The sequence below is a fragment of the Melanostigma gelatinosum genome (assembly GCF_949748355.1).
Source record: "Melanostigma gelatinosum genome assembly, chromosome: 10".
In the NCBI taxonomy this organism is placed as follows: Eukaryota; Metazoa; Chordata; class Actinopteri; order Perciformes; family Zoarcidae; genus Melanostigma; species Melanostigma gelatinosum.
The window spans coordinates 20805694-20876047 of NC_136643.1; the positions used below are offsets into that span (position 1 = coordinate 20805694).

Here is a 70354-nt window from a genome sequence, read left to right on the forward strand (position 1 = left end):
GGGTGACATAACTTCATATTTGTAATCTTTCAACTTTTTGAATTATTCAGCTTTTTGCAATTTTTTTTTAATTGGATATCTATTTTCAGCATTCCAACGCATTTTCAGCAGGAAATGCATTTTCTAGTTATTATTATTGTTGATTTTATTGTCTGGATCAGGTATCCATGATAACTTGAGATGAAGCAGGATGTTATCCAAATTCCGCGCATGCGCAATACATATATTTTCTAGCCTGTTAAGCTACCAGGCAGCTAGACAGATGTAAGCTAGCACAGATATAAATTAGACAAAGAAACCTTGTGAAGAGACTGAGTGAAAAAGAGTTTAAAGTAACGGAGGGTGAAAGGAGCGACTGTGACACAAAGCTATATGCGTTATTCGATATATATGGAAGTATGAAATTGAAAGGTACGCCGCCACTATGTCTTTTTAAACTTTTTGTGAGCAGTCAGTGCAGAGATTAGCTTTGGCTAGCTGCTAGTTAGCCGCTGTTGTTTTCCCAGCAGCAGATTGTACCAAAACGTGAGGGTTTGAGTTAGCTTGGTTAGTTAGCATCCTGTCACAGGAATCAGTGGAGGCCCTTTGTTTTACACCGGGTGATGCGGGGTGTAAACAGCACATTACCAATTCAACTTAAGGTGTCCTCAGCTAGTTTGTGTTGCAACAATGAGTAACGTATGTCAGCCTGGTAATATGTGGACAGATTTAATGGTAACATGGTTTGTGCTAAGATAGCTGATCGGTGCTAGCTGCATTTGCGGTACAACGTTAAGGCTAAAGTGAAGTTAACATTAATCTAGCTAGTGGGGACATTCATGTTAGCTTTGGTTAGCCAAATACGTATTGCTCATAGAACTGACAGATTCGCAGAATGTAATTGTTTTCCTTTTCACATCAACGCAACTATTCTTGGGTACCGTTAGCTAAACTAGCTAACGTTGTAAAGGACTAGTGAAGTGATATCGTTAAGCGATAATAATGATTGTTTTGGAAATGAGTGTTGACAATGTAGCTGATGTGTCGCTAACATTGAGCTGTTGCTTTCTACTGATATATCGATGGTTTGTAGTCACATCCGCGCGCATCTCAAATAGCGTACAGGCTAAAGTAAGCTGTGACGTTAAGTAAATGTATGATCGTTGAACTTTCAACTAAGTTGACGCGAACTAGCTAGATGCTTCTTCGGATAGCATCATATCTGTTTTGTTTAAGGCGAGGCTGCACGACTCCAGCTAATCTGTTTGCCAAACAAAGTTGCAGGTGATTCTTGAGTTGGCTAATTTAACAGACAGGCCGAACAGTCATTTCCTAGCGCATACAATATGGCATAACACATAATATCTAGCATCCCTAAAGCTTACACTCAACTATCAACTATCTAAACATTAACTGTTGCCTTCATTTTTAAAACAACGTTGACTTGACTATTTTGAAAGCTCCAATTTCCTAGGAATATCACTTTATTGTCAGTTGGATAATTAATGTCCCTAGAATCTGACAGGTCTGGTTTATTGTTAGATGCTTCAGTATCGTTAGTGGATAAAAGGTTGAGCAAGTACATGTGCTATGTCTAATATATGTTTGTTTATTTGTCTTCCTAGAGTGGAACATGAAGATGGGGCCATGGAGGATCCTGTGATAACTTAGAACAACTGCATCTCTGTACATTTCAACCATTTAAGAGGTGATTAGGAGGTTTCATTTCCTTGCTGAGGCTGCATGATTTAGTTGTCATAGTTAGGATTATAGCTAAAGGTGGTTCGGTTGCTGCAGTGTACTGCAAAAGAAGTTTAGCTTCAGGTCTGTTCATTCATTCCAATGACGATACTTCATGGGATTTATATGCAAAGACACTAAATGTCCTTGTTGTAGTCCCTGCTTACATGTTTTATTTGCACATTATCTAACAATTTAAATAGTTATAGCCTCTAACAGAATCTTAACTTAATACGAAGAGGAGGAAAAGTTATGTTTTATGTAAACAAAGGGAAAAAAGCTGTAAAGTGGCAAAGTAAGTACACACACACACAAAAACAAACGGTAATTACATGTGAGTTGATTGTTGCTCTGAGAACCAGGGATTCTGCAGTGTATATTGTAAATCACATGGTAGGACACTCGCACAGACGGGGAGTGAACTCTGGGGAAGAGAGCAGCAGTTTCATCACTTCTCTGCCTTCATATCCTCTTGGCATAGACACTTTTTTTGTGATTCTTGCATCATGCAAGTAATTTGTCTTTGTACAGTCTGTTAAAACGCTGTGTGCAGATACAATCGTCTGACATTTGTAGGTTTGTGCCTCTATCCTCGTTAGCCAGTTTGCCAAAAAATAATTCCCGACCAAGTTTATACCTTTTTTTTTTTATTTTAAGGATCCATTGGAATGCGTGACTGTGAGATGGCTCGATCAGCGGGTTTACAGGCCTTGATATGAACTTCACTTTGTGAGAAAGGTGAAATGAAATGTGCCCACAAAGGGGGATGTGTCCCCTTAGTGTCAAGGGATGAGGGGACATGAAATACTTGCAAATGCGATTCTGCTATTATAGCGCACGTGTCTGAACATAGCAGATTTTGTGTTTACTTTGACATGCTGCTGGATTAAGAGTTGGGCCGCTTAAATTAAATGAAATTAGCACGTTTGCACATTAAAAATGGCTGTTATGACTAAATCAACAATTTAGTTTAATTTTCTTGAATACAAACAGGCTTATTAGCTGTAGCCTACCCTGTAACTGACTACTTGGCCTATGCAGAGGTTGCTGAGCATCACTGTCAAGTAACTACCAAATTTGCCTCAACGTGTTCACGTTGTGACATGAGAAGTTGTTTTTCAACAGTATATTTCCAGTTGAACTGCCACGATAGCAATCCATGTGTGTCCTTCTTCCTCTGCTCATTATCTAAATCAATCAGTAGAAAATCTTTGCAAAATGATGTAACGTAATGTATCCTCGGGTGTCATTGTGAAAGGAGCTGTGTTTGACATTCTAAACATTAATATTGCAGCAAACAGCTATTTGTTATGTAAAGATATTTTGGATTAATGTCTACCTGAAGAGAATGAAGTCGCTCTCCCTCTGCGTGTGTTGTTATCCGAGCTTCTGCTTGCTTTGTTGACATAGCCGGGCCAGCCAAGCGTGCATTTAGTGCATGTTTGTGCATGTGAGCGTGCTCCACTAGTTAGCTCACCGCCGCTGTACTGCACTACTGCGCTCATATGCCCGTTACAGCTGATAACTGTGGTGGAAGCATAGCGCCCACCCCGAGGTTCCCCCTCAGGTAAACCCAGTTGGCTCTGTCGGCACTATCGTAGTTTGCGCTGTTAGCATCGTTAGCTATGAGCCTAAGTTAAAGTAAGCAAGAACTCTTTCAATGTTTTCATGGGTACCTGACTATTTATTTTATTTATTATTTCCTTTTCACGCACATATTTTCATTCTCAAGCATATGAAAGTTGACTTGGTTTCTTGTTGGGCTTTTTTCAACAACCCTGACTGCCAAAACACACCCTTGTATGCAATATGTCATCACTGTCGTTTGGTTGGTTGAGAATAGCTTTGCTTCAGACGTGAGGATGTTGGGCGTGTACATGGCCACATAGTCTAGGACTGTGAAATGACAGACACTGTCTTGTTTGTCCATTCAACATTGAAGTAAGCACTGTTTTTTTTTTTTTACATAACCACAGAGCACATCATTTCCTATGTAGCATGGATACATTTGCAATACTAATCGCGACACATCCTAAAACCTGCAGTCGAAGGGATTTGCATTGTTTCCTCCTATCCCAGAGTTAAACATGTCTCCAAACGTTGCTCTCATCGAAGTACAAGATTTCAGGATACAGTGAGAATGCGGACTATATTTGGTAATAATCAGCAGATTCAAATCATCTGAAGGGTTTTTTTTTCAGTAGGTTTTTCTGAGGCTTATTCTGATGAATTGTGAATGTATTACCAATGTGTAATTTATGCAGAATGAATGTAACCTTTTCGTTTCCTTGAATGATTAGTGCTTAAAGGACGAAAGTGAGTGGTACTCCGAAGCCAGTGATGTCACGGGTTCCCACCCCTCCTCCTCCTGGGGAGATGTCAAGTGGACCTGTGGCAGAGAGCTGGTGTTACACACAGGTATGTGCAGAACTAAACTCATTCAATCATGTGCTGTACACCAAAGGTGATGGAGTTGATCCTGTTTTACATGGCTCATTCAATAGTTTCAAATCATATCACGCTGCTGATATTTCATTCCCAGCTTCTTATTTTACTTTCTTTTTGTTAGTAGGCATTTTCTGCAGCAGGCAATTTGACCTGCCACGGCACAGGCGTTAATAATACATTTAGCAATGGCTCAGTTCCATTCAGTTCCAGCATGAACAATACTACCACCCTAAAACAAAAGCAGCCAAATGGAATTCTGCCTTCATTAATTTGATTATTTACACGTGCGTAGATGCTACTGAGACATGTCAGAAAGTCTTATGCTGAGTCTATTTAATTCAAATTACTGTAACTTTAAAAAAAGACCCTTTTGAAAGTAATTTATTCATCAATTCTTTTATTTTTACTGTATTTCAAAAGGCTGAAGTTTCTGCATTTTATTTTCTTCCGAGGTCAAAGTGGTGAAGTTTTCCTACATGTGGACCATAAACAACTTTAGTTTTTGCAGAGAAGAAATGGGGGAGGTGCTGAAGAGCTCCACCTTCTCCTCTGGCCCTAATGACAAGATGAAATGGTGAGTACATTCATGCTTCCATGAATCTATCCGTCCCATTTTAATCTCCTCCAGTGTCATGTCCTTGTATTCCTACGGATGCTATTGAAAAGTCTGCATGTTTTACTTTTACTTTGGGAACTTTTGCACACAAGTGATAATTAGTCTCTCACAGCAAGCGAGAATCGCCCCCGAAGGCTCATCATCGTCTTGTGTTCTCGCAAAAGTGACAAAAGCCGTTAAGTCTGTCTCCGTTCTAGTTTGTAATGTTTGCTGATGTGCCGTGTTCTCTTTTTTCCTTCTTGCCAGGTGTCTGCGAGTCAATCCTAAGGGACTTGATGATGAAAGCAAAGATTATCTGTCATTGTATTTACTTCTTGTTAGTTGTCCAAAAAGTGAAGTCAGAGCAAAGTTCAAGTTTTCTTTGTTGAACGCTAAAAGAGAAGAGACAAAAGCGATGGGTGAGTACAGCCAATCAGAACCTCACCACATCCGCTGAGCTGAACATTTAGTATACTTTTCATCCCTAACCTTTTTTTTTGGCACGATCAACTCTGCGTTATTATTATTTTTTTCTCGTCACAGAAAGCCAAAGAGCATATAGATTTGTCCAAGGCAAAGACTGGGGCTTCAAAAAATTCATAAGGAGAGATTTCCTCCTCGATGAAGCCAATGGACTCTTACCAGATGACAAGCTCACCCTGTTCTGTGAGGTAATTCTACTTTTGCTTTCTATTCATTCTTTAATTAACACAGGGTGCCGTCTTTCTCTTCACGTATGCTGTAAATTGACCAACATAGCAAAATGATATCACAGAGCCACACGTGCACACTGTTGCTGAGGTTCTGTCGTGTTTGATGCGGCAAAGAAATTACTGAATCGTTGCATTGATTTTTCGATGAAAGCGTCAAAAATCACCGTTGGATTGAAATATCATACCCCGAGTGTGACCTTATTTGAATCTAGGCCGGAGTCTCTTAATTCTTGTTGTGATCAGTTCACCCCTGAGTGTAAGCCGTCGTGCCATTAACTACAAACGTGCCGTTGGCATTTGCTTCAAATGACATTAAGCTCCGTGGAAGTGAAATGCCTCCTCCACCTTGCTTGCTTTTCAAAATAATTGAATTCAGTTTGTCAGGAAGAATAAATATCTCCTGAAATGTTCTTTCAATGGACAAAAATGGGTTTTGCTGTAAATGCATTTGGCCCAAATACTGCCAGGACCCGGCAGCGTGCCAGACAGCACTTGCAGAGATTCAACAATTTCAGGGAAATTGCCACTTTGATAAACAAATTGCTTCCAAATTAAAGACAAAATGCCTTTCCTCAGCAATTAGGTGATTCAGCAAAGTTAATTAATTGTGGTTTTCCGAGTGTTCAGAGTCCCTCCCATTGTAGGTTCCTCAATCTTGAAAAAGTGCTTGAAAAGGAGCAAATTAAAAACAAAATGAGGCGGTTCTCCCGGTGCAGTAACAACACCATTCGCCGCTGGATATGTCCGGATGTTTAGCTCTGGTGAGACAGTCCTCTCACTGATGTTTGTCACATACAGGTAAGCGTTGTCCAGGACTCGGTTAACATTTCGGGCCAGTCCAACATGAACATGCTGAAGGTGCCAGAGTGTCAGCTGTCTGATGACCTGGGGAACCTGTGGGAGTGTTCACGCTTCACAGACTGCAGTCTCTATGTGGGAGGGCAGGAGTTCAAAGCCCACAAATCCATCCTTGCAGGTAAGACCGTCCCCAGCTTCCAAAACACTTTAGCAAGTAGCGAACCAGGAGAGAAGCCTTTTTAAAATGGCCCTAGCAAGACATGGCCGTGCCCCTTTCTTGATGGAAGTACCTCAAAAGGCTACGGCGGGCCTGTATTCCAACTTGATTTGTAGCGGCCCAGTTCTGCAGTGGGCTCTAATCCCCCCCCACTACCTCTGCTTGGCCCTGCTTGACCCAGATGACTGTCGAATCCAGGAGATTGAGACGCTGGCTCTCCTCTCCAGCGGCTCTCCATTAGACACGGTGGAGACACGCTGACAAAGTGGAGCTCTATGGATTTAGCTTCTAAGACTGTCATAGTTCAACACTGATGTTTTGTGCTTAATCCATAAAATATATATATCTAGCGCTCATTCTCAAAGCTTCCATTTGTCACACAATGTTGATTTGGTGTGCTCACGTGCTTTATAAGATGTCGACTGCTCGATATATTTAGTTGTGTTCTGTTTATTTCTTCGACAGCGAGGTCACCAGTCTTTAATGCTATGTTTGAACATGAAATGGAGGAGAGTAAAAAGGTAAGAACAACTCGTTACAACTGCTTGTTTGTTACGAGTCATGTTACGCTGCACCTCCTACATGTACAGTAATTATTGCTTCTTTTCTGGAATATTTGTTAGCAGCCAAGTTGAAATGAGTCGCACAGAAACCTCGTTGTCTTCTCTTGCAGAACCGTGTTGACATCAGTGACGTAGACCCAGATGTCTTTAAGGAAATGATGGGCTTCATTTATACGGGAAAAGCCCCGAACCTGGAGAAGATGGCAGACAATTTGCTGGCAGCTGCAGATAAAGTGAGTAGTATTTTTGCATTTCTAATAAGTGCAGCTTTAAATATATGCAAAGCAATATTTCTTGGGACTGTACTATGAAGCACCCTATGACCTATGATGAGTTCCCCTGTTTTAGGGCACGTTATCTGTATTATGACTACAGCACTCAACTTAAATTTGATGGATTGGTGTTTACTGACCAGAATATTGAGCAACAACCCTACTTCCCCCTCAAAAATCATCCCAATAATTGCTTCACTGATGCATCACATAGACTGTATGGTGAAATACGGTAGTTCCTGGTTTTTTAAGATCGCAGTACAAATGAAAGGAACCTGCTTTTTCTCTCTTTCTAGTAGAGTTGAACCCATCGCAGCTGTAGCTTTAATGTGTATTCAGAAGAGTTGAGGGAAAACCTCAGACCATGGGGATCCACTTTGCATCCAGGCCGTAACCACAGCTTTTTGTCCGCCCCCCCCCCCCCCCCCCCCCCCCCCCATCCCAGTACGCTCTGGAGCGTTTAAAGGTCATGTGTGAAGAGGCCTTGTGCAACAGCCTTTCCGTGGAGAATGTGGCCGACACCCTCATCCTAGCAGACTTGCACAGCGCCGAGCAGCTCAAAGCACAAGCCATAGATTTTATCAACAGGCAAGTATCGCAAAAAAAAACAACAAACCTCGAGTGATAAATTCCTGCTGCCATTTCTGTTTACCCGCCCTGAATGCTTACCTTTTTATCTCCTTGCCATAGGTGCAGTGTCCTGAGACAGCTGGGCTGTAAAGATGGAAAGAACTGGAATAGCAAGTATGTAATTAGCTGATATATGTGACACAAGATTAATAACACCCTCTTATCTCTTCCCCCCCCAAACCAGATGCATTAGAATTCATTGTTTTAGCCCAGGCAGACGGAGTGCTATTTGCCTCTTCAGTTTGAAGCTCCATATCTTTGTATCCAAGTTATTAATAGACTCGTACCTGGATAAACCCTGGAAATGGAATATTTGCAGAATTAAAAAAAAAAAAAAAGAAGGCAGGTGGTCGCGATGGGATTATTTTTTCCGTCCAGATGATATAGTGTGTTGTCATAGGACACCTTGAAATGTTGAACTTATTTCCATGTTTGTTGACGTTCTAATTCTGCAGTGTTTTGCGCAGAAAGCACTCATGGCCCCCTTTTTCTTTTTTTCAAGTTTACCGTGCAACTCGCAAATCAAGTGCCCCCTTATTTGCTTCGTCATTACGGTCTCATTTATGTTCATTGATTTTTAATGTGCACATTTTCATGTCTTAGCGTTAACTTCATTTCGCCTGTGCTTACAGTCATGCTACAGACATAATGGAGACTGCAGGCTGGAAGTCAATGATCCAATCCCATCCTCACTTGGTAGCCGAGGCCTTTCGTGCCCTGGCGTCAGCACAGTGCCCACCCTTTGGTCTTCCCAGGAAGCGTCTAAAACAGTCCTGACTGCCTGACTGTGCCCCGGGACTTTACTGGAGGTGTGAAGCGTGGGTTTTCAAAGGACGGACTAGTGAGGATACCACTCTTTTATTTCCACCAAAACTGAACACACTTGAATAAACGAAGAGTGGAGCTTTCTGGCCAGGGATTTTGGGGGAGGCTGGCACGCGGACATCAATGGATTGGGGGAAAGAAAAAATTGGTAAAATTGGTGTCGCTTGCTTGCTTTGCTGCCCCAACTGAATTCCGTTTCAGCCCGGGTAGCAAGACAAGCTGTCTGCTACTGTTGTTTTTTTTTTTGTTTTTTTTTTCCTGTAATTTTAAAAATGGCCTTAATATATCTGCCATTGCTCTGGAGCTGCTCCAGAGTACTTTGTCTATTTTACTCTGTGCCTGCCTTGTCACAAAGACCAGGCCACCTCCAGGTTGCACTAGTTCCCATGAATAGTCATTTTGATATGGAGTTCTATAGGAACGTAACAAAGGTTTAACTAAATGGGAAATATTATATATTTGTAATGTTTAGCCCGTTTTGTGACTAGACATTAAAAAGCATGAACACTTTCAGTGCAAGGTCAGTTCTTTACACTTTTTAAAATATGTGTATGCCCCATATTGATGGCACCATTTCTATGTAAATGACAGTTGAACCATCTTCAGAAGACCAGTGGACAACAAAGTGTTCTATTGCATATTTGTGGGGAAAAATTGTAATCTGCCATTATGAAGACCCAGCATCAGTCCTTCCAATTCACGTTAAGACGGAAAAGTGTCTCTACTTTGGCCCTGCTATATGAAAACATTGGAAGTATTTACTCCGCCTCCCATTTGAATGACATATTCCAGATCATACGTCTGTGAACTGTTCTAGATTAAATTTTTGAGAATTTCTGTCTTTAGTATTGCCAACTTGCAAATATTATATATTCTCAATATATTGTGGTAACTAAAAGTGGAGAGACTAATGCATGGTCATGTTATTGTCAACGAAAGTGTCCAAGTACCAATTTTGTTTTTTAACAGTTTTATTTTCTGCAATTATCTGACACATTTGTGTAGAATGAAATGAATTTGAGTCTGTGCAAAAAGAACGTCCTCTAACATGCTTTGGACATTCGTAGGATGCTGAGCATCACTTCTACTGGCAATGTTATTCTGTGTTTGAATGGGGGGGGAGGGGGGGGTTGTCATGTTTATTCAGTCCGTCTCGTATGTAGTGTGGTGTGACCGACACTTCAGAGGATTTTGTAAATTAAAAGAGTAGCATCGTTTTTACATGATATTGCTCATCATTCAGAGTCATGTTGAGATGTTGAAACTTCTTTTTGTTTGGAAGCAGAAAAGACGAAGTTGTGGTCTGCAAGAATGCCTGCATTAACCCATTAAACCATTTTCCAGCAGTCTGAAGAAGCCCAGGGTTTTTTTATTTTTTAAATCAATGTGACAGTCGAAGGAAGGGTGATTATAATTCATACGGTTTCCTTTCCTTTGGTCATGTTTATGGATGAGTCAGGCTGAGGTGATTGTTTTGTTTTTTTTCTGTCTCCACTAGTTTCCTTTTAATGAGATTAGAAAACAGCACTGTGATAATCAAAAGGAAATGTTCTTAAACCGGAGCATAGTAACATGTTTAATGTCGAACCTTTTACGCCACATGAAAGACGTTTTTTCCCCCCCCTCTTGTTTTATGTGTGAATGCTCGGCACAAGCTCTAATTAACGTGAACGCGAGGCTGCTCTTTCCTGCTGGAACAGAGACTTCTTCATCAGCAGCTTGCTGATCCTCGTCCGCCCCTCTCAGCACAGAATCCTAGGAGGAGACCCGATACCATCGATGCTTTAGGACGCCTCTCCAACCTTTTATCTTCCTCTTTTCGCTTTCCTCCGCTGGCTGTTACACTTGAAAGACAACGCCTGCCCGCAGTGGCATCGGCACAATTGAAAATTTGTTCTGTCGTTTGCATCGTAGGAAATGAGTTTGTTAAACAGGCAGTGGACAATGAAACTGGGCCAGGCTTTAGACAGATTAATATGAATACGGGCTTGATAAAATTGGTCAATTTCTATGTGTCATGTGAATCTGCAGCAGACCGGTCTGATATAGTGGACACAACCGTTGCCACAATAAATAAGTGATAAAAGAAACACTATTAATCTCAATGCAGCCCAGGAGGTATTTTGTGATGAACTCTTTAGCTCATTAACAGCTTCAAATGCAACATGTTTTGTTTCTGTGTTCCAGGAAATATGCATTTTTTCCATTCCAATAAATGTTGTCTGATGACTGTCAGTCCAGAGACCCAGGAAACCTTACAGGTACCGCTGATGAAGTACACTGTAACCCTGCTGCTCTAAATATGTGACAAAGTATTATTGGTTTGAACAGTACTGAGTCTTACAATGGACTTATTCAATGGATATTTTCCTCTTAGTAAATTGTATGAGGATATACATCATTTTTTTGAATTATTGGTGTGAACTGTCAACATGGGCAGCTAAAAAAATGTCTATTATTTGAGTGTGCGATAATATCGCCACTGATGAAATATACGTGCATATTCCTGAGTTTTCCAAGGATCAGGATGTGTGCAGCAGGAAAACCCGGTGTGACTTGATGCCTGAGGAGTGGGTGCCTTTCACCCTGATCAGATAAGAGTAATGGAAGTGATGAAAAGACCCCTGTCACTGATGGCCGCAACAAAATGGATGTGCTCCCTGAAGTGTACCTCTGGTATCATCCACGCCTGTGGACACAGATTTATTGCCCATTAAAAAGCTACACTGAAATGTACCTCTTAAAATGGTGTGTTTATCCCGTTGAGAAGTCCTTGTAGGAATGAAAGGAGACAACCGTGAGCGCCGACAGACTGGAGCTGACTCAGTGCGACAACATGCTGTGAGCCAAGTTCAAATAAGGTTTAATGACATAGAAACCTCAGTTGATCTTTACAATTTCATTTTTAACAAAATGAACCCCCGATGAAATCAAATATTCCCAAATGAACATTTGTACTTACACTATGCACACAGCAATGCTCTTTTTTTGTTGTTGTTCTATTTTACAGGGGGAAACCGTTGAAACAAGATTAAGCAAGGAAATCAAAATAAGCACAATCTGCAAGGATTACAAAAATGGAAATCAAAGCAATCTATAACTACAAGCAATTAATATGACATATATCTACATGATATTGCTTAACAAACACCAAAAGTAAGGAACAAGTATACTCATTGATATATTTCTCTGGAAAAATTTGAATAAATTGACATTGTTTACTCTGAAGCCACAAGTAAACACGTTTAGTTTTAGAGTTACACATTAATACACAGCATTTGCACAAAGGGAGTAGAACTAAAACATCGACATAGATCAGCTGTGATTCAGTAATGTCCTGATCGTACATACACCTCTCCTCGTGTCGAATGTGACAGGATCATTTACAGCCGACGGGGAAAGACATGAGATACAGCAAATGAAGTAACATGGACGGAAATAATTGCCATGTGATTAGTCAGTGGCACATGCCCTAGTCTAAGAACCCTGGATATACGCAATCAACACAATTTATGAAATTTCATGTGTTGATGGTTGAAGTCAAAGCACATTTCACCATTTACAAGACTGAATGTTATACCCACTTTTACACAAAAGTCAGTCAATTTAAGCCTGCTGTGCAATTGGGAAATGTATGACATTTTCAAATGTAGCTCCCACTTCTCATTAAAACTCCAGACGGATTTTGTATTTCCACATTTTTTTTTCTTCTTTTTTTTTCTCGACGCTTTTGGTTTCTACACTCTTGGTCTTGGGTAAATGAAATTTCCCAGGCTAATTAAAGCCTATTAAAGACAGGTAATGTCAGGGCTGGTGGCAGGACCATGACAAAGTGCTGATAATTGTCTGCCAGACTCACTAAATCCACCTGTCCTGCAATTATCGCTTCCCCCACCCCCTCCTCTCCTGACACATTAATCCACTGCGGGACCCACTCGGCAGGCTGATGCCTCAAAGTGCATCCTGCAAACAGATGTTGGATTTCAGACTAGTTTAGCATCCACATGCCTTATGATGATTGCAGCAGAAAACCAATAAGAAGTACACAAGGCAGCGGCCAGGTAATACATGGGTGGATACCTACAGTATATACGTATGTGTGATGATTTACGACGATGCCCTCTGCTTGCTTGTGGGAATAGTTGTGTTGGATCAATTCATTTTGTCATGGGTATTGGGCACATAATCAATCAATTCACTATTCCAGTCCCTATGAAGATAAAGAGATGAAATATAGGTTTTAAATCCATATTAATTATTCAGAACTACTTGAGGGAATACCCATTGATCAAGCTAACCTGAAACGATAGACACTGTGTCTGTGTTCTGTTAACGGGTACAAATGGATGTTAGTTCTACTTTAAAGGCAATGAATGGAATTTGCTCACTAATCAGTCAAAATGTAGCAATGTTTCAAATGTGAAATCTCTAATTCAACGTTCTATTGAATAACAATTCAAATGTCTCTGTACTGTAATTATTAACATGATTTAAAGTCTTGCCATATTTCAACTGTTTAATTAAATGAGGTGAGGAAACTGTTTGACAATGTTGGCATCAATGTAGCACTGGCACAGAAGCCAGCTCTGCACTCCCAACTGGGAGGCTCCTTGCCTGTGGTCTAGCCTTGAACAAAACATCTGGACAACATGCTAATTATACCGGTGGTTTACGGAGAACATGTGCCGCTGTGATAGGGAGGAGTCACACAGGGTTGGTAGCTAGCTCTGAATCCCAAGTCAACCCCAAAAACCAAGTCCCTGGACACCTAACTGTCAAGTGTACTACATATACATTTGACTTTTTTTTTAACAATGCATCAAATCCCTCCAGAGTGTGTCCCATTATAAATAGCACTTCCTGCAACGTGTCTCAGGTACTTAGGTGTTGCGGGACAAGGAGCTTAGAAGTCGACATTTACATTATTTGAAGATTAGACAGTAGGTAGACGCATACTAAAAGCCAGATCATCCTGTGGAGGAATAGGGCGTGTCACTATGATAGTTGTAGTCAGGGCATACCTTCTGCACCAGTTTATAGTCGACACTGTAAAAGGCAATATAGATGCATATGACTTTGAAGGGTTTCGAGCACAGCCAGGACACATGGCTCTGCGTCTGCTCCTGATAGCACACCTTGGACGGGTCGAAGCTGCACAGTGCAGTCTTCTTGTTGCGGTCCGTCTTCTCGTACTCGATGCGACAGTTGAACGATTTGGTGTCTTTGGTCTCCAGCGTGGACTGCTGGGCGATCTCAAACTCCACCACCTTGGAGGGCGGCACCAGGCTGACCGACACGTTGCCCAGGCCCGTGGAGTTGTGGCGGAAGTAAACGCTGAAAGTGCCGTTCCCGTGGTCCACGATCTTCCCCGTGATCAGCAGGTTGAGTTTAACGGTCTTGATGTTGGAGTGGAAGTCTCCCCAGCCGAACATCTTTTTGAACTTGCCAGTCTTGACGATGGGCCTGCGTTTAGTTCTGGCCTGTGCACCCTGAGCATCTGTCTGGTTAGATAACCAGTCCCAAAAGTCCTCCATGTTCTGTAAATATGTAATTTCCCTCATGTTGCTCTTGAACCCGGGGGACCCCCTGGCAAATAAACGCAGGGGGTTGAGGATCCGTGGACTGGCCCCCTCGGGAGAAATCTTCTGTTCGTTATCACTGTCGCCCCACTCGATGAGCTCTGTGGCTCCTCCGTGCTCTTTCCTGCATGTGACCTTCAGAAAAGCACAGCAAAGGTAGACAGAAAAACAGCATTAAGTGACATCATACCTTTTTGAAAAAGTGATACATTTTACAGGTCAGACATATCATAGAAAATCCAAGGGAATTCAACACTGATTGACAGCTGATCTGTGTTGATTGAGCTGCAGCAGTTCAGCACTAAGGATAAAGAAAACAGCACTTCAGCGCGAAAAAGGGAAAGCCAAAAAAAAACATCCCACAATGAGCATGGAGCCACCCGTTTGTCACACATGTTAAGATTTACTTTAGGAAGTGCTGAACTACAGCAAAGGTACCCTTGGGAAACATTTTGTTTGGTAAATGAAAGCTTAACAACAGCTTCAAACAGATGCAGGCACTTCAATAAGACAGGAGGAGTGCTCACTCCTTGGGAAAATGGCTTTTTTGTTGAAAAGAAAATAAGATTTCTTTGGCACAATAATATATATTGCCGTATCTTAAACCAAAGCAAAAAAAAGCTTAAATTCACTGTTGTAATTCACTCATTGTCAAATGTGGTTACATGGGCAGTGTCAGTCCTTTAGATTCCTGTCTACCAGGAGGTGCAGGGACAAATGGCATAAAATGTCATTACTCACTTCACTCAGTAATGACAAAAACAGAATTCAACTGCTTATCAAAATGCATCTGAACATAGATAGTACCAATGTTTATAACTGCTTCTAACACAAATACAAATTTTTTTTCCTACTAAATACAGAATATTATAAACAACGCAATCTTTACAAAGGAAAAACGCTTATTTACTTTCTTGCAGAGAGTTAGATGATCAAGAATGATAATCATGTCTACGGGGTAAATTTGAAGATTGAGATCTTCACAATCTACGGCACATTAAACAACGTTTAAACAACAGATTATGCACAATGAGCCTCACTTGTCAGTTTTGTAACATCAGTTTTGTAACAACTATTGCAGTTCCAGTAGTTAAGCACACTAAAATGGCATTACTAGTACCGTAACTGTAATGCATGAATCAAGAATCCACACTGGTAGCACCAACAATCTCATCAAATCAAAGAAACGCACACCAGTACAAGGGAATCATTTAGGATGAGGCGCTAAACTTCCGTTTGGCTCATATTTACATCAAGCTTCGAATATTTTAGGACGACTTGTCGGATTACATGACAATGCAAATCCCCTGGACTGTGAGCGGGTTTCGCATCGGCGGTGCTATTCTTAGATGGCCCACGCATATGAACTTGAGCTTGTAATGGTTCCCAACAACAACACAGGCTACGGTAAAGCACGTGCTGAGTGCTAATCCAGATGCAGCAATGAACTGTGATCCCTTCCTTGCGCCCAAAAAGCCTTTTAGCTTCAGGAGCAGTTCCTGGTCCACTTCAGATAAAGCTTAAATAATTCACGGCAATAAGCTTAGCTAGTTTTATTAGTAATTAGTAGTGCCGGCTTTCCCCAGGCCCCGTTGTAGGGATCACTGAGAGAAGCAGATGTTGAAAGCACTGAGCAGCGGCTGTTTGAATTCTCACTGCGCGGCTGCACACTACTTCCAGACTAATTATAATTTTGCTTTAAGCCTAACTGAGGCACATGTGTACAATGCCAACAAACTAGGTCTGTCTGCTACAATTTGTTTTTGTCACACTCGCATTCCTATAAAAGCTTTCTGTTCGACATGTAAAAAGGGCTACGTGCATATAATGTTGCGCAACTGTGGACCTTATAATTAGAGCTTTTCTTTACTGGACTGCTTACCGGTATGTCCCAGACCGGAGTAATACCTTAATGTACTAGCAATCAGGGCGTAATGGCTCGACCATCTGGATATGTAATGTGCAATCAATGTATCTCCCACGGAGAGTGAGCCTGACCCATCTATCAGCCCTCACAATGCTTAATTAAGACACTTGCTCCCCGTAAACATGGATGAACGAGGCAACACTGTAAGAATGTCCCTCAGTGTAGCTCATCACCTCCACAGTCATTTAATCAACCAATTCCAGTGGCAATATTCCCTCACTGATGCCGCCACTTAGTAAGACCTCATGCGAGCTCAGCTCTTGATTTGATTTGACTCTTACAGCGTCACAATAACAGACATACAGTCGGTGGGACTGCGGGCTCCCAACAGGAGCATTTCTTCACTGCTGTGAACAAGGCGGTTGCAACACTCGTCTCCCCACCAACCCGAGCTGTTATATCCATTACATATTGGGTGTCATGCTGTGCAGCTTAAGAGGTGAAACCAAATTTTGTCTTTCAGTGTAAATCTCAGGTGAGCTTTGTATAGGATGCTTATAATGGAAACGAGAGAGGAGTTTAAGCATGATGAGCAACTGGGGAAATTGCTGTGACAACAAGGGGATCAGCAGAGGGATATCTAATACTTATGTGCCCCGAGAGAGATGAAGCACTGGGAACTTAAAAGCTCGCACTGACACATAGGCTTTGGTTTCTGTCTCCCTGCACACACACACACACACACACACACTAGCACACCTCGTTCATTTACGCAGAAGTGGAGTCTCTTAAAAACAGACTAAAGGAATTTAGAGTTTTTGTACGCCAAGCAAAAAAAGCAAAAAAGCGGCAAGGTCTGATGAAGGAGAATCTACAAAAGCTTAATTAAGATTTCTTAATCGGCGATGCTGTGCTGGAGGCGTTTCGGGGCGACTTGAAACAAGACATTATTCTGATAATAACTGCAGACTTATGGAGCTGAAAACACCAGACCTCATTTCAAACAGCACTCGGCAAAGTGACTGGTGGCAAACGCTGCGGATATCTGTCGGTGTGGTTTAGCTTCTTCCTCTTCCTGTACGTTTCTGAGCAAACACCCAGAGAGGTGCACAAACTTTACACTCCCAACCAGAGATATTACATCCATATACCACAGCAGGCAAAGGTATATGTGGCCTGTAAAAGAGTAGGGACACAGCAGTAAACATAAAGGTGGGACCTATAAATGATGTCAGTCATTTTAGTAGATATCCACCTTGTATAACCAAAGATAGTTAGGTATGGCTGACATAGGTTTTATTTTCTATATTCTGAAGGTGCTAATGGCGGATGTTTGATGTTATTTATTTCTTTATATTTATTCATCATCATTTTTGCATCACCACTGACAGGTAGAGTGCTGTGATGTCATTTCCACACTAATCTCAGGAGCACAGATTTTCCTCGGCCAATTTTACACCTTCAGTTAAAGGAAGTGAATATTTTTGGACTAATGAGCAAACCAGGAGATCTTGGACACACAATCCAAGATTTAAGCTGTCTTGTTTATTTTTTGGCCAGCAGATGTTTAAGGCAGGCCTAACCTAAAACATCAAATATAAAAAAGACTCTAGTTTTGGTCTGGTCCTGTGTTGGTGCTGTCAATATTAGATCAGGCCACATATACTGATAGATATGATAGCGGGGCTGTGTCAAATCATCACAGATTTATTGGTATCAGCATTTATGTCTGATGAGTAACAATAACTTGCAGTTGGGTGGTATGGCCTCTGATTCTCCTTTAAGATTATATTGTCTTCTTCTTTTCATGAACATGTTGTATTTCCACTTATGTATCGGTGTAAAACTGACTTTTATTTGCTGCTCAATTTTCATGTTTTTATTGCTATTTTTGTGCACAAATGTCCCGAGTATAGTTCAACGATCATTTGTAAAGGCTCCCTTGTTAAGCCACTTGTACTGTACATTTCATTCAATGTTGTGTCAATCAATACTATCCAGAGGTATGAGTGGAACTTATAAACTGACAGTGGTCTGGGCAGCAGCGGGCTATTGAGTCAAGATGAATCAGCCTCGACGTTCATCTGTAATGAGCATTATGGTGCTGGCTGCCTGCTTGTCCCGTGGGTAGACATATCTTTTAGAGGCCTGACATAAAGGTAATTGCCACAGTGACTAGAACTAGCCTCTGGAAAGTTATTAAGAAGCCAGTGACATCTGGCTTCCGGATCATCTGAAGAGACGCCATTAAAATGCATTTGCAGTAAGCAGCCGGCGACATTGTGCTCGGCTGTGAAGGGTTCTGGGCCGCGGGCAAGGCTGCAGCGTTGTTTCCATGCCGACGATGGTATCTCTCTATACCTGGCATGACAATGTGGCCCCCCCGTTCAGGAACTGGGATCTGCTTTCTTGACGAGAGCCTTTGCGTCATCCTCGTTACCAAGTTCCTTGTATCAGTCAGTTAAAATAATCTTTTCCAGAGTTGATCTTTTTCCAGCTCATAAGGTTGGGATATGCGTCTGGGGGAAATTGGTTTCAGGCATCTTCCTCACAATAAACAAAATGGGCAATTAACCTGCTCATCAGTGCAAGCAGAGCTGTTCCAATGATTCACTCCGCCGTTCTTCATGGATTTATCCGTGCAAATTGACCTCACTTTGGTGGTGCAATTTATTTCTTTGCTAATTTTCGGTGTCTGAAGCTTCATTAACTCGATGCGCTTCTACGTAGTAAAAATCTGGACGTCCCCACAGAAATTACACCGGCTTCACCAGTGCCCTTCAGTAATACTTTCCCAGCAGTGTTGCAACCAACGCAACACCTGCCGTACTAGATCTGCCCCGCCGCTGCTGCTATAAGACCCCGGATTGACCGCAGCCTCTTGCTTTCTAGCATCCAACATGACAAGCGGCACCACTCGCATTAAAACCATTCTCAACCTGCAACCCCCTGCCCCTGCGTCCTTCCCCAGCCATCTTCCGCCTGATGTTGCAGGGCATATCATTTGTAATGATTCACACCCAGACCTGGTTCCAGGAGAGAAGGCCCTGGAGGCGCTTAGGCAGTCCAGAGCCCAAAGTCTACACGCTGCTGAAGAATAGATTGGTGCTCTGATCGCTGGAACAGCCTCACGCTCCAGAGCCATCACTTTTAATCAGAGGGCTGTCCAGGGAAACACATGACAGGTGCTTCTGTACTGTGGTGGATCGCAACAGAAAATCCACACCGGGGGCACCTTACCAATCACAGCAGGCTACGGTTAGTGTGTGTGTGTGTGTGTGTGCATGTAGCATATCTACTCCCTTCCAGTATAATCATTTAGGCCATTACCACCTGACCTTTGTGAGAATGAGACAGACCACAGCTTAACACTTAACACTCCTGCTTAAGATGTTGGAGATCCAATATTGAATCTGTGGCTGAATTCATCAGATAATTAGTGGTGAATATTAAGAGCAACCATGTATCTAATGTATGTATTACATTTGGAGCCTAATAAGGGTGAGATGTATTTCTTTTTTCATTACATTTTTCGATAGAATACATAATATATAACATACTATGTATTTATGTGTTCATGCAAAGGCGATGGACCTTCAAAGGCCTTAAAACTCATCCTGTCAACACCTCATATTTTGTACAAGTGTTGATGGTGAGAGGAGAGGGAACGGCAAGCCCAAAGGAAAGTGATGCTGATGTTGTCATTACTGTAATAACAGCAGTATCGTCATTGCTGTATCGCCATAGTACATCAATTCCATCTCTTACTGTTGACAGAAAAGCCCGAAGAGCGTGCATCACATTGTTATAAAACGAATCTGTAACGAATGTGCTCGCGCTATCAAGACACTCAGGTAGTGAGGAGTCCATTATCAGAGCGTGAAATTATCAAACTTTGATCTGTAACCACACACTGAATAATTGTGCAACTGTGGATTTACATTAAATGTGTAATGAGAACTGTCGCCAAGATGATCTAATGGCAAGAGCAAAGAAACAGAAAACACCAGCAACCAACAAACGTTGTTCTACTGCTGGCCCAGCAGGCAGACAAACAACGAAACTAAACACAAAGGGCAAAACACAAGGAGACATTTGAACAGAAACATTAAATGCTTAGTGAGCAAATTAAGCTCAATCTACTCCAATACATTTTAAATATTCAGACCACTTGAGTTTTTAATGGAGATGAAGTCCTGTTGTATTCTGACACAATTCAAGATCAACAAATGGAGCTCCTAAAGTTATAATGCCTGTGCACCTCATATATTAAACTCAAATTAACTATGTTTTGGAGCCTGTTGTGGCAACATATTATCTGACTGCTCATGTCACTCGGAGCTGCTCACATCCTATGATTAGCATAAATTACAGCACGTAACATAACCCTCCTGTGGCTATCATAAATCCTACGTTGTGAGTTATTAGTCATGTTTATAGTGTCAGTGTTTTTCTATATTCTTGCTCAGTCTCACAATCCTCTCCTTCTAGCAGTTGACACTGACTGAAAGCGTACCTCACCTCATCTTCTTTGGACACTGACGGACTTTGATTTGTTGTAGTGTTAGCACGAGTCCTCGCAGTGAATCATTTGGTATCATCAGAGCGCATTTTGTTCCAGGAAGCACAACACTAAACTGCACAAATCAGACACAATTACCTCTCCTGCAGTGTGGAAGCTGCCAAGACAGACTTGTAGAAATGTGTTTCAGTGTGCTAATAAATGGAACAAATTGCAGGAAATTATATCACATTTAGCTCCGACCTCGCTGTCATATGTTGGAGTGTCAGCATCTCCTGTTATAGCTTTCATACCGAGAGCGCTCAAAGCGGTCTGTCTAATGCGTGCAACATAGCAACTACTCTTTCAGCTAAAACTATTTGCAACAGAAATCACAAATGCTATTTTGCAAGGAAGCCATGACATCCTTTGTGTAAAGTGATTGAAGTGGTTCAATATAGTGTCATTGCTACAAGCCCTTGGGACGAGTTTTGTCATATTTGTGTTCAAAATAAAATGCTGCAGCCTTTTTTTTCTTTTGTGAATGTAAAATAATTTTTGAAGGCTGATACCAATGCCAGAGTTTCTGTGTTGAGGCTGTCGATAGCTTTGCCAACCTGTGAATGTTATAAATGAAGTTCTACATTTGACCATTCACATGCTTATAGTGGTTTCTCCATTGTATGCTTATCAGGATTGAAAGGGTCTCTAACGCAGTATTAAGCCTATGGGAAGCTAAAACTGTTAACTGAAACTGAAACTCTATTTTTGAGACACAGCCAGCACGGCATGCTCTCACTCCCAACTCGTCAAATGAAGACGGTTGGTCGAGACCCCCTCGGCGCCTGATACCGATGCACCGGCCTTTCAACTAATTAACCAATGCAAACCCACTTGTGTCATTCTTAGTGCATCAAGGCAACCAACGTAGTCTAAAGAGCACGACAGTCCACACAGGATGGGCGGGACACAGGACATACATCTAGGAGGCCGCTGTTCGTGTCTTGTGCAAAATGGAAAGTAAATGTTGACATTTCGAGGCGTGAGTCGTTGGTGTCGTTAGTCACGCGAGTCAGGTGAGTCGCTATCACGTGACTCTCTAATGATGTGAGTTGTTAGTCAGTGAAGTTAATGTCAACTACGCTCTTTTCCTAAACCTAACTGGTTTTCAAGCCTAACCTTAACTTCCTGTGACGTTTGTTTTGAAAAGACACGACCAGAAAAATGTAATGAAGTAAATAGTAAAGTAAAGCATCTTAAGTAAAAGTAACAAAATGGACCCTGTGGGCATTATAGTATTCTATTGTATGGGTTAATTTTACTGAAGCATTAACATATAGGCAGGATTTTATTTGTTTGAATATTTATTGTTGTACCTGGGCAAGGGTTGGAAGTTTAATTTGTAGCTGTGCATATCAGACAAACTTACTTGTATTCAAGGCTTTAATATTTAGGAGTTATTGCTGACAAATAAATGCAGTTGGCTAAGATTTTCCCATAAAAATGGAAATACAGAGGCAAAGAGTAAATGTAGATTCCCCTGCTGTTTTGCAGCTAAAGCAAGAAACCTAAGCTAAAATAGAACTTAGAAAAGTTTTAATCAAGCTATTTCATTTTGTGAATATTTACTGTGTATCCAGTGCTTTCCTTCAATTGAAGTCAATAAAAAGCAAAATGCATTTCTGGTCGCAATTTACAATGACATGCCTCCTTTTTTGAATAAGCTGCAGAAGACCATCGTTATTCGATTTTTAGCGAGTCAATTTAAATGCAGCGATGATGACAGGTGTTCAGAAAGCGTTAGCAAAGATCCCACTATAGAAAAAAAAAGGAGGGGGGGGCGAGGAGAGGCTATGGGACGAGAGCCTTCAGGTAATCTGGATACTTGTGTTATCTTTGCACCTGCCACATGTGACAGCAGCAAAGCCCTGAACACTTCACTCTTGGGCAGGCGTTACCTTTCAACGCATCATCACTTTCATAATCCCCTTACATGGTCAAAGCGCTAACTCCTGTTCTGGCTCCTGACACCTGCAGCCCACCTCCGTGTATCTGATAGCAGGGATTCAGGAGGATAATACCACAGAGTACGTCGGACTCAGTGTAATTATCATTCTCTTGACCAATTTTGAACACCTTCTACTTTGTACAACAATGCTAGCGTGCTTGTAATACTCGAGGAGGCATGGAGCGCTACTCCGACATGAACACTTCAGCGTTTTCCAGTTTTAGTCGTTCCACTCTCATCTCGGGAGGACGTAATCTAAATGTTTCTCTCGCTGAGCTTTTTTTTTGTATTCATGTGACAACTTCAATTTTCCTCTCTTCAAATCCGTGCCGCAAAATGATACAAATGTTTTATTCGGAAATGTTTGCGCTTGATTGGCTCAAACGTATACGTCCACTCAATTTGACAGAGCAAATGTTTCTGTTCTCAAAGCAGATTTCACAGAAACGGCTCCCTTTGAAGAAGAAACAAGAGTGGGGAAGACGCTACTTCCTTTTCTCTCAGAGTAGCTCTGAAGACAGGTACTTCACAAGAAACATACAAAGACAGAGGGGAGCTGACAGTGCTTTGTTAGGGCTGGAAATCACGAGCTGAAAAGAAAGGCCTCAAAGCCTGGAGGCAGAGGAGGAAATGTAAAAGTGAGAATAATCAAAAAGGAGATTTATTGTACTTATTCTAAAGCTGTCACACCTTGCCTTTTACAGGAAAGCAACACAGTTTTAATTAAATAGGTCAATCATTTTCCCGAGCTCTGACATGCAGTATGATTGCCTGCTCCAACGTACCAAACAAGGTGGTAATTAAGAACTTTACATGTCAAAGTGTTCGGGAAGTGGCAGAAACTTTGCTTCTGTGCCTATAGAGTCGTGGTTTGATGTGATGACGCAGCTGATCCTGAGTCTGGTATTTCAAACATAAAGGCAGAACTCACGGCTGTAAAGCAACAACTTAAATATTGGATATATGTTAAAATAAAAAGTGACATCCCGATTCCTCAGATATCATCCATCATACAGGCAAACCACCTGCTGTATCTGAACCGATCGCCACCTTTTTGTCTTGTTGCAGCACAGCAGTGGAAAGTGATGCAGGCAGTAAAAGAGTTGCTAAACAGCGAGGTTGCGCTTCAGAGAGTGCTGGATGTTTCCGACCCTGCAGAGCGGTAATGACAATGCTATAAGGTAGCGGAGCCTCCAGATCTAACACCGCCTCGGGCTGCACATCGCCCATAAAAATTCATAGCTGTGGACCAAGATGGGAAAACTCAAAACCATATTAAACATAATGTTTCCTGCACGGCCGACACAGTGGGTGCGACTCAAGAGAGCTGCTCGGAACGTCACTTCATCCAAAACGTTCACATCATAAGAAAAGCCGAGTGGTGAGTAATCAAGCTGCTCATAATTGTTTGAGTAAAGTCTTTAATGGTCCATCCAAGAGCCAGATTATGGTTATTGTCAATGCAAAGGGCAATTGCATCACACCTATCAATCATTTGGAACTCCTTTCTTTCCATTTCAGGACCTTTATCATCGATTTTTTTGCCAGTGCACACACAATTATGATTGATGATTGGAAAAGGCATAGTTTGCAAGGCTCAACGCAGTCAATACAACCTGTAGTGCCTGCAAGATACATTTGAGGGATTTAACGCGCAGCAATGGCAACCTTTCCTTCAGAGGTCTGAGACAACATACAGGCTGAGGACTGCAAATGCCACAGACAATATTGTTTATGAGGGATTATCTAGTCAAGCCTTCTGGCTAGGAAGATTGTGACCCCAATATGAGCACAGATACACATCAGCACCATGTAAGGCCTAAAGCGGTTCCTGGAAGGCACCGCATGCATACAAGGTCCTTTCACGCTGTCAATCCATGTTTAATCACTTCCACAGAAATTTCGACTGGCCTGCCTGCCATTTTCTCTCATATTTTTCTCCCCCCCCACACAATTTTTTTTCTGGTGGGTTTTTGAAGACTTAAACTCTTTTTTTTCTCTCTCTCACTTTCTTACAAGGCAAATCCTGGGAGAGGTTGGATGTGAGGACCAGGCAGAGCAGGGATGTGAAGAATATAAACACAAATTTTTTTTATTGTCCAGAGGGAAGGGTGGGGGTAGGGGGGGTGCAGGGGGTTTGGCGGCGGGGTCTGTAAAAGAGACGAGGACCTTATCACAGCCCAGCAGCTCTGTAATTCGCCGCCATGATAAAGTGGCAGCACGGAAAACCTTACAAGGCTGGCACAATCCAAAGACGGATTAGGTTTTTCTGACATAAGCTTCCTGAAAAACTAATCAATCAGCCCATGCAGTATTATCAGAAGCGTGAGATTAAAGAGCTGCTCCTAATCCCCCCCCCCCCCCCACTGTACATTTTATTACTCTTCCCAGTGTTAGTTGCCTTTAAATACACAATAAATAAATAATAAAACCAAACCTAATTGAGCACGAGGAAGGGGAAAAGGGTTAAAGAGCCCTCGGAGGGGGAATTTATGTAGAATTTGTGTTTTGTTATAAAGACGGGGATAAAACTGTTGTCCTTGCCAGAGCCCCTTCTGACTTTGAATAGAGCCTCACTGTTTCGCTTCAGCACTGCAGAGGAAAAACACAGGCGGGATAAAAGTCCTCTCGCAGGTTTTTACAACAATATTAGCGGCTAAAAATGACCCAAATCGACTTCACATTCTGACTTTCTTGTTCCAATGATTTTACACTTTCATGGATGGATGACCAGATAAATAACCAAGAGATTAATAAAAGAAGTAACTGTTGAAACGAATGCTCAATCCTTTTGGGAAATGACTTGTAATCCCTTAAATCAGTGCACATCAAAGTTGCAGGGATGAACTCCAAGCATGTGGCGGATCCAGAGGACAAGACATGTTCAGCTTACGAGTAACCAGCTCAGTTTTGTCTCTTTAATGCGTCACACTCTTCTATCAGGATGCTATGTTCCAGCCCATGCTCAGTCCGACCCCGGGCGCCGTTTATGGGAACAGAGGAGGTAGATATACATTTAACGCCACCGCTGATCCTCTTGGCACGGGCCCCGTAGATGCTTTGTCATGACATAACATGACCAAAGAGCTCTCACCGCGGCAATAAGACATAAAGGCATAATAGACTTTGTCAGCGTCTTCTCGCACTTAATCCCGAGCAGCGTTGGAAACCCCACTTTCCCCCGCATGCAATCTGTAGGGCAGGACAGAGGGAGATGGCAGAGAGCAGAGCTCTCAAGTATGTTTTTTTATCCCCATCTACATTGTTCTGCTGTCATTGCGCACAGGATAACTGCACCAGATGTCACGGGGAAGAATGGATTCTCCCGGGATGGCTTTGACCCTCTTATTTGTCCCTAGGCTACGGCACAGATGCTAGAGCCGGGGTTACATCTTCCCCCTTTGATTCGTGTTCTGGGTGTCTTCATGTACGAGTGTGTACGAGAGATGCAAACGAAAAGAAAGAAGAATGTTTGCGTGTCGGTTTCTTGTTTTGGATGATTCGGCCACAAGTATGTGAGACTAAAGGCTGCTTCAGACACTGAACCTCGACTTAAAACAGTGAACATGTTTGAGATGCATCCTGTGGTGCCATGGGTTGGTCCTTACAGTCCTCAGAGTAAACTATCCTACAAAGCAGACACACTAAGAAGAAAAGTTGCTTGCGGCTCAAGAAGTTTGGTGCGTATTGTATGCCTTTAGTGAGCGTCAGCCTGGTATTTAAACATGTTCTATCCTTTGGAAGGTTCGGGGAATGTTGATAAGGGCCAGTATGTCCCCAGTCAGACAGTGGTGGGTCTGCTGGGAGGGAAGCCACTGAGGCATATGAAGAGAGCCTCTCCAGGGATGCGGCCGGTCTCTCTCTCTCTGGAGACAGAGCTCCCAGTAGGCACAAGGCTGATTACAACAGCAGCCAGACAGCACTTTGCAGCTGCATCTGCACAGTTATCTTTAAAGAAGCCCTCTTTGAGGATAGATGTGAAGAACTTCTTCAATCACATGGCATTTTCTGTCCAGGTCTGATCACGGCAAGAGTCCGTAAAGCAAGGATGACCACGATAAAACCCGCACTTTATTCAACAGCCATCAGCAGCCGGTGAAAAAAGAAAGCGAGGGAAAAGACCTTTATATTTCCCTAAAGCTTTTGATCTTCCTTTGGAGAGCTTATTCCTGCAATAATAACAGACTTAGGCTACATAGAGATTCCAATCTCTGGTAAATACTATTCATTTCACATGTATTCACAAGGTCTTGTGATTTCATCACATTGTTTAAGTCATAAAAGAGGAACAGTGCACCTGTGGGGTGTGCAATGTACACCTATTGTTCTCAGTTGTCAGTTTTTTCTTAACATTTGTATAATACGGCAAAGACACCTCACGGGTGTCGCGGGTTCAGCACAGAGGTCAAACCTTGTTCAAGCCTGCAAGCAAAATAAATGAAAATGATTGCCAACCACAAATATCCATGTGATGCAGCTGAATAAATGAATAGGCAATTGTTTTTTTTGTTATTTTGTCAAGCCATAAGTGACAGAGACGGGACACCAAGGCCATAATATAACATGTAAAAACTCACCCGGATGGTAAAACAACAACAACTATAAACTCTGCAAACAGGCACATCAATAAATGTTTCTTAATATTCAGTGACTGTTTTTCGACATGAACTCCACTCCTCAATTACTACTGCATATAATCTAATACTGCAGAATTGGTCATTATGATATAATGAGCAGTCTGCTCACATTAACTCTCAATGTAATTTAAATGGTATTATTGTACAGAGGCATGCACAACCATTTTTTTCGATATCTAAGTGTTTCCTTATAAAATTCGCAATTACAGATACGTGAACAATAAGTTAATTTAGATGCTGTTATGGAAATTAATTGCATTTTGTAATACATTATGGCTATTGATGAGTGTTCTGCAAAATTGAATCCAATCACCTTGCTGTGTTTCTGAAATATGTTTGTAGCATATGCCGCAGAAATGATATATCACCATTTCTGTAAAGGTGACAAGATATCCTTTAACTTAATAAATGTTTTTTTAAATAGAATCATGAAAATAGAATATTTTTATATTTTATTAACTATGGCCAAATAACACAAAACAAGTTCTTCCCCTGTAAGACTTCATGTGTTCATGTCGACCAACACATTTACTACTGCCGATGACTGTGTCAAATAGAATCTGATGTCAGGAATTTATGGAACTGCCATTGGCATTATGTGGTGATAGATAAATCTTACATTGCTTGAGCTACATGATGCAGATCTACAATAACTGACAAATCAGCAAAATACATAAATTTAAACAATATACGATATGAATATACAACTTTGAGTGAAACCAATAAATGTCTTGTAGGTGGCCTACAATAATAATACTGGAATAACATAATTTTAAAAAGCAGATCGCACATTAAAGCCACTTACTGTCTCTAAGTTTCTTTTTAAAACCTTCGTGGTCACAGATATATTACATGTTCTCATTCAATCATCTCACACCTCACCTGGTGCAGGAGGAAAATAAACAGGAATGTTGGCAGAGCTCTCATCTTCGATGACTTCTCGACTTATTCAAAATGAGCGGTGCTTAAATCCTCTCTGGAAGATTTGGAGAGGGACAGACGCACATGCTGTTGAAGCATTGCTGTGATCACCTGCGAGAAAAGTGGAAACATTTACGATGTGAAATCACTTCAAAACCCCCCTTTGCTAAATGTGGGAGGACTTCAAAGATTGTCCATTAGAATCGCATATTCAGAAGAAGATGTAAACTTTTCCTTACCGTTTTTATGTAATACCTCACTTAGTTGAAATCACCCTTGTTCAATCCACTCTCGGGAACGAGTCCTAAAATCCTCACAAACGTCTCGTCTTCAGGATGTTGAGTGAATGCTCCCTGAGCAGCTGGGACACTTGTAGTTCTCTACAAACAAGGTGGAACGGCTACAGTCATTGGCTCAGCTGAAACAACACTGCTCTAAATTGCATCAAGCCAACCCGAAATAATCTGAACACTATATTCCCCCTATACTTCTCCCGACCACTGGTATTCATGAAATGACGATGGTGCGCATTCAAGTAGCAAAGTGAACCCGGATCCGAGTGACAGGACTGCAGTAAATCGACAGCAGTCCGCTCGCTGTGCGCTCTCTTCAGCTCGACTTGAATTCAGTGCGCAAAATCCTCCACTCCGCGTCTGGAGACTCCAAGGTCGGCGCGCATCCGTGCAGAGAGTCAGACCAAAGATCTACCTTCAGAAGTCTCACTCTCTCCGTCCAGGAGACAAGTACGAGGCTTGATGTTACTGATATCAGGTTTTGTACAGCGACACGTTCACGTTTTAACCCTTTAAACGCTTAGACGTGTAATCTCGCTTCCCTGGTAGTTGTTCACGGTGTTGTATTTGTTAGTGATGAGTGGAAAGTCACATTAGAGTACAGAACGTAGCCATGGCTGCGGTGTACGTCTGGAAATGCTCTTGACCGTCTTCAGAATCCATACAAAACTTATTTTTTTTCGTTTGTTATGAGTTTTAATGTACACAATACGAATTTCCAACTTGCAAACACAATCATATCGACAGGGCTGTTTGAATGATGCAAGGGAAAAACATAATGGCGAGTGATCTTATTTCACTCGAGAAGTGGCTGATGCAGCATTCCTGATCACGCAGTGCAGACAGCAAAAGGTCAAACGTTATGCTGATGGCGGTACAAAGGCAATACCATGTTTCTACTGTGGACAAGACTGGAATTTAGGGATCCGTGTCACTTTGGCACCACCACGTGGTTACAGACAAACACCTCACTTTACAACGACGTCTTTGCAGCAGCAGTTTTGCAGTGTGCAGATAAAATGGTAAATCAGTTCACAAACCTTCAGGTTATGTTCTGCAGTCTAAATGATCAGATTTATATATTCTGCTCTGAGCGTTTGCAAGACTAATCATTGTAACCTTTCTCAACATGTCAGCTTTAATGGCTTTGTGGCAAAAACAAACTCCAGGGGTTGTAGATGTGTGTTAGAGGCAATGAGTCAATATAGGCCAAATATAAAGGTGAGACAATAAAACACAAGAAGATCAAAATGTTGCTGATTGCAGCACTGGGGCAGTATCAGTTCAGTGTAAAGGTCCTTACTGGCTTTTTTTTCTTTTTCTGATCCCCACAATAGAGTTTTGATTTATTGCAGTGCCACCCTTGATGTGGGAAAAGTTATAGGGTACAATTAAAACATCACAAACAAATCTAAAATCTTTAGTTTGAATTGCAGGTTTCAGTACCGAATACAGTTGTCCTGATACGCAATACTTCAGAGTATTGTTTTGTTTGTTTACCACGTAGAGTAGGGGTATGTTTGCATGCACAATAAAGGAGTTTGAGATGAAATATTCTTTGCAATGAGACAAAAACATGCATTTTAAAGCCCGGATACTTTGTTCTATGCATTTTTAAATGATCCGCTCAGACGTACTTTCATTTGTCATTTAATGAAGGTAGAAATACATGCAGGGCATCCGAAGCAGATCATTTTAGTAGATTGACTCTTGTGCTGATCTAAGACTTGTGTTCCAAACTGGAATCTCAACAAAATCTCATTCGAGCTTTGCCCACATTTAATCTGACTTGTTTGAGTAAAAGCAGGAGGAGAAAGAACGCGAGGGAGTGCACAGTGCTTATTTCTTTGTTTTCCTTCTACAAAGTAAATACCGCACCATCTGCAAACTACAAACACCACAATCTACTCAGTTGACATGAATATGATATTTGTAAATCACTTGGTGAGTTAGGTGCACACAGTCTCATACGTGACATAATGGAATAATCCCAACTGTACTGAACATTGACCACTGATACCAGACTCCCATTCATTTTCATGAACTGGATAACACCGCGTTAAAGATTGATATGATGCAGTGACTGGATATGCTTGAAACCAATTGCCCTCTGGAGACATCGGTGAAAGTTGAAGTTTGGTTGTCTCCAGGAAACCTTCACACAAATGTGTCAGAGTTAGGACTGGTCAACTAAGCTTTAAGTGATGAGAACATACAGTAGAGCTTGCTAGTAGCTAGCTGGTGCAGAGTTTGGTGATTTCATGTTTCGTGGAATTAAACGACAGGAAGATTTCCCCTGGATCGATGGTAAACCAACAGAAAACATCCAGTTAGAGGCACTTTGATGGCTTTGGCACCACCATCTGGTTGAATAGTACAATCACTTTAATAGTTTGCAGTAGCTTCAAAACTAAATCAGTGCGAGAGTTTCTCATGAAAGGCTCTTTCTTTTCTTTTTGTATGTCTTCAAAGCACTTTGGAAGTCAGATGTTTCTGTTGTTTGAACCTGTTAATTAAAATTGTACTGTAAATGAAAATACATAAAATGCTCAACATATGAACGCAACCCATACAAATTGTGCAAGTAAAAAAGACAAAACCCCAAAAATCAGTTTGTATTGATCTGAAATGAATTATGTTTTTTATTTAGTTGTGCTGCCAGATATAATTGACAGGTAGCAGCTTGGCTGCTAACTCATCAATAACGTCTTTTTATTTTCCAAAGTGACACATTTCATCAGGTTGTCAGCATGTTCTCATACTTGCACATTTTATAACTGGATTCTTAGGTTTCATGAGCATGTTAGAATTTGATTTGTGTGAAGCTTTGATCCACTTTTATGACATCCTGTCTGAGCTATACATGCTAATAAGTTGTTTGAAGCTGAACGTGTTAATTACATGAGAACTGTCACATAGTGATGACATGACAAGTTGAAACAGTGCATCTTTTAAAATACACACAGCCAATCTCAACACAATGGGTAGCAGGACAAAGGCCTTCTGATTAAATCAGGGTGACCAATCTGATATATCTATACTACCAGTGATAGAGGACTGCAGCCTCCGCTGTTGAGCTACTACGCTATCACTTACATGAGTAAGTCATAGGCTTTCAGGAGTGATGCCCAATGGTGGCATCCTCCGCCGTGACACCAATACAACATGACAATGGAAATTAACGTGGCCATATAAAAAGCCTTTCTCCAAAACTGGCAAACTGACCCCGCACACAGTACCAGAGCATCAATAACACTCCCCTGCGGCACATCAGCTGCAGTGTCAGCAGAATAAAGTGCAGAATGGCTCAATTGGTCAAAATGATGAGGTCAAATTGCACTTTGCTGTATTACAACATGTGTTATAACGTTCCTGTCTGCGGTTGTCAGCATTGCAACATGACACAAGCATCTTTCATGTTGTATAGCAAACTACATGTCAACCCAAATGCAGCCCTTTTTTAATGTCAGAACTGTTACTCTTGGGAGGGGGGGGACACACAAAAAACTGGAGTCGAGCTATATTGGCCGCATGTGCCATTTGTGAAAATACTCTCGACAATCACGGGGCGAATAGAAAGTGATGGCGCTAAAGTCAGAAAAAAAATATTCGATTTCTCTGCTGTCAAGCTGCCCCATGTCTGGCAGAAAGACACGGAGACGATAATGCTGCTGAGTGAGAAATGGATCCTCAATGCACTTTTCCTCGGCAGACATGATCAGAAATTACAGGATTCTTCAAAACATTTAGCCGAAACTGTATTTTGCGTCCCAGACAAAATGAGGCATACGTTCCACTTGTAAAACCAACATATTTTCTCGTGGGTATGCGCGTATGCAAGCACCGGGCTCCCGAGTAACTACCATGGAGTGCCGACTTTCAACCAGGTGACCAAAGTTTGAGACCAGTGTTCACGTCTCAGTGTGTTGTCGAGTTATTTTGAAGCTACGTTAGTGATGTCTGGGACGTGTTTTCAGTACTTGTGTGATGTTTTTTTTTTTATTTTACTGAGTTAACGTACTTATCTTAAGCCCAACCATGATTTTTGTTTCTAAGCCTTACTAATTGGTTGTGGCGCTTAAACCTAAGCAAGTGTTTTTCTTGAAATTGACAACTGTGACCGTCCCAGTGCGTTAAAAAGTTACCCCAAGGGGTCAAAGTCAGTGGGTGACAGTTTGGGAGCATCAGAATGTGATGATTTGCAACTTATAATTATCAGACGACAGTCACTCGGCCAACATTGTGAACTTAAATTCATGTTTCTCATGGTATGAATATGGAGCCAGCTGCAGGGGATTTACAGGTTGTGAATATAATCAAGGCCAGTCTCCTATCAGCGCTCATGTTGGTCTTTAATTAAACCAGAGATGAAAACCGAAATGTCACAGATTCCATGTCTGGATAGAAGAAAGGAGGTACCAATACCTGAGAGACGGAAGAGAATAAAGGTTAAGGATTGTGCATGTTTAGTGTGAAAGTACAGCTACCACAGACTCATTCACTTCACTCACACAATTTTGATTATGGAAGCGCTTAATTGTTCCTGCATTCAGAACGTCCATCTCCGTTGTGGTCTTGCTTTTTAATAAAAAAACTGAGCACTGGGTCCAACAGCAGCCAGGGTGAGGCTTGTGATTAATGAGCGTGCGAGTTCATGCAAGTTTTACAAGCCTCTGAAGCCCTTTGGAAGTACTCATTCAGCAATATGATTAAAACGAACTCATTTCTACTAGTTTGTACAGTCCAAGCACATCAGGCAAACGTGGTGTAGTGATATACTTTCTCTGAACAGCCAGACTTGAAGGCGGGTGAAATAGTCATAGACTGTGCATATAAATGCATATTTTAAAATTGTCAGAAGCAGGACAGGCACAGGCTGGCGACTCTGTCTGTTTCTCCACCACCACCGTGAATGTAGCTTATATCATTATTTTCAAAACAATGAAAATAAGAACTGGCTTTCACCCAAGAATTACATTGTTGTTTACATGTCATCACCCCCCCCCCTCCCTCTCCAAAGAGGAGGGTGTTGGTTTCCTATTACAACTGGCTTCGCACGCCATCTGTCTTTTAACTTTGGTTGAAGATATATATGTGCGTGTGAAGGGAGTGTGTGAAAAAAAGAGTTCATGGCCGATTATTGTTAGGCACGCACATCTGTGTTTTCCAGGGAGAGAACAGAAGTTGCAGCCAAAGTAAACAGGACTTTGCACCTCTCGACAGGCAGTAAGACCTCCAAACTTGCACAGCCACTGTGACTTGCAAGTCTCAATGAACGTTTAAGTCCGCTGCTGGTGAAATTACATAAGAATAAAAAGAGAAATTGCAGTTAAGGTAAATAGAATGAAGGTAATCAATTTTACTCCTCTAAACAAAAGACTCTGAACTTATTTCTGTTAACATGTTTCATTTTTGGGATAAATTGGTTCTAGAATGGTTGGACTGCACTACTTCACATGCTATAACAACAAAACACAACTTACAATATAAAAGTTAAAAGGTGCACTATGTCACTTGTAAATATGTTGAATGATGAACACACAAAGACATGAGAGGAAGAACAGGAGGTGAAAAGAAAATAAGCAAAGTCCCACAAGAGAATGATTATCCGGGGTCAAACTCTGAGCAGGCAAAGTCTACTGGGAATATCACTGCCTCTGGCTTCCTGTGGTTATATAAAAGTCCGCCTGCAAACGCAACTTCCTGTTGAACTGAAACACACACACAGACACACACACAGATAAAGCCATACCTCTTAACAACAGCTGCCACGAGCTCTTACAAGGAGCAGGCTTGCACAACAGAAAGGAGGCAATGAGCAGCGGGGAGTGGTTTCCTGCACTGGGGCTGGTGGCCTGGCTGTGCTGCCTCTGTCTGGGTCCCGTTCAAGGGGGGAAGGTGCTGGTTATGCCTGTGGATGGGAGTCACTGGCTTAGCATGAAGATACTGGTGAAGGAGCTTAGCCAAAGGGGCCATGAGGCTGTTGTGCTGGTGCCTGAAACTAGCCTGTTGATCCAGGGCTCAGACAGCTACAAGACTGAGATCTACCAAGTGTCCTACACCAAAGCTGCTCTGGCTGAAATGTACGACCAGCTGCAGGAGGGACTTTTCCTCAAGCCACCAGCCATCACAGATATGTTCATCGACATACAGCGTTTGCTTAACTTTACATTGATGCAGGGGAAAGGCTGCGAGAGTTTGCTGAACAACCAGCCTCTAATGAGTCAACTGAAGGGAGAGGGCTTCGATCTTGTGCTTACAGACCCCTTCCTTCCCTGCGGCTCCATCCTGGCTCACATCTTTTCCATTCCGGCGGTTTATTTCCTGCGCGGACTTCCATGTCAGCTGGATACAAGGGCTAACCAGTGCCCCGCTCCTCCTTCCTACGTTCCTGTGCACTCCTCTGGTAATACAGACATCATGACCTTCCCACAGAGAGTCAAAAACATGATGATGTCCATTGTGGAGTCCTACCTGTGCAAAATGATGTACTACAACTTTGACGAACTGGTCAGCAGGTACCTAGGAGACAACCTGACCTACAAGGACATTATTAGTAATGGCGCGATCTGGCTTCTCAGATATGACTTTGCTTTCGAATGGCCCAAACCTCTCCTGCCAAACATGGTTTTTATTGGAGGGATCAATTGTGAACAGAGCGCTCCTCTGCCAGCGGTGAGTATTCAGAGAATGTATGACAGATCACATCTGGATTCACTTAAGGCACATTGTATACATGCTCTGTGTTGAGTCAGGCAAAAGCAAAACCCTTAGACGGTTATGTAATGAAAATGACAGTGAAAACCAGAAAAAAAACAAAAAACATAAGTTCGTACTACCAGTTGCTGAAAATACAGTAAAGATTTCGGCTGTTTATTATAATTGCCCAACAATTGGCTCACTGCATTGTGAAAGAACGGGTTTGTCTGCTCTTATGAAAGATTCAGTGTGTGGAATGTGAGCAAGGGAAAGCTGATTTATAGATTAAGAAAAGAAAAGAAGCTAAGAAAAGAAGTGAGGGGCCCTGTTATGTTAACAGCAATCAAATACTCAAGCAAAGACAAAGGGTCGGTTGAAATACGCACAGTCAAGATTATGCTTCTAATATTTAATTGGTGCTGCATACAATGTTGAATGAGTTCATTCCTTTCAATATACTTCAAAGTAATGCATCACAGCAGCTTTTGGTCACCAGATCTTACTTAACACGTTTAAAAAAATATTTTTTGTGTCTTTTCCAACCCCCCCTGCAGGACTTGGAGGAGTTTGTGAATGGCTCAGGAGACGACGGCTTTATCGTCTTTACCCTGGGCTCTTTGGTGTCCAACATGCCCGAGCCGAAGGCCAAACAGTTCATTGATGCCTTTCGGCAAATTCCTCAAAGGGTAACAATAACCATTACAGATTAAATCACTTTGCTGAGATTCAATCCAATGACCTGCATTAGTCTATGAATGAAAAGTGCTGCAGTGGTTGGCACCATCAAAACATGTATTATTTCTGTTTCAGGTTGTTTGGAGATACACCGGAGTCTTATCAGAAGATGTACCCAAGAACGTGAGACTTATGAAGTGGTTACCTCAGAAAGATCTCCTAGGTGTGTTTACTTTTAACACAGACAGTGTTATGTGTTAAAACATGCCATCGTGTATGTAAACTAATTGATATATGTTAAACATTACCTGCCTTTTGGACTGGACCTAAAATCGTTTCTGTGCTCCTCAGCCCATCCCAAAGCCAAAGCCTTCATCACTCACGGAGGTACCCATGGTATCTATGAGAGTATCTGCAATGCTGTACCCATGTTGATGTTTCCACTGTTTGGGGAACAGGGGGACAACGTCCATCGCATGGTGTCCCGAGGTGTTGCAGAGGAACTCACAATGTATGATATGACCACTGAAACCCTATTGGCTGCACTTAATAGAATCATCCACGACAAAAGGTAAGACAAGTACACGTCAATTAAAGACAATAGTCACTCATGTAAATCATGAAACTCACTGTGAAAGAAAAAGCATTCAGTGTAACTCAACAAAACACATCTGTGAGCTCTGAGAAGTGTGTTAACCCACACAGGCGTTATCACATACTTGGCCTTCGACGTCTTATCTGGATTGTGTAGGCATATACAGGGAGTGCTTCTCCCGCACTCCTCTGTTTGTTATCTGCACTCTTCAAGGTACCTGTGAAGTGTTCTCGTTCATGGGAAAAACAAAAGTTATGTGTGTAGAACGCATTGTCTGCACTCTGTAGATTTAACAAATGTGTTCCTTCCTCATGACACATTTGCCAAGCCTATTTTTCAAAAATGTGATCAAGAAGTTACATTTGTACACCCATGTTTGCTTTCTATGTTTGTTGATGCCTTGCATGAAACCATGCTTGTACATCCACACTCATGCTACAAACTAAACAAAGACGAACAAATGTGCACCATGTGACCTGCGGGCATGTGTTCATACAGTGTCTTTGTGCGCATGCACAAGATAATCAAAATGGGAGCCCACCCATAGAAAAAAGTTGCTCCATAATGCTTGTAGTCGTTAAAAGGGTTACCAATTTGCTTCTTCTGTTGTTGTTCGAAGGTGAGCTATCTTGTTTATTTGCATAAAGGTGTTGCATCTTATTTTAAGTTTCAGTCGTGTTTTAGGAAATAGTTGTACTTTCGTCTGTGAGGATATATGGTCGACCGTTTGATGAACAGACCTGGAGATCATCCCATTAACTCAAAGTATCACTTTTCCCCAGTTACAAAGAGAAGATGGAGACGCTGTCTCAGATACACTTGGACCGTCCTGTTGAGCCTCTGGACCTGGCTGTCTTCTGGACCGAGTTCGTCATAAGACACAAAGGAGCTGCACATTTAAGGATAGCTGCACATGACTTAAACTGGATTCAGTACCACAGCCTGGATGTCTTCGGCTTGTTTTTCATCATTCTCGTCACTGTTGTGTGGGTGACGGTCAAATGCTGCTTGCTCTGCACCCGCATGTGTTTCAGAAAGGGGATGCCAAAGAGAAAGAGAGAGTAACATTTGTTCCATAGGTTCTGTAATGAAATGAAAAGTGGAGGTTTGTGTTTGTGTGTGTGTGGGCGGTGTAATTGTTTCGATGATTTTATCTGTAATACTTTTTTATAACAGGCTACACAAAAAAATCTATTTTGGAAAATATACACTTTAGACTGTTGTGATTTTGGGCAATTTGAATAACTAGACACGACTTTACTTTGAAGTTTCTCAACCAGTTGTGGGGGAAACGGTTTTACAGGCTGCAGGAGTTAACTTTGGTTATTGAGTGGGTGGAATAATTTACTGACATATCGCTAACAACAGCAGCTAATTGCTTAATTCGTACATTGATTTGCTGAATTAGCCTGCTAGCAAGCTAACAACACGCAGAATATGGGGCTTAACAATTATTCACACAAAGAGTGTTACAAAGAGACACGTTTGTGACCTCTCAGTCAGTTGCATGTGAGACCGTCAGGCTGCTTTTAGTTCGCTGTCAACCAAAGCTCTGTCATCATACGTCATCTAAAAGCCAATTATCTTATCCTATAAAAATTGTTTCTTTCATTAACATGAATGTAAATGTCTTATCTCCACACTCACTCCACCTTTTTGATGCAGGTGTGGATGTATTGTGTGGCTTCTGCCTAGAGAAGCAAAAAAGGCACTTTCAAAGTGAGCAGAATCTGCAGTCTGTGAGCCAGAGAGAAATGATGTGTCATCTTGGATTTTGGTTTTATTTCATTTACCTGTTCTCCATCAGAGAGTGGTGTTTGTTGTCCGAAACAAGAAGAATGTCCCCATTAAACCTACTTTCAGAATGCATTCAGAGGCACGAATAAGTGTTTCCCGGAGATTGTCATCACACACCATCAAACAAAACAGTTTAAAGTCAGCTTTGATATGCATGGCTCTATTGGAGCAAAATATGAAAGATAAAGATACCGTACATAAATTGTGAAATTTGGCCTGAGGGTGTCATTTTGGGTGAATCTCCTTTTTCTTGAAAATATAATAAAATCTGTGACTTGTACACAGTACATACCAGACACGTCACCATTGCCACTTTCAATTTTAACATCTTCTTATGTTAGTCTTTATTATTTTTTGAAAAATAGCTAAGCACGAAAAAAAACCCAAATGGTTGCTGAAGGTCCGTGCATGAAGTACAATTAATTTGCCATTGTTCATGTTCCATAATAAACAATGTCAGTTTAGGGGTGTTGCCTAATCTTATTTTACTTGTGTTAATGCAAATGTATTCTGCTACGTGAACAGAGAATCTTGCCTGAAAATAAATCAATTTATCAATTGTAGGAAAGCTAAATTGAATGAATAATCAAATGTATTAATGATGAACATACTATATAAATATTTCTGCCACTTTCCCACAACTGAGCGTGAAGACATTCACCAATGGGCTCAAACACTGAGATTATCTGTATGTAATGATTCATTTTATTGTCAATTTAATAAAGGCTTCACAAACTATTTTGGTGAATGTTTCAGGCTATAGTGTTGAGACTTGTGATGAGTCTGACTGATTTTTGACTTTATTGGCTCTGTTGTCATGACAAGCAATCCCATGTAAAATCCTTCAAGTTTATTTACTTTTAACCACTCTACATAAAATACAAGAATTAATTCAAATATTTTCAGAGGATAATCCTCTGGCCTCTATAAAATAAACAACACTGACATATTAAGTGTCATTTACGTGACATAAAAATCTGAGTTTAAAGCTGTTGAAATGAAGAACCTGATGTCCTCCATGGTTCAATTGCTGGTCTGACATCAGATTAATGCTGGAAACATCAAAGCCTGTTTCAGCTCCGCCTATTCAAACGACATGCGAGAGTACCTTGTATGCACTTCTGTGGAGTAAACAAAAAGGTGAGGATTGCCATCGACCCTGTTCAACTACCATCTGTTCCAGTATCACGTTAGCATCGGCCCATTCAGGCCAGAACTCAGATAACCTTAAATAAAAGTGCACAATCCAGAAATAGTTGCTAATCTCTTCATTGTAGGGTTAGGGCACAATGTCCTGAGCTGCAATCTGTGTCATGCTGCCGCATGTTCCTGAAAAGACAATGCAGCAGCACCACAATGGAAACTTTGAATGACTTGTTTTCTACATGCTGCTGACTATAATTCAAAAAAAAAAATTTTAAAAGTCAGTTGAGATGCTGATAGACAAAAGTTGTTCTCCATAAGACTTAGCAATAAGCAATGGCAATGGCAAAGCTCTTCAACTTCACAATACAAGTGTATTCACTGACCTGCCATCGTAGCTGGCAGATAGTATCGCTTTACACACAACACTGGCAGTTGTGATGGTTGTGATAGGAAGGGAATGCCATTCCTCATACAACAACATGTTACAGTGCCAGAAGGAAGGTATGTGATTTTCTCTCATGTGCATTTTATACAGACAAAATGCCTACAGCTCCATCTAGCGGTCAGTAAGTAATAAGTCATACCAACAAACATTTTGGTTTCATGTGTTGAATAATAAGACTCAAGTCATGATAACTTATCAAAAAGGCATGTGTGAAGGGTTAATCACACCGCGTTTATCAACATCCCCAGACCAAGAGTGCGACCAAGTACACCACAACATGCTCTGGTGTTTTCTGCAGTAAAAACAAAAAGAAATTGAGGACGAATATTAGCTGCTTAAATGGACTTCTAATGTACCCCCAGATATCACATGCAGGTTCAGAAATCCACAAAGTATCTGAGGACAACGTAGTCCTGCAAAAACACCTCCAGCAGATAAGTGCTTGTCTTATCAGCATCAGTAAAGTGCTCCAAAACATTATTACTATTGTTTATAGCCTCTCTTAACACGGAATTTAAAACCAGTGAGCTTCACTCACACATTCTGACATGCATGTCTGTTTTTAAAACACGATTCAAATGAATTTGGGCCGAGAAAATACACACGCGATAGAAAGTAGAGAGCATTATGTGTGTGTGAAGTTGAGTGTGTGAGGTGTGACTACCTTTGTGCACATTGTGGTTTACTGTATAGCCTTAACACACAGTTTCCACTCGGCCATTACCTCTGCCTTAACGCTCTTCCTTTAGAGGAGATGTAGCCCATGATGAAATAAGAAGGGAGCACATTTGTGATTGCACACAGTAAATATGGACCTTTCTGATTTTTGGGGCTGGAAATACAGATGGTACCAGCACACAGGACCTAAACTCCTGGTCACAGCTTAGTTCATTCAAACTTTCTACAGATGTCTTTTTGTTTTGTGATTCATTCTTCTTTTGTCAAGGCACAAGGACGCATACAGAGTTGAATTCAGTAGAGCGCTTCACATTGAAATCGTTGATGAATTGACAACAATGTATGAGCGACAAGTTGGCAGTTTTATCGAGTTTTATTAAGTGGTCTCATGCTGCAGTCAGAAGAAAAAAAGGTGTGATCTCATTTCTTCTGTGCAACAGTGACACCTGCCCACAACGTTTCCGTAGTGGGAGTTGGAACGTTGACTACAAATGATGGCAAGGGGGGCACTTCAGCCACACTGTTCATCTTCTACTTCTGCACAACAACCATGATCCACACGTACTGCGTTGTCATGTTCTTGCAGCTGCTCTCCCTCACGGGTAAGATGAGACGAAATTTCTTTATTGCCGGTGGAGACGTGACTGTATAACAACAGCCGTTTTTAGGGATCATAGATGATCTTTAAGAAGCCTTTTTATTGTTTGTGAAGTGAAAACAAAGTCTTGAATTTAGCTTCTTTCTTTCTGTAATAATAAGAAACAATGATTTGTTTGTGTTTTGTAATCTGTGTGTTAATTTACCTTCTCTCTCCATGTAAGGGGCCTCTGAGAGTGGCATAGTGGGAGGGAAGGTCGCAAAGCCTCATTCCAGGCCCTACATGGCATCACTCCAGTTTGAGGGCCAACATTCATGCGGCGGAATGCTCATCCGGGAGGACTTTGTTTTAACGGCAGCACACTGCAAACAGTGAGTTTCATATGAAGAAAATGTCACAATCAATTAACAAGTTCATGGGTACTAATTATTAGCATTTAAAGTGTTTTATTCCCGTCGCTGCATACTTGCTATTTACAAAGATGCGTTGGTTATTACTTTTAATGTTGTTGTTTTTTTATTTTAAGTTTAATGTTGAGAAAAAGACATAATGAAATTTGCTGTCAGGGGACACTTTTTACATATTGTAGTAATTCGTATTTCTAAGACATTGTACTTTATCATAAACGTTTTTAAAGTGTCAAGTGCTAAGTATCATTATTGAGTATACAGTAACTAAATATTTTGACATTAATTGTGCCCTTGTTTGTCAGACCTCGCACAATGACGGTGGTACTTGGAGCACATGACATAAGCAAGAAAGAGAAAAGTCAGCAACGGATCGAAGTGGCCGAGTACCATAAACATCCGAAATTCACTGGAGAATACGATAATGACATCATGTTGCTGAAGGTAAACGAAAACTGTCTAAAAGATCACATCAAAACTTGTGTGTGTAAAAGAAAGTCTCGATAAAGTATCTTGTGCACTGTAGTTGATGCCATCATCTCAGGTTCATTTTTTTTGCCACGTCTTGTACGGCGTTCATGCTGCACATGGGGGTTTCACACATTTGCACTGAAGGATGTGGGTGATGAACTGCTCAACATGCTTCAGCAGGACATCAGAATGTGTGACAGATGGTTCAACTGTTTTCATGAAATACATTGTTCTCTTTCACAGCTAAAAAACAATGCCAGTCTGACGAGGTATGTGAAGACCATCGGACTGCCTAAGAAAGACGGGAAAATCCCAGCCAACATCAACTGCAACGTTGCCGGCTGGGGCAGAACCGGTGCCAATAAGCCGACCTCAAATGTGCTGAGGGAGGCCACGGATAAAATACAATTCAGCTTTGAGTGCAAAAGTATATGGAAAGAATACTTCAATTCTGAGCACATGATCTGCACCAAAATGGACAAAACGATGGGAGGGGTTTGCCAGGTAATCTAACAGTAGCAGGACAGCAAATAAGTAACCGACCATTATACACATCAAAATACATCAATAATGCTGAAAACATGGAGAAACATGTTTTATTTTCTTCATCAAAACAAGTGCAATGGTTTTTTTCAATCAACTCTGTCTGTTGTCTTTTTCTTAGGGGGATTCCGGGGGACCACTTATCTGCAACAGTAAGCCTCAGGGTATAACGGCTTTTACCCTGAAAGATGATTGCAATAATCCCAAATATCCCCACGTCTTCACTAAAGTCAAGTTCTTTCTCCCGTGGATTCAGAAAGTGATGAAGGGATTGGGGAATGTTGCATGAGCCACGGCTCTGAGGCCACGATCATTGTCCTTTCCTCACTTGCTTATTGAACAACATGGCAAACATCTGGTGAATCAATGGTCTTGGTTTTGAATAACAATTCATGAAACAAATGTTTTGCCTGTGAAAAAAAATGACAACTGACAAATTAATTGGAATGAAAAACTTGGTGATTGAACACAAATTCTCACTGTTCATATACAGCATGTGCCTCTTACCTTTTAAAATAAATCATCTTACTATCAAGCTTGTTTCTTCATTTTTGTGCTTAACTGCATTTTGCATCTTGCATCTTTTGCATGTATCTTCATCATTCGATTAGTTACTCATAATATTTAATCGAATCAAATTATTATAATTCATGAACAAACATCCCAACAGATGACAAATGTGAGATTAGCGGTGGTGGAGTGGGGGGGGGGGGGGGGGCGGTGGGGGGGAAAGTACATCAGTGTGATAGTTTACTTGTGGTGTTACAGCCCAGAGGCATTGCCTCCAAACTACACCACAGACCACAGCTATTGTCAGTCAAAGTGCAAACTTTTGAAGTTGAACCGTTTTCTGTCGGTGAAACCCGCCGTCTGCAGAGAAAGTGAGAGAGACGTGCGGTTTTGAAAAGGAACAGCCACAAACTGAATTCCTGTCACTGACACAGAATTGAAGACTGGAAATGTAAAACTCACCTGAGTCGGGTCTCTTGTGAAATATCGCTTCTCTATTACCTGTTAAGGAGATTGCGATTGAGAGGCTGAGAGGCTTTTTAAATACAGAACTCACATATGTACATTGAAACAGGCAACTTTGCGCTAAAAAGACGAATGTTAGAAGTTACCCACTGGGTACAAAAGAAGAAGAAAGGAAATTACATCATTTTCTTCCTACTTTTATTTTCTTATCAAGTATCTTTACATCATACATCATGCCACACGATTAGGATTACTGTTTAAGTATGTTAATCGATTAAAGAAATAATACCCTTTAAAGTAACTATGCCTACTTGACAAAGTCAAAGTTGTTTGAAATGTTGTAATATTCATGTTGAAATTCAATTTACCAACAAAAAGGAATCGTATACATATACACATATACACCCAGAACTGTGGGTTCCTCACCTTGTCAAAGAACCTGCTGAGCTTCACTGCATTGGAGGTGCCTGCAGCGAGGTATCTCGGGTTGGTGCAGTCCTGAGAAAACGAAACAGCACTTCAGCCACAAACCTGAGAGAAGTTGAGTCTTTTCTTTCTCAGGGGAAATCTTACAACTGCGTGTGTACAGTGTGTTTGTGATTGTAGCTTCTTTCAAATTGCTCTGATGCCGTATGTTTTTCTTTACATAAAAAAACAAAATAAACAATCCTGATAAAGATTGAATGAGTGAATAATGTCCGACTCAGCTCTATTATCCAGCAGTGCTGCCACTGTGGTGAGAACGAGAAGCAGCTTTGTGCTCTCGTTTGTGTATCAGACGCCAAAATACCACCGAAGCATTGCAGCTTTATTCATCATGGTCTTGTTATCGTCAAACAATGGTTTTATGGAACATTTCTGAAACAGAGACCTATGTTTGAATGATATTTTAACACATAGATGAAGCCAGTAATGCTACCGATTACATTTAAAATGGGCTTAAGATCAGAGCCTGTAGGAATTAAAAAGATGACCTACGAGATTGATCTCCTCTGCATTGAAGTCTTCAGACAGGAAGGTCGTCCGTGTGAGAACTTCATTGCGTTTGGTCTCTGCGATCTGGTCAAACTTGGTGCCAATCAGCAGCAAAGGCACCGAGTTCTCAGCAAACTGCTCTCTGTCGTAGTCACTGCAGGGAGGAAACAACGTGACCTCAGGATCCAACATTTAAACTCACAATGTAATATATATGTATATATATATATATATATATATATATATATATATATATATATATATGTTACACCCCATGAAAACAAACAATACATCACACATCTGCTCACCCATTTGAGACGATAACTCCTGTTGGAGAAGAATCCTTGTTTAAAGCTTCTAGTGACCAGCGGTAGAGATTCTGAGACGATTTCTTATTTGTTAAATCGTGTACCAACATAATTCCTGGGAAAAGAAAAGAGAAGAATATGACACAACTAAATATCAGCAACCTTAACGATTCCAGATTTCCTTAAATAATCATATAAAATCGTCTTTACCATTAACTGAATTGTAAAAGACAGCTCTGGTGCTTTTGATACTGCTGGCACTGCCAAGAGATCCTCCGACATCCCAGAGTTCAATGTAGTAGGTTTTCTCTTCCGGGGTTCCCTCCTTATAGTCCTGGACCTGGAGTTGAATAGTTATTTTAAACCTTCGATTATTTTGTCCTCTGAGCATCTGTAACATGTGACTGCTCTGCTAATTTCTATCTGACATGAGTGTTTTGAATCATCGGTGGAGGAAAGTAACGAAATGCATTTACTCAAATACTGTAGTTAAATACAATGTTCAGGTACTCGTATTAAGTATTTTTTGCGACTTCATCCTTCTACTCCACAACAATTCAGAAGCAAATATTGTACGTCAGAAAAAGATACCCGCAGCATCATTTTAGACCTTATCTTAATCAAACTTTGTAAATCAGGTGTTCAACCTGCTTACCCGAACATCCACAGAGCAACCAACAGTCCATGATGGATTTCCTAACACCTGATTCTGGCACAGCAGATGGACCAAGGAGGACTTGCCCACCCCTGCAAAAGATAATGTGGGTGAATGGATCAGTATAAACTCATGCAATGACGTTTTTTTCCATGTAGATCATATTCTTTGGCTTTCAGTCTTGATGTCATAGTTACTACTGCTGATTGCAAGACAATAAAGACGTGGTTTGCTCGACACACGCCTCCATTGTAAAAACAGGTCAGTGTAACATATCCTCAGTTTCTATCAAAGCACGATCAGTAAATATCTGTCACAATTCGGCATTTTCCGGTCCACCTTTACTCCTAATTCAACAGTAGACTCGACCATGAAGCTGCGTATGCAGGTTTACAGAGTAACTACTACACTACTACATACTTTTAAGATTACAAGGGTTGTAACCCGGGTGATATTTACCCAGAACAAACGTATATATATATATTTACAAATATGCATTCAAGTTCACGTTAGAGCCCGAATGGTATGAAACCTACCGGAATCTCCTAAGACTAGTACTTTTACCCTGTCAAGAGAAGCCATTCTTGTATTTGTGACAGCGGCGTCCCGGAAGATAATAGTGGAAACTCCGCCCACAAACATTATTTGTCTAATCTGATTGGTTGCCAAGAAAATAAGGAAGAAGCAGAGCCATTCGTCAAAATGTATGTCGATCAACAATCCTTTGCTCCTATTGGCTATTCCGTGCAACTGATACGCCTTTGTTATGGTATTATTTCCGGGGTTGACTTCTCAAGTAAATCATGAAGCATGCTAGCTAACCTGAAGCAGTTTAAACATTCAGAAGTACAAATGTTTCTAGTGAGCTTAAGCTGTGTTTGTTAGAGACAAAGTCGGCGATGACCTGAGGAAGCGGTGGCTTTTGTCGTATTGGTAGAACACACCGTTAAAGAGTAAGTTATCGGCCAGGGTTAGTGTTAACTAACGCTAGCTACATGTTGGCTGCAACGTTGAGTTTAGCTAAAGTTAGCATACGGCATCATATGCGAGCTGGTCCGCTCAATGAAAAGATAGCCGTAAAGTGCTTAAACGTTAACAGCTAAATATAATATCCTTACTAGTAGTTATGGTCGCTGCTAACTTGCTGCATTAGTCACTGTGATATATCTTTGTTTGAGTTGTCTGACGGTAACCTAAGTTAAAGCGGATTTAGGCTCAATTCTTCCACTTTCTGATGTCCTTCTATAATGTTTGTCGTCCCTTCAGAATCGCTCAACAGTTCTCATCTCTCTCTCTCTATCTCTCTCTCCAGCACAAGATGATAGAACCAGAGGTACTGACTGAGGTTCCTGCAGCACTGAAGCGGCTAGCCAAGCAGGTCGTACGGGGTTTCTATGGCGTGGAACACGCCTTGGCCCTGGATGTGCTCATTCGCAACCCTTGTGTACGAGAGGAGGACATGCTGGAGCTGCTCAAGTTTGATCGTAAACAACTGCGATCAGTACTCAACACCCTGAAGGCAGACAAGTTTGTGAAGTGTCGCATGAGAGTGGAAACGGCCCACGATGGCAAGACAACACGGCACAACTACTACTTCATCAACTACAGGTGGTTATTATCATTTCTGTTTTATATAGAGTAAACATTGTCTTTTAAAGACTGGGGAGAGTTGTGTGTGAGACTGTGTGCTTTTCTTTTATCAGCCCATGCCAGCATCTTGAATGCTATAAAGCTTTACAGACCTGCTTTTTGTTTTAGAGTCTTGGTCAACGTGGTGAAGTATAAATTGGATCATATGCGACGGCGCATCGAGACGGATGAGCGAGACTCCACCAACCGAGCCTCCTTCCGGTGCCCCTGCTGCTTCTCCACCTTCACGGATCTGGAGGCCAATCAGCTGTTTGAACCAATGACAGGTAAACAATCAAATTATCCACCACAGTGATTTTCAACCACACCAGAGCTAAGTAATCCAATACTCTTCCATGCCAGTGGGTGGCAGCAGGTAGAGCAATAATGACCGTGTTAATTTAAGACGGACAGCGATGGAGAAATGCAGACTCTGAACTGGGCCCTGGACAACATTCTAACCTGGATGAAAAGCCTAGTGTGAGATGAGCTTTTCAAGCATGACTGCTATAAAAAACTAAAAACAGAGAGCGACTGAGAGCTGTTGAGGAAGCGCTTCGTGTTGCCTTTCTTCAGTTTCTGCCAGGATATCAGCTTTGTGTTCATCTAAACATTGAGGGACTCGTCATTAAATTGTCAGCATACATGCTGTATTATGCTACAATGTGTCATTTTGTGGCAAAAATGTACCGCGGCTCAAAAAAGGTTGAAAAACGCTGATCTATTAGTTGTTTTTTATGACCAACGCCGTTCAATTTCAGTGCTGCCTGATAATGAGGCCGTCTCTGTAGAAGACATTTACTGCTCTCTCATGACCACACTACCACTGCAGTTGTATGTGCTTCGAAAGAAAAATCAATCGTAGATGATTAAAAGAACACTCAGATGTGCTCTCAAAGACCCGGCGACACCAACATCACTTGCACAAGACGAGGTTTATGACAGGGGAGGAGACTGAGCATCTAAAGCCATCTGTGGTCCTGGGGATGAAGCCCATTGCAGGTTGTGGCTTCTTGCTACCAGCAAAAATAAAAGATGTAGAAAATAGAAGAACATGAGATTCAGTGTGGCTATGTCACCCGATCAGTACGTGATAAGTAATCTAGGCCATATATTTGCTAGTGTGGCTATTTACCCCAAATTAAACTGAGGAATTGAATACCGGGCAAATCTTTTGATTAGATGAGTTTTGGTTACATTTAAATGTTTTCTAGGTTAGGTTGTCTTCGGTAAAATTAAATGTTTCCAAATTGTCTTTTAAGCGTATTTGAAATGACTTCCTATCACAAGCAAAAGGCCTGAAGCACAATCGTACTCTGATTCTCGCCCTGCCTCAATACGGGCTGGCAGCAGTCCAGAACCGTGCTTCTAAGTAGACATCACATCACCCACTTATCACCATTATGCTGTGTTTGACGAGTGAGTAAGAGAAGCAACCAGCAAGTCATCTTAGGCAGAGTGTGGGTGTGGACATGCAGAATGCAAAGGGAAGATGAAGCTGAATAACCATTAACGGTAGACGTAGACTCACACATGCTTCTGAATTCATAAGTCGATTGACATAACTAAGACTTGACCAACTTACTTAAGTCTTCCAGTGCTTTCTCTGTTGAATTTAAGTTATCCAGTTGATTCAAATAACACATCTCCTGATTATGTTAGAGGGTCTGGTTGTAAGACTGGTTCTTTTAGAATAAAAACAGAAGCATGTGGGCATAGTCACATTTTCAGGGATGAGTTGTAAACATTTAGCCCCAAAATGCAACACAAAACTAGTTTATGGAAATAAATAGCCCAATGACACCACACTGGATGATACATTTGATAGCTTCTCATTCCCCGCTTCATGCTGCTGTTTTGGAGCCGTCAGCATCTTCCCGGCATCTTGCCAAATCCCTTTGCACTTGTCTCTTGTTTCAACATATCTCAACTGGTATCAAATGTGGCTGCGGAGGCAGTAACCCTGCACCCTGACGGAGGCAGACAGAAAGATTACCTGGAGCTCACACAGTGGTAGTCTGAGAGACCGGTGGCTTCTTCTTTACTAATTCCACCTGACATGTAGTATCACTCACTCACTCACTCACTCACTCATATATTAATTTCCCATTCATTGAAACTGAAATCAGCCAGAGAAGCAGATGGTCGAACATGCTCCTCTCTTACTGGTAGGAAGGAGGTCCTGAAGAGACGGGTCATTAACAGCAAGGCATTGTTGTTTTGAGTAGAAGTACACCTATTAGCTGTATGTTAAGTAGAAGTGAGGTATCGCAGGATTGCTTCGTCAATCACAATAGTGGACGTGCAGTAGTCCGCATAAAACCCTCAAATCACAGCAAATATAGTGGTGGTATATTGTTGCACACCTTTAACCTCAATAACCGACGTATACAGTACATCTAAAGATTAAAGGGCAACGGCTCAGTGAGGAAGTGCTCATGATTATCCGTTTATCTGTATCTAGAGTCATGCAAGTGTGTTCATTTTTACTGACGGAAACCGCAGCACATTCCCAACTATGCTAAATTTCTGCAAGTAGTTTTTTTTGCAAAGTTGGTTTACAGCCTGCGGCTTTGGGCTGAAATGAAAAGCAGTGCCCTTCAGGCATGTCCCAAGGTTGTGGTCAGGTAAGTAAGCAGAACATCCCCCGTTGTTGTAAACTTATACATCTGTCTCCACCCACAGGTACATTTCGCTGCACCTTCTGCCAGACGGAGGTAGAGGAGGACGCGTCTGTCTGCACTGACGGCAGGACGATGGTGGCGCGCTTCAATGAGCAGATCGAACCCATCTATGCGCTGCTGCGCGAGACCGAAGACGTTAACTTGTCTCAGGATCTGCTGGAGCCGGAGCCCGCTGAGATCCCTGCCCTCAAACAGAGGTCAGCGTCTGACAAACATCACACTCGGCTTACTAAATACTTACTCCCCTCAGTCAGCCAGTCTTCACGAGTCAGCATTTTCACTGACAACAAATGGGATGTTCACCTCTGTCAACTGCATTAATGGCCTCACTGATGTTAGTTCAACTTAATCACTGTTTGTGCAACGAGGGAATTCAAGTCTGTTACACAGGAATGTAACATTTAGCTTGAGAACACTCAATGTTTCATGTTTAAACATGATAGTTTGTCAGTTTAAAGGCTGTTTGCTGAATCTTTCCTCTAGCCGCGAACGTGCTGCTGCAGCAGCCGGAGCGCACTTGGGCCCACACCGTGAAGCCTGGTCGAACAAAGGCTCGTCTTACGCTGACATGTACACCCAGAATGTGGTTATCAGCATGGAGGAGCAGGAAGACCAGCTGAAGAAGGCCAAGGAAGGCAAGGCACCGAAGGAGAGGCCCGTCTGGTTGACCCAGAGCACCGTGCAGGGTGCTTACAGCGAGCCCGACATCATCAACAACAGTAAGTGAGAGGTTCTTACGAAAACACACGTCAAGCACTAACCAGTCAATATGTAGATTTCACACTAATCTGATGGCAGAAGTCTTTGCTTGTACATAAATCACTTTCAATTTCGTGAGTTGAAGTATGAAGAATTGCTCTCCCGGCCAGACTCCCACTGAACCGTAATTGCTTACGTAATTGAGATAATCAGGGGCCTGATTAGTGCATGGCTGAGCAAGACTCTCATTAATAAAATCTATTCTGTGGAAATTGCAAAAATGATGCCTTCTGAATATCCTGTGTGGTCTCTGTGGATCTGTCTGTGATGATGATGTTGGAAACAGACATGACATCCGGAGATGACGTAAAGTACGCTAAAGCTGCAATGAGGACGAGCTTGAGTTTGTTGTGAAATGAAAACAAAGAGTTGATGAACTGACGAGGTTTTTTCCAGGCACAAATTTAGAAATACTTAGCAATGTTTCGTAATGTTCTAAAAGTTCCAGAAGAATTAACAAGAACGAGTGAATATATTTCTAATCTGAATGAGCAATTGTTTTTGTTTTCCCAGGTGGAGACGTTGCACCCGTAGCCCAGGACGAAGCAGCAGGTCACGGAATAGGTCAGGCAGATGAGAACGAGGAAGTGATGCGCGCCCTGCTCATCCACGAGAAGAGAGGTGCGGCTGCTACAGGTGGAGGCGGAGCAAGCGCTGCTACCAAGGGGTCCTCCTCCTCCAAAGGCAAAGCCAACGCCAGCGACTCGGAGAGCGACACCAGCGAATCAGAGGACGACTCTCCCGCAGTTCCCCCCGCCGCCGCAGCTGCTCAGCATCGGGCCGAGGAGGAGGAGGAGGACGACGACGAGTTTGAGGAGGTGGGGGATGAGCCAATGGTGATGGTCGGAGGCAGGCAGTTCTCCTACCGAGAGGTCGGCCAGAGGCCGGCGCTAGTGGAGCAAATGTCTGCGCAGGAGAAGGAGGCCTACATTGAAATGGGACAAAACCTCTTCCAGGACATGTACTTCTGAACACACACTCGCATATATACACACACACACGTACATTCACACTCTCATTATCAACAGTTTGATGGATTGGCTACGAGTTCCCCAAAGTTTAGTTCTGCTGTCTCACACTGTCAGTGATGACGTCTGAGAGTTTGTGGACACAACTTCTCAAGAACAAAAAACAAGATGCCGGTCAATAAGTATTTCCAGTCGGCTTTACGCTCTTGCGTTATAAGAACCAATGACATGCTCTGACTGTGTTGCCCAGGTGATCACGCCTCTAGTATTCTGTCCTCCAGTATTTTTTTTTTTTTTTTTATTCTCAGTCATCAGCCCAGAAGGGAGCTGGCCAGCAGTTTGTGCACTGAGTGCCAATTTGTTTTTGTTTTTGTTGATCTGAAATGAAAATAAAACGGACTAACAGGCTGTCTACTCCAGTTCTGTTTTAAACGTGTTGTCCAGTCATGCTTCTCTCATGCATCCGACTGGCCAGATGTGCTTCAAATGTAATCGATGCAGCTGTCAGTATAACACTGAAGGATTGAAGCTGCTGCTTTCACGGGTAGAAAAGGCGCTGGGTTTAGTATTTTCTGTTTTTCAGACCGGATTTATAAGCTACAAGAGAAACGAGAGGATGTGGATGAACTGTAGTGGTTTGCAGTAAAACATGTGTTACTCTGAACGATGTGTAATCACAAAAATACTGCAGTACAGCAATATGCATGGACACGCATACGTAGACACAAGCAGTTCAGAATGTAACATTAAGGGGGCACTGTGACATCTGTCTTCCCACATAGTGAACAAGACGGACTCTAGTTAGTGTTTGGAATTATACTAACACTCAACTATACCCCAAAGCTGTTTACAGGAGGGCATCAATGCTGCTCACCATGCTCATGCGTCTGCATATGACTCCATGCTGCAACATGGACCGATGTTAGATCTGATCCGTTATCAGCCGTTTGCTACGAAGGCAGTTTCCACCATTTTAAATGAGCATTCATATCAAACCATCCAAGCAGCAAAAGGTATGAGATGTAAATCATGATGAAATGAGGGGAGTGCATCATTTAGAGTTCAGTTTTTTATATTCTCAATTATATTAGCCTCATGATAATACATTTTGCGTTTCTCCCTCTAACGCACACGTTAGACGCATAGTTAAACTAATGTGACGCTCTCATTGCAGTCAACTAATGTGCTTATGGTCCCTACTGTAAAAAAATAGTTTTCACGATTTGTGTGTTACAAATCCTGTCTGATACAGCAGCAGTTAGGGAAAGTAATGTTTCACTTATCATAAAACAAGATGTGCAGGAATATTACTGCCATCACGGATAAATAGTTGCCACTCAGATGGTGGTGCTACAGGGTTTGATTTACCATTAAAAAAATGAGCTGCTCAACCTGAGAACAGATTTCATATCGTAAAAAAAATAAAGACATTGTGAATTGCTGATACGCAACAAATGACACAAATACTACCCATTGCATCTAATGCGTATCCAAATCTAGTCCAATTCCTCAGTGTGTTATCCTGTAATCAAGGCTGGTGCAGCTATTATAGAGGCCGATGGCGTAATCAAGATGATAGACGTTCATATGTATAGATTAACAGGCTCTGGGGAAAAATAACATGCGATTCATGCCATTCCACTCTGTTGTGGTATCCTCCCAGTGACACCATCCCTTGTCTTGTCTGGTCACATCCGGATGACAGTTATTCACGGAGGCAGTCCCTACGGGGCAAACACACTCAGTTTTCCTCTAGATGTGCTCCAGCTGGATTTAGCCTGTTTTGTTATGTGGCTTTCCAAATGCGGACTGCTTTGATGTAACCTCAGTAACCCACGGCACTGGGTCACCTTCTCATAATATGGTGGTGGGGGGGGGGCAATTTCCCCTCAAATCTAGAGTCTGAATACAGACGTGAACCTGGCATTTACAGAAAACCGGCCTTTTCCAATACAATGTTAAATGTTACACCTGTGATGTCATGGGGCCTGCTGAAGCGACATCACCCCTCTCTCTTCTTTTTGAGCAATATTTATATATTTAAAAAAATATCCAGTTATTGGCTATAATCATTTCCATGAATCATCACAACTCTAGTGTGTGATTTTTTAATGTGCTCTAGTTTCACATTTACACCCTTTACACTCGCATAATGTAAGCTGGATTTTCATATGAACAATACATATATAGCTGACTTTTAAAAAAAGGTAAGTCCATCAACTAAAAGGGTTTATTTCCTTGAGAGCATGTATGACAGCAATGTTAATAAACATCTGCTCAGTAGATGCACAGTATTACGTGTGTAAAGTTCAACATTTTGTTGCAGCTGAAGAAAGCTAATTAAGTGTGCATAAAATGGCTTTTCCTGAACATGAATATCAGCCCTCCAGACTTCCGGACATTAGTCATATGTCTGAAGTGCTATCCATTATCACGTCAAGTCTGCACCGGCTGTGAAAGATGAAATCATACGGTATATCACACCTTAGTCATAGTCATATAGATAGTCATAGTCATATTGCTACTCTAACCATCTCAGGTGATGGTTAGAGCAACAAACCAGTGGACAATGCATTTGTCAGGTGGCCTGATGATTATAAATGAATGCTAATGGTCCTCCACGTCTGCAGTGTAAGTAGGTAACTGCTCCAAAGGCCAAAGTTGAATTCACAGCAGCTTCAAGGAGATCAAGCTACGAGATAATTGCCTGAAAAACAGCAGATAAGGTTGCACTGGTGAGCAGTGCTTGGTGTTGATTATGTAGTTCAGATACCATTATATTATATATCATTTATACGTGACCACAGAACATCCTGTTCATCACGCTAGAGGGTAGCACTGGTGATAGGTACACCAAATACTGTGTATTAGCTGGGAAGAAATAAAAGAATCTATGGGCACATTAGATGGTGAAAATGTCAAGCTCTGCAGAGAAGCTTGGTGAGACCTGACACCTCTGGCGCCCTACAAGTCCATATATTCCTTTTTAAGTTAGAGGATGGACACCTGTAGGGCAGAGCCTCAAAGGTCAGGATGAAAACAGGACCTGGCCTCATTAAAGCATATCCCACCCTTCCAGACAGCTCAATTAAAACCTAACTTCACGCTGTGCTATTGATCTGCCAAGGCAAGCCTGAGTGAGGAGAGAGAGGCTGGGTTAGGAGGGCGAACAGAACTCAGTCGGGAATCTAAAAGCTGTATAGAATCATGGGACCTTGAGGATATGATATGGCGAGAGGCGCTAATAGGTTCATGTGCGTTCATGGATTTAAACAAATAAATATAAGATTTAATGTCAGCTCTCTCCTGTGGACGCCTTTATTGTTGTGTTTTTCCTCTCTGCATTAATGTTTACTGATCGGGACACAAATATTCATAAATGCATGTGAGCTCATTTGTCTGCGAAAGAAAGAGAATAATTGAACAGAGGCGGAGATAAGGTTGAGATCGAGGGAGCGAGCGGAATTTCACTGGGACAGGACTTGGAAGGGTGTAGTGTATAACAGGTGTGTGTGTGTGTGTGTGTGTGTGTGTGTGTGTGTGTGTGTGTGTGTGTGTGTGTGTGTGGGCGGAGGCTCTCAAAAGGCAGTCGTATGACTGATGCTTCACGAGCTTTGCCTGAGAAGATTACATCAGGATCGATTGCTGAGAGGTGTCTCTGTCACTCTTCATCCAATGAAGCCTGAAGATGAACGACTCAATGATCGACCCTGTTTGTCGGTCTGTCATTCAGCGAGTCTCTTTCATCGTTTTCTTTGAAATCTGAGATCTCATAAGAAGTTGAGACAATCGAATCGATCCATTTATCTTCATGGGCGTTGTGGGACGTGCAGGTGAAGACAGTTTAAGGTTAAAGAGGTTTTCACATGCAAGCTCAAATTTCTCTTTAACACTGTTGAATTCTACATACCACTTTATTAGAACATTTACGGCACTGTTAACAGCTGGAAAGCACTGCAGCTGACAAAATCCAACAGGTAGGCAACAGTCCCGACAGAGCCAATACCTGTTTTTTTATATCTTATAGAAGAAAGAGAAGATGGTCAGTAAAGACACATTTGCAAGAATAAGAAAAACAACTACAGCAATAAAAAACAGGCAGCATATTGTTGTGTACACGCAAGGCTGGACTTTAGAGGGGGTTCTGCAACCATGACAAACATCAGTCCTTATTTAGAAGCTGTTAACCTTTAGTGCAGGCATTTCACATCCATTTAGAAAAGAACAACATTATTCACCTTATTTATTCATGAGAGTCCCCGCACTCATCCTCACAAGCCCAGGACAGTAATGCATCTGAGGAGGTGTGTCTATTTTGGTCTGACAAACAGTACAGGCCTCCTTACCTGGACTTGGTGTTAACATTCATCGTGTTTCTTATGTGAATTAAAGCAGCATTGTGCCTAGTGTTATAGCACAGCTCAGTGTTTGAGGATTTTCTCTTTTACACAGTGTCAGAATGGATGCAACTGATGAAACTGCTGCATTTCTATTCCTCCACGTGCTTTTGTTCGTCGCGTCACTGTTCCTGTAACTTAAGCCAATGACTATCTTCTGAGTGAATTTCAGCTCGGCACTACCACAACAGCTTATTATTTTATTTTTTTTTTCCTGCTTGTTTGTCTTTAGCCATGAAATGCAAAATAAATAGCAGCTTTAATATATATTTTACTGTGAATAAGTGTCTCTGTGATTTAATTTTCTTGTTTCTTTTCCATTGTCTGGGCTTCACACCACCTCCTCCTCTTCCACACCTCCAGGCTCTACGGGAGAAGTCCCACGAGTCTGCGTTGCTGACGTCACCTCCTCAATATGCCAACTGCTGTCCAACAGAGGGACTTGTTTCTGCGCCACCAAACAAAAGCCTCGTCTCTGTCTCCTGGCAAAATGAAACTTCCGGGCCCCTCAGGAGTGAAAGTATGTATTAGTGTGTGACTCATTCATCTCTGTGTGTTCACATTAAGCTAGGGCTCCAATCCGTTTGTCTCAATCCATTTCAGGAAAAAAAAAATGGAATTACTCTCTTTACTTGACTTAATTGCAGTGATTCACCCATCGAGTAGGATTAAGAGATTGTTTTTGTAAAACATTTTAATCTCTAATACATTTCTGCTTTTATCTGAATCAAAGCTTTGCACTTTAAGAGTATATTATCTTATCATATCTTATTTGAGCTTCTTTATTGTAGGCATGTTGGAATGACATTTATGAGGAAGAGCAAAGGGTCATATGAGAAATTGAAGCGGGTAAAAAACAGAGCCCACCTGCTGTCTGAAGTGCCGTCTCTTGGCTAAACTGATGTACTCCAGGTTGTTGTAGTCTGTACGGCTGCTCTGCCCCCTCTCCTCCCTATATCTTGACTGCCAACAGCCTGCAGTTCCCGATGTCGTATAGCTGCATTCGGCCAGGGAGAGCTTACAGGAGAAGGAGGCAAAAGGATGGAGGTTGTGGTCCGCGGTGGAGGTCTGGGAGAGGATGACTGTGTCACAACTTTAGATTTATGATCCGTTATCTGATTTATAAGGTATGTTTGAGGGGTGACAAGGAATGCTGTGATGGTGTCACTGGATCAAGGCCACAGTTGGCTGTTGCAATCCACAATATGCCATATTGGATGCAATACAAGTGGGAAGATGAAGCTGCACATCATGTAGCACCAGGCAAACTGGTGGTATCTTTCTATATCCTTCAACAACCAGCCGTCTTGTGTTTTAAAACTAAATAATGTATGACTGTTCTTATCAGGGAGATGTAAAGGAAGAAGAGTCATGGAAGATTTGATTGGATTTATAAATCCAATCTTATCCCAGGTGCAGAGGAAGGACCCAAACACAGATCAAGCAGGCAGTTGCAAAGAAAATACCCTATCACAAAAAAAAGCAGGTAACAGACAGGTAAAAAAAAATGGCAGTCAGCAACGAAAGATGAAAGACAAACAACAAAGGAACTGAGGCGTTGCCAAAAGGGACTGGCTAATTGGGAAGTGGGAACAGGTGATCAGGAAGACGAGTGACTGCAAGGCTGATGAGAGACAGGTGGAACTAATCAGGGCGGGACAAGCAATCAGCAACACACGAGGCAAGGCAGTAACTCAACATGACACGTGAGGGATAAACTTCAGCATAAAACAGGAAACATATAAAAACAAGACCATGACAAATGTCTGATACGTATTGGGTGGATTCCATCGTTGGCTAGTCTAAAGAGAAATGATAGACATTTTCACATCATATTCGGCAGACAGTGCCCCCCCACAGCATTAGATGAACACAGTTGGGATGTTTCTTCAGACAAAGAAGGAGCCAAAGAGAGACGGATCGATTGATCTTGTCCCTATTTGTGTCCTCTTGCTGTCTGGCTTTTTGGTGCCTAATGTCAAAATGTTATGTGTGCTTAGAGTATGAGGGGGATGACATTTTCCTTTTCTATCATTTTTAACAATGTTTTATAAATATATTCACAGTAAGAGGTAAAGAAAAGGCAATTAGCAGAATCCTGAACACATCAAGCAATCATTACAACATCCCTGCATGCAACTTAATTTACCAAAATAACATTTAAAACCATTATCGTACAAAACAAACCATTCGCATGAAAATTAACAAGTCACACTCTACTTCATGGAAAATAGAGCTTTTTAAAGAAAAAAAACTAAATTTGAATGAATTTGAATTCTCATCAACCAAAGGAATTGTAAAGGAGTTTAGTCATTTCATGCACAGATCACAATTGTCAACCTTTTACAATCACAGTCAAGTATTTCAGCACAGAGAAACCAATTTCCTCTTTCCCCCAAATCTGCCATCGCCAACACAACAGGCTGCAGACAATTGCCTTGACATAGCTTTATGTTCATGGTGTCAGACAACGGACATAAATAGATGTAATTGATTTGAATTGGGTCTAAATGCGGCCGCTCGGGAATTACAGTAATCAGAGGGCTTTGAAAACCTGCAGTCTATTTAAAATGTGTCGTCCTTTTAACAAACATAAACATATCAATAAGACCCCCTGCAGGATGTGGTTGGCTGCACTCAGACACAAGATAAGGCAGCAACAGAAGATGAGATCGTTACCAAGACAAACAAGTCGGCTTTTCTTTGTCAAAAAGATGCAGGTACTTTCCTTTACTGATTTCTGATTTATTTAAAACCTGTGATCATTGCCACAACATAATGAAACATACAGGTTTGTTTTCTAAGATGTGTTGGTGAAACACTGAGCTGTGTGGCTTTGGTAGCTGTGATTGTGGTTTGTTGTCTTTGGAAACATGCTGTACGTGTGCTGTATTGATCCATTCAGTGACCAATGAATGGATCAATACCAGTAAACTGAAACACAACACCAGGACATCACACATCTGTGATTGTGTTGTATGCATTTTATTTACCAACACAATGTTTGGTTATTAAATATATAATAAATTGAATATTCTAAATACTGTAAATCACTCAAGCAGTTTGTTTGCTGTATATCTCAGCAAACATCCTGAAGTCGGCCCAGAGATGAGGAAGTGAGAAAGTGTCTTTCTTTTAAAAGTATTGACACTCATTTCAGTGCATATATACCACGAGGAGATGCCATCTGGTCCTAGGCTGACAGAGACTCTCACGATCTCTCCCACTAAAAGGTTTGTGTTTGCTTAAGGGTGGTGAGGAACTGCTCTTAGCGTGCCACAAGAAACATCTGCACTCTGCAACCTCTCTTAAGAGAAACATCAAACACAGTTTTAGCAGCTTTGAAATGAGAAAGAAGTCACGAATCTTGAATAGAAAATGAAAGTGGTCATTACTTGTGTTCGCCTTTCGGTCAATAATGAATCCTGGAAATCAGGCGTTCATTTACCAGCTCATTTATATGGACATGAACGGTACCTGAAGGAATAGCCCCGCCTCTCTGGCCCTCACTTCCTCCACTTGACTCAATTACCAGTGGCCCCACAGACAGCAATGAATTCTTAATTGGAAATTGATTAAAAAATAACTTTTTCTGGCTTCACTTTGCTTCTAAACTCTGCTCCTGCACTTTTATCAAATCACCCCACAGGTATTAATTGGGCCGCAGTGACTTAACAGATTGGTGGGTGGTCTGAGTTAATCAGCTCAGTTGGGGGGACGGGGGGACGGGGGGGGGGGGGGCTTAATTATCCTGACAACAACAACCTTATCAATTCTGGGCACACGAGATATCCAGCCTTACTGTTTTTTTTCTAATCTCATTTTATTTTTTTGGAAGGCGTAAAAAGGTCGAACCAATGATAAGAGGAAAAAGTGCAGAGACTCAACGCTCAAAAGGACCTCAAAGTCAGCACGCTTCTTGGATAGTGCTTGTGACATCTGCAGAGTGCGCGGCCTTGCCAGCACTCTGGACAGCATTAATGACCCGAACCACAAAGTGTCGTCTGTTTATCATCTTATCTCAGACTGGAGAATGGGACAGACCGAGCATGTGTGCTGCGCTCTGACTCCGTAACGTCAAGTATCACCAGAGGGCAGAAGCTGCTGATATAAGTGCATTCAAATGAAGTAATGGTTTATGATTTTTTTGTTTTTGTTGTACTTACATCGAATAACATATTCGATTCTGACATTCCTCCGCCATTCTTTTGAAATAATATATTTTTCATCTGTATTGCAGCCTGCAGGCACTGGCTCAGCATGGTACGTCTTTGTGTTGGTATAGAATCCGGGACGCTCTGATATCTGTGACTTGAGTGGGTTGTAATCAAACATGTGAGAAATTGTTAAATTCACATTATGCCTTTCCCAACATCCATGTCTGTTTAGGTTTCCACATATAGTGCATCAATCTTGAACAACTTTCATTGTGATGGAGCACCTCTCAAGCTTAGGGTTTAAGTCATCTCGGCAATCTATTATGTTCAGAAATGATTAGAAACCAATGGCGGCCTGGAATATGGGAAAGCAATCAAAACACTTACGGTAGGCTTTTGGAAAATGGTTTGTGGTAATGTAAAGTGTATTTTCTTGGTGGTTATTGGACTAAAAATGCAAAGCCATGTTTTAGTCCATTAGGGTTTAAACTTTTGTTGGTTGTCACTGTACAACACAGGGTCGTACAACAAAATGCTGTTTGTCGTCCCATTTTTCGACATAATAAAAATATACAGAAAAGCATATTATGTGGTGGAGGGTGGGGGATGAATTTAGGAGTCTCACAGCCTGAGGAAAGAAGCTGCCCTGAAGTCTGGTGGTATGGCAGCCGGTACTTCTGTAACGCTTGCCAGAAGGCAGCAGAGTGAACATGTTGTGGCTGTTTAATACCTTTGCAGGCCTCTTGTCACCAATATCACTGATGCTCGGCAAATAGGCACCAGTGATATTCTGGGCAATTTTCATCACCCACTGTGAAACTAACATACAGCATAACATGGAAAGCTCTTTGGAGAGAGAGAGAGAGAGAGAGAGAGAGAGAGAGAGAGAGAGAGAGAGAGAGAGAGAGAGAGAGAGAGAGAGAGAGAGAGAGAGAGAGAGAGAGAGAGAGAGAGAGAGAGAGAGAGAGAGAGAGAGAGAGAGAGAGAGAGAGAGAGAGAGAGAGAGAGAGAGAGAGAGAGAGAGGCGGGGCTGGCTGGTCATGGTTTTTCTGCACCGTGGACAGCTCCCGTCTCCTGTCTCCGGTCTGCACAGACAAACACAGCTGGATGACAGGAAAAAAAAACCCCGACTCACACCCATCCACAGATTAACCTCCAGCTCACACCGTCATCACACAGTCTTCTTTTCGTCTCCAGGGTGGTTGAGTTGTCTCGTTTTTTCAGCCTGACTGTGGAGTCCATCTGCGTTTAACTGCATTGCCTCTGCGTCTTCGGTCCGGTCTCTTCCTGTTACTGGCAACCACAACGCTGTAAAAGTGCTTTTTTTGGAAGGGGAGGGGGTGGGGGGGAGGTGGAGTGGATCGACCTGCTCGAAGTTCCTTTGATCTGTCCACTTCTGTCCGATTATGTTGAGGTGTGGGATTCCTCTCCGTGCCGAGTGCACGTTACTTTAGGACGCAGAGGGAACATGAAGTTGAGTAGCTCAGATATGAGATAGGCGACCTGCATCTGCAACATTTGGCTGTGATCCTCAGATCAGAGTGGCTCAGGCGAATTCATTTTTTTGTGTGGACCGCCAGAGAACAAGATGAGGTGCCTCTGTGACTTTTTAAATTGCACGTAAGAGAGAGAAGCCGAGTGGGTATATTTACCCTGCTGCTGCTGCTGCTGCTGCTGCTGCAGGGAGCGACCTTCTCTTTCTCCAGCTGGCCAAACGAGTTGGGAATTTGCATCAGAGAGGAGACCGTGAACTCTGGGGAAAACAAGGAAGACAGAGCGGTCCTCTTTCTCTCCTCCCCTTACATACAGAAGTACGACAGAAAATGAAGAAGTTTCGGAAGGTATTGGACGGCTTGACCACCTCCTCTCCGGGAGGGACTATCGGATCCCCATCGTGCGGCAGCGCGGCCGGGACTCCCACAGCGACGCCAACGAAGGAAATCGAGGTCCCGGAGACGCTAGTGTCGGAAAACTTTCAGCTGTGTAAGGTGGGTAAATAAAAGGGTTTGCTTGTTTTATGCCACCAACCCCCGCGCACTAAACTAACACCATGCAACAGCTTGGATTCTGGCTTCCCCACATCCTGCTTGCGAACAAAATGATGTCTGGCGCCGATGCAGGCTTTAATGAAGTGGAGAGGGACCGTAAAAGTTGGATCTGGAATGAGGTTATCTGCTGCCAGATTTGGTGGCCTGCTGTTCTCTGTTTTTGTTGACAGTTCAGCACCACGGGCAGCTCCTGTTTTACAATTCTACTGAGCATGGAGGCATGGAGACAAAACAGCAGAGAGAGAGAGAGAGAGAGAAGCCAGATAAAAGCTGGTTCTTGTTAGCTTTAGTGGCTTTTTGTTGTAGCTCCTTAACGGCAATGGCTTAGCCCCAGCAGACACGTGTGCACGGCAGGCAGAAGATGACAAGTGTGCCGTTTTAGGCTGACTGCAGCTCCCACCGGCATGTGCTGTTGAGCTGGAGTACATGCGCCCCGCCATCAGCATGCTGTTTAGGCTGCAGTAGCATGCACACATGTGATATAAACAAACCAAAGGTAGTCGATGAATAGTTGCATCAGCAAGCAGGCACGAATGGTGGAGGAGCGATGACATAACTGGTGTCGCTCCCTTGATAAGAAAAGAAAAGTGCAAAGCAAGCCAGCGTAGGGACCCTGCAGTAGATGTCCTGGCTGATGTGCTTTTCACATGAGAAGGAGGAAGAATGAGGGAGGGATGTGGATGGTTGGTGGTGGTGGTGGAGGGGGGTATTTATAGCAGCCTCTGCCTCCCATTGCAGCCCTTTTTCTGGATGCATTTTAGAGCTGACTGCAGTTATTATTCCTCACCCTGAAAGAAGCAGGGTGGATTTTGGATACAACTGTGAATAATTCATTGAGAACCCACGAGGAACTGGGTTGTTTACAAAGCTATATTATTATTGGGCAGACCTACACTAGTGGAGGGAGCGGAGGGGGGGGGGTTTGTATTCATGGGGATGGTGGAGGAGGAGGAGGAGGAGGAGGGAGGTTGATTCACAAGCAAAGGATGCTGCAGAGCACCCTTGGCAGGCAGGCAGGCAGACGGGGAGGAGAAAGTGCTGGAAAAGCACAGCATGATTCCCTGTTCCCATGCAGGAAGCTGCTCCTCCTTCAGTGAGTGGCTTAATGCATGGTTGTTTTTAAAGACAGAGACCCTCATGCAAAAAGCAAAAACACACCCGTGTACAAATATGCCCTCCATTCCCACCACCATGACATTTCTTCTCAGGCTTTTTATTCGAGTCTGTGCAGCCGGTGCAGGTTGTCTGTATTTGTGTGTGCGTGTGTGTGTGTGTGTGTGTGTGTGTGTGTGTGTGTGTGTGTGAAAAGGAGTGAGAGACAGGCACAGCGGGAGAGGGAGGGAAGAGGCTGTATAGCTGCACCTGTTACTGTATGTCTGTCAATTTCTTTTCCTGGTGCAGACAGGGGTCAAGGTGGGACGCACAGTTATACGTGTTGTTGAGCCTCTGTATTGTCACATTTTAGCCACGACGTCCATCACATATCTATGATCCTTTGCTAAAAATATATTTGTTTTGCGCCTTGATCTCAGTGACAACCTTGTGTTTGACAATATTGCTCACGTTAGGCATAGCTTTAAAAACATGCAAAAAATGATGGAACACTATCTTAACGTATTTTGATGGATGTGTGAAAATAAGTCTGTCTTGTTGTTGCCTCTCTCATCGGCTACTTCAGCTTCCTGATGTCATGCCGAGCAGAATGGGGGATGTGGACACACACACACACACACACACACACACACACACACACACACACACACACACACACAGAGATCTTAAGAACCATCTAGTGTCTCCTGTGACCTTTTCCCTCTTTCATTAAGCAATGAAATATGTGCATACCATGCGCATCAGAAACCGGTTCGTTCCCAGTCATGTTTAAAGGAAATGTATGTAAATGTAGGTGTTGGATGCTGCAAATAAGCATGTTTCCTGAATGTATATCCAACACACATGAGCCCAAATCTGGTCAGTAGTCAACAATAAACAATGACAGATACATTTTTCTTTCATTTCATATGAACACAGAAGAGAGAAATAGAACACAATAACCTACATTTTCCATTTTACAAGTTTTGCCCCAGCTATTTCTAGACTGGATCTTCTAACAGGGGTAAAATCTGTGAGCGTGTGCAGTGTGTGTGGGAGGCTTTGGCATCTTGGCTAACTTCTCAAAGTTAGTCATGACTCCTGTCCTCACTGTGCCGTGTGGGAAGATGCAACAACTCATTTAGTTTAGATTCTACAGCATTTTGATGTGCTTATAGTGAATAATGCGGTCGCGTCCATTAGCACAGGTGCTGAAACAAGGTTCTGGTGAAATCTCATTCGGACTGAAGAAGTAAAGGAGGGAAACGGGAGGCACCCAGGTGAATGAAAATTGAATTTCAGTTGACAGCAAAATGAGTTAATTGTGTGTTCGAGAGAGAATGGTAGAAACAGTCTCTCTCCCAAAAGAGAGGGAGAGAGACTGAACTGATCTGTCTGTTGTTTCTGTGTCTGTTACTTTTGTGACCAAACAATAGCTTCCTCACCAACCCCATTATTTCTGAATGTAGATAGATTAATTAACAAAGAAAAGGTATTATTGCCGTCGGCGTTCCCCATGTCAATGTTCATTTGGCATTATGATGTCATGGAGCTAAAGAGGAGGACAGAAGAAAGGCAGGATGATAAATGATGGTTGAGGCCAAGCAGATTATATACTGGTTTGAATTTATCAAAATACCGTGACAGCTTTCAGGCTTATGGAATGAAGACAGCCATTTATAGGTTTGGTTTCATTGAAAACCAACTTGGCAAATTCTTTCCCTCCAACAGGCCACAATGTGTTGAGTTATTTTAAAATAAGAATTCAAAAAAACTAAAAAATAGCCGAGCAAAACTGCAGAGTTTCCGTACGATTCTGAACTATGTCGAGTTTTGGGGACTGAAATTTCTGTGTATAAAACTTGCAGACCCAAAAGGGGAACTTACAAAAAAAACAACTTCCAGTATGCAGCAGGTATGTAAGTGAAAATACTCTGACAGGGAGGGAGGTCAGAGCGTATGACCAGACAGCAAGGCCACAAATATGCAAATAAAGGCTCAGAACTAAAGTCGTATGCGCCAAGTTCTCTCAGAAAACTTTACAAGCCTTGGACTGGGGCGGGCTAATTCAATGAATGCCACATTGGGTTGTCTTACTGAGTGACTAACCACTAGGAAACATTGCACAATCCTGATCTATGGTGCCACATGCTGATGACAGGATGAGGATTTGGCATAAACAGCTTGAATCATGGATCCGTTCTGTCTTCTGGCTCATTAATGCGAATCATTGATGGTAAATGGTGAATGGACTTGCAGCTATACAGTGTCTTACTAGTCTTCCACTCTACAATACATGTCAACATTCACTCATTCAGACATTCATACACTGATGGCAGAGGCTGCCATGCAAGGTGCCATCTGATAATCTAATAATCAGGCAAATGATTATACTGCCCTCAAAAATGTATAATAAAACAATAAACAGTAGAAGTACAGAATGTTTGCAATGCAAATTCTAACATTTGATTTTCACCTATTGTTCGAGGATTTCAAAATAAATACTGATATGCTTAAAGCTGTTATTATTTATATTTTCAGCAACTTGGACGTGAAAGCGGTCACTTGTAGTGAGTGATGAACCCACTGATGAGTATCAACCGACTCTGCAATTTGTTTTCGCTTTTCTTTTTCGAGTCTTATTGTTTTGGTATTCAAGCAACAACTGATTTATTTCTTTCAAGCAGCTGTTTTCAGCAAAAAGAAACGAAAGAAACAGTGTGCACTACCTGCTCAACACCGACTGTCACACAGCATTTACAACTAACATTATGAAGCAGCTAAAAAGGCAAGTTCACCATATAAACTTAACAGTGAAGTCAATGCTGTGCTCACAAGTTGTTCTTGCTGCCCCTGAATGGCCAACATAAAAAAGAAAAAGTGCGCCCTAAAAACAATCCAATAACAACATAAAAAAAGACCTTGAAATCTCCTCTATGACACAGTGTCAACTAAATATTTCAAATATAATCTTCGCAAAAGTAGTAAGACGATTGCATTGAATTACAAAAACAGCCCGTACATCGAAAAACAGAAGCTCTTCACAGTTGGAAAACCAGTGACAGCCAGATGCTTGACGCTAGTCGTTGCCAGCATCCGTGCCATTTGCATCCTGGGAGGTCTTTACCTCATTCGACTTCATTCATTTTGCATGAGCCTTACTTTTTCTTTTCTGAAGCGGAGTAGCGACTATAGAATTTGAATCAATGAAAAGGGCTGGTTTCCATATTCATTAAGTGCTAGTTGTAGCTGTGAAGAACACGGTTCTAACCCCTCAAGAGAAGATTTCTCAATATACTCTTTGTCAAAGGCGAATGTAAGCAGATGTGACAAAATATGATTTGTAAATGTTGCCTCAAGCTGACAGAAGAGCACACACTTAAATGCATCTTTGGTTTGTGACTTATATTGATGCAGAAGTAGTACAAACTATGCCAGGATCCTTCAACAAACAGGTGTGCAATCTACCACTGCACTGTAATAAGACACTTGTAAAATTGTTACATGTCCAAACCTTGCACAAGTACAGAAGCTATGAAAGCTCTGTGCCTGCACTGCATAGATAAAGCATCTTTTAAAATACAAAGTCAAAGGCAACGGAACATAATTCATAAGTGTTAAGAGTATTTTAGGAGACAAATGCTCTTCAGTGTCGATGGCAAACACTTTGTAAGCCCAAACATCCAGAGAAATCTTCCCTAAGAGGTTTTGCGTTGCTCTAACAATCACATCACACTACTTTCACCGTTGCTTCTTTGAGAGAATAATCATTATTTCCACGACCATATGATCACTTGTCAGGAAAACATTAAAAGGTGTATATATTCACCTTGACGTCATCCATTGTTTTGTGGACTGCGGTTTTGAAGCTTGAGGTTGGAATTTTGTCCGTTTCTATCTCGGTTTTTGTCGGTCGCCATCTTAATTTTTTGCCACCAGAAGTGTTCGTTTATCATATTCTGTTGTAAATTTTCACATTTCTATTTTTCATTATGTTTTGTACTATTGCACTGTGTTTATTGCCATGCAACAATCACCAAGCCAAATTCCTTGTATGTGTAAAAATACTTGGCAATAACCCAACCAAAAGATTCTGATTCTGATTCTGACTCTGACTCTGGTTCTGAAACGAGAGGGTGAAGCTGAGTACAATCGAATGATCTTGAAAACATCTGTAAGAAACCAAAATGTTGGAATTAACATTCATGAAGTGAAAACACACTGTGAAAGGGTTAAAGTTCACACCGAGAGCTCACAGACCAGAATACGCCGTGGCAGCGACCTGTCAATCACAAGGTAGCCACACTCTGAAGCTTATCCTCCTTTACTGAGGATTGTATTTAAATGGGACCATCATTTCAGTATGTTAAACCATTAGCAGAATGGCTTTAGCGTAATTGTTCAGTTGGTCCAGTGTAAATATTTCGCTGACGAATACATCTTTTGTAAAAACTCATGGTTTAAGCCCAGAGGTTAGGGGTTTGCCATCCCCCTCGTCTCTTTCCTGACTGTATGATAGGGCTTGTAAAGATTACATCACCTCACTCCCTCAGAACCGACCCAACGAGCTCTCATGGGTGTGATGACTCAGTGGGTTGACTTCCAGCTAGTCTCACATTACCACGTGTCAACTCCCTGTCAGAAGCCACAGTGTGGGGTAAATTAAGGGGGAGTTGGTGTCAGGCTGACAGGAGAAGATGCTGAAAAAGCAATAGTACTGGAGAGATGTTCAGTAAACTGTATACAAGTGAGACAGAGGAAGAGGGGTTTCCAAGAACAAGTAATGTCTGTGTCTATTTGTGTGTGTGTTGAGTATGCAGTATCCATTTGTTTTCCTTCTTGCTCGATGAATCAATCACTGACGTAATACCTCTTTTGTGTGATATGTGGCTCCTAGTGAGAAAAAAATCTTGTCAAATTTCAGTTTGTTTCTTACAGAAAAAACGTTAAAACCTATTTTTTTTTTTTTTATCCTTACCAGTCAAGTTATATCCGGAGATGTTATGAAGGAGAACCACCTTGTAGCATATCAGGGTCTCACCCGTACGGCCCCATTCAATGGAATCTTTGTTTGTTTTTCATATCATCAACGTTCTGAGGAGAAAGGAGGTTGTTGAAGTCACACATCTGAAATCCACTGTTTTATTTATGCTGTGGGTCACAACAGAGATTTTGTACTGACGAATCATAAAAATACATTAAATGCTGAACATTACAGAGATGTTCTGCAAATGGTCTTCACGAGAAAAACACAGCATCTTCTGTTGTTACTGCATCCTTTAACTTCTCCATCATATGGCTATACCTGCAGAGAAACATCTATTTCAGTGATGCACAACATTTCACATGTTTATTCACACTGTCGGATAAAATAGGAGCAAACACAAACAATGTTTAAGTGCACGACCAAGACGACGGATTTAAAACTATATTATGGAAAACGGTCCACTTGGAACTGCAGTGCCGCAAAGCTTTAACCCAACAGAGTTTCTCCCCCGCCTCTCTGAGTGGTGAGTGCATTCTCTGCTCTTAAGTGCTACTCTCAAGCACTTGCCAAACCTCATCTACTTGATGTGTCTCTAGAAGTATCTAAAAGGTGTATGCCTGAGTTGAGGTTTTTGTTTTTGTTGTCTGATGTATTATTAGGAAACTCCTGTCTCTTCACCTTTTGTTTTGAAAATCAACCTTCCACGAATGTGGCTTATTCATGGTGATCATGAGGGGGCAGTGACATGTTACATTACAATTTCGTGGCCACGCGCGACTATTTAGTCTATCAAGCCAAAGGCATGATGCTTATGCCATGTCTTGATTGGCTGACATGCCTGCTGTTGTGGTTAAGAGGTTGAACCACATATACAGCACATCCGCACACGGCTGGTTTCTGAACCCACGTCTGCATAAAAGCACGACACGAAGCCCCAGCGTACATTCACAACGATCACCTCTTCCACACCCTCCAAACAGAGAAAAGTGCTTTGCACTTGCATAATAGAAATCACGTGTATTAAACCCACGCTTTCACCTGAAGAGACACATGCTTAACATTCAGCACATTTGAACCCTTAAAGGGTTTGTGTTCAATGCTGCCGGATAAAAAAACAAAAACACACAACTGTATGGTGCACCTACCTGTGCATTATTTTCATATGTCCATGTGTGGTTATTTAATTGTACACCATCATCCCACTTAAAATAAAAAAATGCAATATAAATGCACAAAAGCTGCACATACATATACATACATACAAGTGTCTCATTCATCCGTTTTCATATCAGAGCTGTCACACTGCATTCTCACCCTGTTATGTGCGTTCAGCAAGCGCATGGAGGAAGTGCTTATAAGACCCGCATCAGCCTCAGTGATGCAAGGAAGTCCTCTATTTGCACATTCTGCCCATGTTGGTTCTCGGTGCTCATCAAACTAGTTTAGTGGGCAAACAGGTCATTTTTCCTTCCTGCGCCTGAGAAACATCTTAAAACTGCTATAATTCATATTTTCATGTCAGATGACATATAATGAACCGACAGATAATTATCACCTGACACTGTAGCTCCACTCGCCCCGTTTCTTCACTCTCACAGCTTTCATCGGCGTTCATTCCAGCAACAATCTTCTGCAAGAAAGCTCTGACAGAACTTACATTACCTGCCCAGCATCAAACGTAAAAAAGTTTGCGATTCGCTTTGAGCAAAGTGGAGAGCCACACATTTCCCTCAGGGGTTAGTGGAGACCAAAACAGAGACAGACAATATCGGACCTCCAGTCGTCAGGTTCACCAGAAACACGATGCCATCCTCGTCTCACAGATGTGTTGGCTAATATAAACCTAATGAGGTGATAATATGTCAGTCAAAACATTAAAAAAACATGTTAATACAGGTTAAACTACGATTCAGCTCACGTCACCATGCAGATCTCCCAGTAGCTGTTTTGGTGATTTGGTTATAAATAAAGGAATATATAAATGTCTGTCAATGTCGAAATGTGGTTAAAAGCTGCAACTTGACATCTAAGTTGGGTACGACAGCTTTTTCTTACTTCATTTCAGTAACTATATTTCAAG

General features: G+C 41.9%; 7 protein-coding genes across 9 annotated transcripts in view; 5 read left to right on the top strand and 2 right to left on the bottom strand.

Moving 5' to 3' along the window:
• The first annotated feature begins 263 nt into the window (after positions 1–263).
• Positions 264–10132, top strand: spopla (speckle type BTB/POZ protein like a). 2 transcript variants are annotated; one of them, XM_079277334.1, is made up of 13 exons: positions 264–411; positions 1605–1687; positions 2377–2457; positions 4020–4137; positions 4620–4741; positions 5030–5181; positions 5306–5433; positions 6274–6451; positions 6956–7011; positions 7164–7286; positions 7771–7913; positions 8016–8069; positions 8588–10132. In XM_079277334.1, the coding sequence occupies exons 4-13, from the start codon at positions 4060–4062 to the stop codon at positions 8730–8732; spliced, it is 1179 nt and encodes a 392-aa protein (XP_079133460.1). In that variant the 5' UTR covers positions 264–411; positions 1605–1687; positions 2377–2457; positions 4020–4059; the 3' UTR covers positions 8733–10132. The 2 variants fall into 2 exon arrangements, with proteins under 2 accessions (XP_079133460.1, XP_079133459.1); XM_079277333.1 differs by lacking the exon at positions 2377–2457.
• Positions 10133–13747: 3615 nt separating this feature from the next.
• On the bottom strand, positions 13748–28627 carry nxph2a (neurexophilin 2a; the record flags this gene model as incomplete). Its single annotated transcript, XM_079276895.1, has 3 exons — positions 28533–28627; positions 28255–28404; positions 13748–14494 (listed from the first exon to the last, which is right to left on the bottom strand). The coding sequence occupies exons 2-3, from the start codon at positions 28297–28299 to the stop codon at positions 13748–13750; spliced, it is 792 nt and encodes a 263-aa protein (XP_079133021.1). The 5' UTR covers positions 28300–28404; positions 28533–28627.
• Positions 28628–34322: 5695 nt separating this feature from the next.
• On the top strand, positions 34323–39084 carry LOC306783626 (UDP-glucuronosyltransferase-like). Its single transcript, XM_079277340.1, has 5 exons — positions 34323–35261; positions 35840–35971; positions 36096–36183; positions 36312–36531; positions 37338–39084. Exons 1-5 carry the CDS (start codon positions 34401–34403, stop codon positions 37618–37620), a joined length of 1584 nt encoding a protein of 527 aa, XP_079133466.1. The 5' UTR covers positions 34323–34400; the 3' UTR covers positions 37621–39084.
• A 2071-nt stretch (positions 39085–41155) lies between these two features.
• Positions 41156–42929, top strand: LOC306783627 (granzyme B(G,H)-like; the record flags this gene model as incomplete). The annotated part of the gene is made up of 5 exons (XM_079277341.1): positions 41156–41223; positions 41443–41590; positions 41932–42070; positions 42341–42601; positions 42762–42929. Exons 1-5 carry the CDS (start codon positions 41172–41174, stop codon positions 42927–42929), a joined length of 768 nt encoding a protein of 255 aa, XP_079133467.1. The 5' UTR covers positions 41156–41171.
• Positions 42930–43375: 446 nt separating this feature from the next.
• rabl3 (RAB, member of RAS oncogene family-like 3) lies at positions 43376–46148 on the bottom strand. Its single transcript, XM_079277342.1, has 8 exons — positions 46090–46148; positions 45554–45645; positions 45109–45238; positions 44899–45013; positions 44594–44744; positions 44042–44113; positions 43613–43651; positions 43376–43510 (listed from the first exon to the last, which is right to left on the bottom strand). The coding sequence occupies exons 1-8, from the start codon at positions 46133–46135 to the stop codon at positions 43454–43456; spliced, it is 702 nt and encodes a 233-aa protein (XP_079133468.1). The 5' UTR covers positions 46136–46148; the 3' UTR covers positions 43376–43453.
• Positions 46149–46348: 200 nt separating this feature from the next.
• On the top strand, positions 46349–52025 carry gtf2e1 (general transcription factor IIE, polypeptide 1, alpha). Its single transcript, XM_079277063.1, has 6 exons — positions 46349–46506; positions 46866–47161; positions 47312–47469; positions 49868–50063; positions 50350–50585; positions 51139–52025. The coding sequence occupies exons 2-6, from the start codon at positions 46872–46874 to the stop codon at positions 51594–51596; spliced, it is 1338 nt and encodes a 445-aa protein (XP_079133189.1). The 5' UTR covers positions 46349–46506; positions 46866–46871; the 3' UTR covers positions 51597–52025.
• Positions 52026–61818: 9793 nt separating this feature from the next.
• The window catches only part of stxbp5l (syntaxin binding protein 5L), a 109002-nt gene continuing 100466 nt past the window's right edge, over positions 61819–70354 (top strand). For both annotated transcript variants that reach the window (XM_079276772.1, XM_079276773.1), the window contains exon 1: positions 61819–62135. In XM_079276772.1, coding sequence (XP_079132898.1) covers positions 61971–62135 — 165 coding nt within the window. In that variant the 5' untranslated portion in view covers positions 61819–61970. The remainder of the gene's footprint in view (positions 62136–70354) is intronic.

Excerpts from the sequence above, each read along its gene's own strand:
- rabl3 (XM_079277342.1), bottom strand. The coding sequence starts at position 46,135 with ATGGCTTCTCTTGACAGGGTAAAAGTACTAGTCTTAGGAGATTCCG. Across the intron at positions 43,652-44,041 it reads TCAGCAGGTTCTTTGACAAG|GTAATAGAGAAGCGATATTT; the intron begins GTGAGGAACCCA and ends TCTCCTTAACAG. Across the intron at positions 43,511-43,612 it reads TCACAAGAGACCCGACTCAG|ACGGCGGGTTTCACCGACAG; the intron begins GTGAGTTTTACA and ends CTTTCTCTGCAG.
- LOC306783626 (XM_079277340.1), top strand. The coding sequence starts at position 34,401 with ATGAGCAGCGGGGAGTGGTTTCCTGCACTGGGGCTGGTGGCCTGGCTG. Across the intron at positions 36,184-36,311 it reads ACCTCAGAAAGATCTCCTAG|CCCATCCCAAAGCCAAAGCC; the intron begins GTGTGTTTACTT and ends TGTGCTCCTCAG. Across the intron at positions 36,532-37,337 it reads AGAATCATCCACGACAAAAG|TTACAAAGAGAAGATGGAGA; the intron begins GTAAGACAAGTA and ends ACTTTTCCCCAG.
- gtf2e1 (XM_079277063.1), top strand. The coding sequence starts at position 46,872 with ATGATAGAACCAGAGGTACTGACTGAGGTTCCTGCAGCACTGAAGCGG. Across the intron at positions 47,470-49,867 it reads GCTGTTTGAACCAATGACAG|GTACATTTCGCTGCACCTTC; the intron begins GTAAACAATCAA and ends CTCCACCCACAG. Across the intron at positions 50,064-50,349 it reads ATCCCTGCCCTCAAACAGAG|CCGCGAACGTGCTGCTGCAG; the intron begins GTCAGCGTCTGA and ends TCTTTCCTCTAG.
- spopla (XM_079277334.1), top strand. The coding sequence starts at position 4,060 with ATGTCACGGGTTCCCACCCCTCCTCCTCCTGGGGAGATGTCAAGTGGA. Across the intron at positions 7,012-7,163 it reads AAATGGAGGAGAGTAAAAAG|AACCGTGTTGACATCAGTGA; the intron begins GTAAGAACAACT and ends CTTCTCTTGCAG. Across the intron at positions 7,914-8,015 it reads GCCATAGATTTTATCAACAG|GTGCAGTGTCCTGAGACAGC; the intron begins GCAAGTATCGCA and ends TCCTTGCCATAG.